Below are 72,089 nucleotides of genomic sequence, written 5' to 3'. Positions count from 1 at the left end.
ATTAAAATTATAAAAAATTATATTATTTATAAAATCTGGTAGGATTTTCTAGAAATATTAACCCATATAGAATAAAAAACAATAACATTTATAAAATATTAATCCATACAACCTAAAGTATTCTTCTAAACAAAACATTTCATAAACCCTAAAATTCGTACTCGTCATCATCACTCTCATCATTTCCTTCATTATTGTTTGGTGGTTACAATGAGCGAAACCACTCTTCCAATGTCGCAGAACATGTCGGATCCTTTAGTATCATTTGTAGCATTTTGAAGTACAATATATATATATATATATATATATATATATATATATATATATATATATATATATATATATATATATATATATATATATATATATATATATATATATATATATATATAGAGAGAGAGAGAGAGAGAGAGACTAAACTGCAAATTTGGTCCCTGTGGTATGTAAAAAAATGTGGATGGAGTCCAAAATGTTTTCAACTTGCACCATTGGTCCAAAATCGATTCTTTTTTGTGGTTTTGGTCCCTGAAAAAGTTGAAAAGACTGTTTTACCCTTTTAGCTTGTTTTTCTATTTTTCTTTATATTTTTCTTAGTACTTAAATAGTTAAATAATAAAGAAAAGACTCAACCAACCCTATCCCTTCCCTTCTCTCTCTCTCTCTCTCTCTCTCTCTCTATCTCTCTCTCAAAATACGTATCAAGAAACAAATACACCATCTTTTTCTCTCAACTTTGCATCTCTCTCTCCTAACTCCTCGTTTTAGCGATCCCACCACCGCTGCTTGCCCGAAGTCTGTGTCACGATCCCCCAATGTTATGGAATTACAACGAGCAACAATTTCACTATAATTGCGATGTTTTTCTTTGATACTAGATTCAACCCGGTGGAATTCTCTTGTCGTCCTCCTTCAACCCCCTCCGTTATCCTTTATTGAAAGAGGAAGTAATCGATTGTTAACTTGTTCATCTAATCTTTACTGTAAGCACATATGACTAACGAGAACACTGCAAAATTCTAGGGTTTATTTTGAGGCTAAGATTACTTTATGTGTTGATGCAATTGGAGTTTCTTTATTCCTACTATGGTTCACTCTTTATCTGCAACAACAGTGACGAAATCTTCCATTGTCTTCTACTTTTGTGGTTCAAGTTAGGTATGATTTTAATTTCGAGTGGGGCAGTCGTTGGTTAAAATTTACTCTGTTATTTGGTAGCAAACATGTAAATTTCATTCTTGGATTAAGTATCTCGATGTTAACAAAGCATATGGTTCCGATGACATCAATTAGGATTGGGCTTTGGAGAATCATAACAAGTTCTAAGATAAATCCTCAAATTAATTTATCTGTTGTAAATTTTCTCTATTTGTTTTGTTTTTTATTTTTTAGAGAGTATGTGTGAGGCATGTGTGTATATGTGTTTGAGTTGTAGGTATCAACTGGTAATTATGTGCCTTTTCTAATTTCCAGTATGTAAGTAGTGTGAAGTGTCTGTGGTTTGAGTTGTAGGAAGAATATAGGATGAAAAAGGTGATCATATAGAGTGGGAAGGAGGGGAGGCGCATCAGACTCTTCGATTTTACTTGTAACTACTTTGGATCGTGTTTCACTTTGGTGGATTTGAAACCATCGGAGCTTCACCGCATATGTATGTCTGTATGAGATGTTTGATTTTCAGGTGAAAGGTGATGAAGAAGAACATTGGAGAGGGAGTCAAAGTAAGAGAGAGGGAGTCAAAGAGAGAAAAAGAGGGTCAAAGAGAGAGGGAGCGAGAAGGGGGCAGTGGGGATAAGGTGGGCGGGGTCTTTTCTTTATTTTTTTTATTATTCAAATATTAAGAAAAATAGAAAAAGAATCTAAAAGGGTAAAACAGTCTTTTCAACTTTTTCAGGGACCAAAACCACAAAAAAGAATCGATTTTGGACCAGTGGTGCAAGTTGAAAACATTTTGGACTCCATCCATATTTTTTTGCATACCACAGGGACCAAATTTGCAGTTTAGTGTGTATATATATATATATATATATATATATATATATATATATATATATACATACATATATATTTCCAACATATCATAATAATATTATACTTTCCAACAATTACCAAAATAAAGAAATTCCAACATATCTAACTATAAACAACATAACATTATAGCATTCTACTTTCCAAAATTTACCAAACTACAAAATATCAACATATCGATGTAGTAATAAATAAACTTGAAGTTTTGAAGGACCGGCAATTTCAGAATCAGTTTATCGCATTCAAAGGATATTCGAAGATGGGTAATAATCAGTGGGGTAGAAGGAGGAACGTGCATGGGGATTCTAGGGTTCAGGAAGGAAGACATCATGCAAAAGGTATGGTCCTTAATTCTGAGATTTCGTCTTTCTTTATCACGAACTTTCCCGATTCAGTGCAAGTAGTTGATTTGTGGCGGGTATGTGGTCGTCTGGGTAATATGATGGATGCTTTTATATCCACTAAATTGTCCAAAAGGGGGAAGCGATTTGGTTTTGTTAGATTTTCTAACATTTGTAGTGAAGATCGAATGATCAAATGTCTATGTGAGGTCTGGTTTGGGACGTATAAGTTGTTTGCTTCATCTCCTCGATTCAAAAAAGAGGACATTAAGCCACTGCAGAAGAAAATTGATCTGAAGTCTAGTGGCAAGATTGTTTATAACTCACAGGTCTCGTCTTCTTTAAATTCTTATGCAAGCATTGTTAAAGGAACATGTGTGGTGAATGGTAATAATGAACACATACAAGAGGTTATTGAATTATCTCTTGGAGACTTCATTGTTGACAGATATGAAAGGGCTTGTTTGGTAAAAGCGAGAGATTTTTTGTCTCTCCTTAATCTTCGTATGCTCTGTTTAGACGAAGGTTTTGAAGAATTTAATATGAAATATGTTGGAGGTTTATGGGTATTGATTGAATTTAATTCGACGCATGCATGTGAAAATTTTATGAGTTCGGATGTGATGGACCATTGGTTACTAGAGAAGCGTGAATGGAATCGAAATTTCGTGCCATTGGAACGTATAGTGTGGGTTGATATAGAAGGACTTCCGTTGGCTGCTTAGAGTAAGGACTCATTTAGAAAAATTCTGTCTAAGTGGGATCTATTGCTCAAATGGATGATTATGTAGGGGAAGATGTCTACAAGAATCGTGTTTGTATATTGTCTACTGCTCAACAAATAATATCTGATATGGTGAAGGTTAGGGTGGATGGTAAATTGTTTAATATCAGAATTAAAGAAGCCCCGGGGTGGACTCCTTCTTTTGTTTCAGATACTCCGAAACCTGATTCTGAAGGTTGTGAAGAGAGGAATGTTTTAGACGGGAATGATAATGATACTGGGACTAATTCTTCGACTGGTAATGCTGAAGAATCGTTGGATCCATTTGGTATATATGAAACAATGGAAAGAATGAAGGTGGAGGAGAGAAGAAATAAAATATCAAAAGGTTATCATGGGTGGGGTAAATCTAAAAAACATATGAATGACGCTCAAGAACTGGAAGGGAAAAATGGGAATAAATCTGTTGAAAATGTGCATTATACACACTCTGCAGCCTCGGTAACTGAAAAAACGTAGGTATTGTCTCCAGTTCAGTCTTGTTCAGAACTGCAGGCAGGTCCACATCCATGCGACTCTCCAAATCAGATAGCAACAATACCTATTGAGATTGTCCAGCAGCCTTCTCGATCTTCTGAAACAGAGCCGACTATTCCTTTTACTGATGTGTCGATTCAAGCTTCTAATGCGCAGAACTTGGTACAGGACCCGGTTATTCCTCATAATAATACTCCTATGAATAATGGTTCACATATTGCTCCTATTGGTTTGTTGGGGGGGTATGCTCGGATGTCGGGGGTTGAAGTCTCGGAGGATTCGTTGTCACATCCTCCAGGTTTTTCTGAAAGGATTAATGGTGATTATAGTTTGGGTTCAGATTGTTGTGTTAGTGAAAATTTGGTGACTGAGGAAATAAAAAAGACGATGGCAACGGGTCAAAAAGTCGGTTTTAAGATGGATGGATGTTTGGAACAAGTTACGCGAGTGGTGAATCGGGAGGGATTTATAAATCAGTAATTAATGAATTGTTTGTCATTGAATATCCAAGGAGCGAGTTGTTTAGATAAGAGGGGATGGGTGAAATCGTTATGTCATAAATTTAAAATTAATGTTTTAGCTGTTCAAGAAACGAAGATGGAGCTTATTGATTTTTTGGTGGTTCGTTCTTTTTGGGGAAATGCTTCATGTTGTTATGCGTATTCTCCTTCTTGTGGCAATGCGGGGGGTATTCTCGTAATTTGGGACCAAAATAGGTTTAATGAAAAAAGGGTCATCTCATCGGATTGGTTTGTAGCAGTGGAGGGTGTTTGGGTTTCTTCTGGGACAGAGATTGTTTTTGTTTCTGTTTATGCTCCGCAAGGGACTGATAGAAAAGCACAACTGTGGGGAGAGATGGGTCAACTGATGAGTTCTTGTTCGGGGGAGTTTGTTATTATGGGAGATTTTAATGAAGTTCGTGATGAATCGAACTGTATGGGGTCTCAGTTTTATCCCGCTTCAGCTAGGGTCTTCAATCAGTTTATTGAGGATGCGAATCTTTTTGATATTGCTTTGGGTGGTCCTCGTTTCACTTGGAGCAATAAGTGGGGTTCTAAGTTTAGCATGTTGGATCGGTTTTTGGTGTCAGAGAGGCTTTTGCTAGTATTTCCTCATCTCTCAAGAATGGTGTTGGAGAAGAGAAAACCGGATCATAGACCTATCCTGTTGATGGAGCACTCTGTTGATTATGGTCCTAAGCCTTTTCGGTTTTTTCATTCTTGGTTCAATCATGTTGGTCTTGATGAGGTGGTTCATAATTCCTGGTCTTCAGTTATCGAGAGTGAGGATATACTTAATCCCTGGGTTATTTTTAAGAAGAAACTCCAGCTTCTTAAGAAAAATCTTAGGGATTGGTATCATGTTATTCGGGAGGGTATGGATAATAAAAGAAAAAAATTACAAGACAATATTGAATCGATTGATACCATTCTTATGGCGGGAGACGGTACAATTAGCCTTAGGGAACAGCGAGTTATAGTTTTAAAGGAGCTGGCAGATTTAGATCACCTAGATAGAATGGATATAGCACAGAAGGCAAAAGTTCAGTGGAGTATTGAGGGGGATGAAAATTCAGTTTTTTTTTTGCATGGTGCAATGAACAGGAAAATGTGTCAACTAGCAATTAAAGGTGTTATGGTGGATGGTGTTTGGGTTGATGATCCGGGGAGGGTAAAAAAGGAATTTCATAATTTTTATAAATCCCTTTTTTCTAAGAACAGAGTGACACGTCCCTCTACAGACCCTTCTCTGTTTCATACTCTTTCAGAGGAGCAGGTTCAGTTTCTACAGGCTCCTTTTTCTATTGAGGTGATTAAAAGGGCGGTTTGGGATTGTGGTTCAGACAAGGCTCCTGGTCAAGACGGTTTTTCTTTTGGCATTATTAAGCGTTATTGGTATATTATTTCTCCGGGTGTGGTGGCGTTTGTGCAACATTTTTATACACACTCTCTTATACCTAAGGGATGTAATGCTTCTTTCTTCTCTGTCATTCCTAAGGTCCGGGACCCGAAGGTCATTAGAGATTTTAGGCCTATTAGTCTTATTGGCTATCAATACAACATTATTGGTAAGCTCTTAGCTAATAGGTTGGCGGAGGTTGTTGGTTTTGTTGTTAGTTTGGAGCAGTCTGCTTTTGTTAAAGGGAGAAAAATTTTGGATGGCCCTTTTCTTTTAAATGAGGTGGTAGCTTGGAGTAAGGCTTCGAAAAACCCTCTTATGATTTTTAAAGTGGACTTTGATAAGGCTTACGATTCTCTATCTTGGGAGTATCTTTTGGAGATTATGCATATTATGGGTTTTGGTTCGGTTTGGTGTGATTGGATACGGGAGCTTTTGAGTACGGCTAGGGCTTCAGTTTTATTGAATGGCTCTCCTACTGATGGGTTTCAGATTTATAGAGGGTTAAGGCAAGGAGACCCTTTGTCTCCTTTTCTTTTTATCTTGGCTATGGAAGGATTTCATGTTGCTTTGCTTAAAGCTCAACAAGCACACATTTTTCGGGGAATCTCTATTGGTGGTATTCACATATCCCATTTGTTTTACGCTGATGATGTTGTTTTGCTCTCTAATTGGGATCCAGAAAATGCCAAATGCATTTTACGTATTTTGAGGTGTTTTTATATGGCTTCGGGTCTTAAAATTAATCTACAAAAAAGCAAGATAATTGGTGTTGGGGTTTCTTCTAATCAAGTGGAGTCAGTGGCTTTAACATTGGGGTGTCTTCCAGATTCGGTTCCTTTCATTCATTTGGGTGTTCCTGTAGGTCAGAATATGGCAAGAGTCTCCGGTTGGTCTGTTATTAAGGATCGGTTCCGTGCTAGATTGTCCAGTTGGAAAGCGAAGACTTTATCTATTGGGGGCCGTCTTACTTTGTTAAAGTCTGTCCTTGGAAGCGTTGGTAGTTATTTGATGTCTATATTTATGACCCCAATTACTGTTCTCAAATCGCTGGAGGCTCTACGTTCTAGATTTTTTTGGGGGGCAGACTTAGAAGAAACATGTATGCATTGGGTTCGTTGGGATAGAGCTTTAGCAGATAAAAAAGAGGGTGACCTAGGAATTGGAAGCTTGTTCTCTTTTTACCAGTCTCTTCTTTTTCGTTGGTGGTGGAGATTCTTTCATAACCTTGATTTGATTTGGGTCAGGGTGGTGAAAGTTTTATATGGTCCTGATGGGGGTCGTTTTTCTCAGTCTGTGCGTAGAGGGTGGACAGGACCTTGGGGTGGAGTTATTCGGATGTTAGCACAGCTTAGAGATCGGGGTGTGGATTTAGTATCTTTGTGTCCGATTAGGGTTGGAGATGGAAGTATCACGTCTTTTTGGCATGACATTTGGAAAGGTGATCAACCTCTAGCATCGTCTATTCCTAGGATTTATGCATTGGATATGCATCGGAATGTCTCGATTAAGGAAAGGTTTCTGGTTGGTTGGAGTGTTGCCTCTCTCAGACGACTTCCTAGAGGTGGTATTGAGCAGACCCAGTGGGATGTGTTTAGTGCTTTGGTGCAAGATCTTCAACTTCATTCTTATCCTGATCGGCTCGGATGGTCTATGGATGTTTCAGATTCTTTTTCAGTTGCGTCTGCTAGACACCATATTGATAATGCTTTGTTGATTACGGGTGGCGGTGAGACTGGTTGGAAAAATTGGGTTCCTATCAAGTTAAATATTTTTATTTGGAGGTTACGGTTGCGGAGTATCCCCACCAGAGAGAATTTATCTCATCGGGTAATTTTGATTAACTCAATCATGTGCCCCATTTGTTCTAATTCAGTAGAGTCGATCGATCATTTATTTGCAGATTGTAACCAAATAAGAGATATTTGGTTTCGTGTTGTTGTATGGTGGGATGTCCAGATTCAAATCCAGTTTTCCGTTGATTCCATTATGTCTTGGTCACAGTTCACGGGTTTGAGAGGTGGTCAAAGAAAAGCTTTCGAAGCGGTGATTATTACTACTTTTTGGTGCTTATGGAATTTTCGGAATGCTAGTATTTTTGGATCATTGATGCCAAGGAAATCTTTACTTTTTGATCAAGTGGTTCAGATGTGTTTTTTTTGGATTTCTAATAGATTTAATAGAGCTAAGTTAGGATGGACTAATTGGCTTCATAACCCTGTTAGTGCTTGTAAGATGTTGTAATCTCTCTATTTTTCTAGCTTCTAGCTAGTTTTAATAAAAACCCCGCTGTTCAAAAAAAATATCAACATATCAAAACATAACTAACATATCATTATAGCATTCTGCTTTCCAAAAATTACCAAACTACAAAATATCAACATATCAAACCATAACCAACATATCATTATAGCATTCTACTTTCCAAAAATTACCAAGCTACAAAATATCAATATATCAAACCATAACCAACATATCATTATAGCATTCTACATTCCAAAAATTACCAAACTACAAAATATCAACATATCAAACCATAACCAACATATCATTGTAGCATTCTACTTTCCAAAAATTATCAAACTACAAAATATTAACATATCAAACCATAACTAACATATCACTATAGCATTCTACTTTCCAAAAATTACCAAACTACAAAATATCAACATATAACCAACATATCATTATAGTATTCTACTTTCCAAAAATTACCAAACTACAAAATATCAACATATCAAACCATAACCAACATATCATTATAGCATCCTACTTTTTTTCGTTTTACCATTATAGCATTGTACTTTTCAACTTAAACGAACAATTATCTGTGATTGTGGTGATTCTTGTATTATCGGTTGTTCCTGATCGTACATAAACACAACGGTAGGAGGTTTACGTCTAATGCTTCTGATATGTCCGCATCGAACACACAATATTCTTTCAAAACATTTTCTTATCACTTGGTGTTAGACCGCTTGCTACAGAAGAAGTTTGGGTTTTGTTGATTGATCTCCTCGAGTAAAGCATTCTGTATTTTCAAATTTTGATAAACATCATAAAAATTAGATTACTAAATACCCTTGACGATATAAACACTTATATGAAAATACAAATTAACCACGTACATATTGTTGCTCGACTGTAGGACTATAAAATACCCCTTGGCGATTGGATTTAGCCTTATGAATGCCTCGATTCGAGTGATATGCTATTTAACATTAAAAGCTAGATTAATTATATTTTAAATAAACATTTAAATATATAATAACTTACTTCTTTGAAACATGCATTGTTGTACGAGCTTGACCCCCTCTGTTTACAACTAGTTGTTTTGCATGGACTTCTGTGTTTGACGTTGAACGCCTTAAATATCCGAGCGATTGAAAATGTTCAGCTACCTTCACCCAATTTTCAGATGACATACCTTTGGGGGGGTGGGGTTGTTTAGTGCCATTGGGATATCTGCAACCCCCCGATTTCCTTAAAATAAGAATTGGGTTTACTTTTTCGGCCTCTGTAAACTTTTGCAAGACTTGAATCACTGCTCCGCAACATTTGTTGCATTTCTTAACGTGGGGGAAACATTGTCCCAACCAGATATGTTCAAAGGGATGTTGTTCCACAAATACCTACCAATTTCATGTGTCAACCAATTACCAGCCTTCCCGACAGGGGAATATGTGATCTCCCTGTTGAAAGCCAAATCCACGGGCTTTCCCTTGTTTGCCTGTATCCATTTTCCTAGCTCGATGTTCTTTGACAAGCCCTTTCTTTTCTTTGGAATCTCGGCTGAAAAATACAAAAAAAAAGATTAGGCATGATAGCTTATAATAAATTAATAAAAATAACTAATAAATATATCATAATAAAACTTCCCATCCTATTCATGTTGCCTGCGACCAAAGCCTCCTGGAGGTGGTGGATCCCCAGCTCCATCACCTCCGTGTCCAAGGCCCATAACATCGGCTATCATGACAAAGAGTATTGACCACGGAAACCTCATTTTTAGCCTATAAAAGATATACAATATTAATAAAAGTTAGTTACCCTACAAAATTATAAGATATGTAATATAGACAAACAACATAAATAAAAGTTAAACATACAATATGAATAAAAGTTAGATATCAAATAAAGTTTCTATTACAAATAAAACATTTGGATTTTTTTTAAATCAGAATCTCCATCATTTACTTAAATGTCTTCTTCATCAGTATCATAATCAGAATCGTCATCATCATAATCAGTCTCTTCATCGAAAACATTATTGACTCTACCAGTTGGCGGAGGTACTTTAGTATCGTCCTCATGATCATAATCAACATTGGTTTGCGCTACATCAACATTTTTTTGAAAGTATTGTGTGAAGTCGATAAAAATTCTAGCTCCAGATGAAGAGTTGTTTTGAACTACGACAACATTTTCGGCCTCCACATTGTCGACATTTTGGACAGAGTCAATGTAAGCATTTTGGACACGAGCATTCTTGGATGGTAGATCTCAAATACATTGATGATTAACATGCTCAACGAAACAACGACGGTTGGTTTTTTGGTTTCTTCGATGATGAATAGGCTCGCGGATGTAGAACACTTGTTTGGCTTGTGAAGCATATATGAGTTGATCAACTTGGTACGCTTCTTGTTATGTGATGATACTTATGAAATTATCATCAGGAATATCTCCTGTATCGAACCACTTGTACCGAAATATTACAGTCGAATAATGATATGGATATTGCACCTCCATAATCTCTTCTAACTAGCCATAACATTTCTCTCCATTGTCTCCCACTGCTAGAAACCCAGAGTTTTGCGTTTTGCGTTTTGCATTGTGCATCACGACTAAGTACCATAAACCTAACACCGTTGACTATGCACGTGTTGTAAGTATAAAAATCCACTTGTGAACCCATTAAAAGGACCGACAACTCTTTGTTGAATTCTGGAGAGTTTTCTTTTTCCATCTGAAAAAACTATTAAACATATGTTGATGTGTTATGTATTATTGATGCGTTATATTGATCAAATATATTTGTTTGTTAATTATTATTACCTTTTCAAGAAACCAAATGGGAAATTCGGTCTTTTCGTCACTTTTAGGATGTTAAAATTTGAATTTTCTATATTGATGACAAATATATATATATATATATATATATATATATATATATATATATATATATATATATATATAATTAATGAATGAAAAAAAGTAAGAATAAATAATTATAGATAATTAAGAATAAGAACACTTACTCGATGTATTGTCTCACTTCTTGACAACTATTCAATATAAACCATTCGATATTACCTTTTTCCCTTACATCAAGATGTTTGATTTACATTGCGCTAGCTGGTCGACACTTGGACTCAAACATCCAAAACTTTGTTTTTTCAATGACAACATCCTCGTTTCTTTCAGGGCGATTGAATTGAGTCTGCACATCTCGAAGGTATATCAAACAAAATGGCAAAGCTTCTTCAGCAACATAACCTTCAACTAAACAACCTTCCAGACTCGCCTTATTTCTGACATAGTTTTTTAGTTTTTTCATATACCTTTCAAATGGATACATCTATCTCATACATATTGGGCCTCCGACAATCGCTTCATTAGGTAAATGCAAAACTAAATGAATCATAATGTCGAAAAATGTTGGAGGATAAATCAACTCTAACTTGCACAAGATTCTAATAATGTCTTCTTTTTCTTTCCTCATATCTTCCACCTTTAGTGTTATGGAGCAAATTTGCTTGAAAAACGTACAAAGATATACAATTGGTAGAAGTTTCTTTGTCCAATAACACTCTAACTCCAGTCGATATCAAACGTTGCATAAGAATGTGATAGTCATGAGATTTCATCCCAATAATGTTAGTATCATTATCCACCACTTTCTTACTAATGTTAGATCCAAACCCATCTGGAAATTTAACATCTCTTATAAATTGACAAAAGATATTGTGGTCAGGTTTCTTGAAGGAGTAGCTTGCATGTGGTCTAGTGAACTTGTTACCCATTTTTTGCAACAATTGATTATGCCGGATATTCAGATTTATCAAGTCCTCACGTGCATTTGATGTGTCTTTACTCTTATCATTCATCATAGAAGTACCCAAAAGACTCTCACCCACATTTTTCTCAACATGCATCACATCAAAGTTGTGCTTAAGCTGCAGAGAAGACCAATACTCGAGCTCGAAAAATATGCTACGTTTCGACCAGTTCTGTCACACCCCGAAAACCGAACGCAAAAACATTTCCGGGGTTGACTCCACGTTGAGTATCAAATCCAATGTACATAGCAAGTAAAGTAAAACAAACATTACATTACATATATGAAAGTTTTACATTTGTTTCAAAAACATAAGTTATACAAGAGATACATAGTATATATGAACAACACGAAACGAGTCTTTTGAGAACTCCGTCTTCGCACAAAAGGATCTTTGGGTACCTGTCTAACACGGACCTGAGAATACAAGCGGTTTGAAAATCAGCATAAAGCTGGTGAGTTCATAAGCGGTTAGTTTTTCTGAAAATGTACGAGTTCCTTTGGTTTCCTGAAAAAGTGATTATCCAAGAAAATCCCATATTTTCTTATGTAAAGTTAGTTTCCAAATCCGAAAGTAAAGTAAACGATGTACAATGAAAACATGATTGTTCTTGTGAAATGTAGTTCAGTTGTTTAACTTGTTACACTTTTCTAGTTACTTACTACTGTTACTCAGGAAGAACCCCATGTTCTCCTAACTGTGTGTGTGTGAATTATTACTAATTCTGATTATGTTCAATGTTCTCCTTAGGAAAACCCCACGTTTCCCTGACTGTGTGTGTGCCTGTCATTCTTGAACATACATTAGCTTTACTACGCACATAAAGCTAGCAATTGAGTCTAAAACGTTAATAATCTAGATTGCGAGTCCTTAACCATACTTAGACTGGATATGACTCGGACCATGGCCAGTATCCTTTTTATGACTTTTGTCACCCTTGAACCATTCGGTTTGGCTGTAGCTAGCAGCCAGGTGTGGGATTGTCAGTCCCGTATAGATCTATACACTCAAGCCACGCTCTCCTACGAACGGAGATTCTAGATACAGGGTTAGTCCCCCACTATCTCGTGCCATGGAAGTGTTACAAGGACGTGTCTCCAATCATTAAGATTACTCTTTACTTGTCAACTAGGAAAGTAGTATTTACGACTGACTATGTTCTACGTACCTGTCCTTTACACTCGAGCCTAGGTGTTTTATTAAGGACATTACACTCGAGCGTAGGTGTTATTTAATGATGACTGTCCTTTTACACTCGATCCTAGGTGTATTATTAAGGACATTACACTCAAACCTAGGTGTTATTTAATGATTACGGTCCTTTACACTCGATCCTAGGTGTATTATTAAGGACATTATAGTGATTTGGGTGTTATGATGGTATTTATCTATCACACTCGAGCCTAGGTGTATTGTTAAGGACGTACAAATGTTTTATGTTTTTTAATGGAGTTTGTCTTTTACACTCGAACCTTAGTGTTTTATTACAGACATTACAATGGTTTATGTATTCTATCAGTTTAAGTGTGAACCATCAAATGCAAAGTACACAATATAACAGTGTATAATAAGAATTGAAAATCGGGTTAAAACAAACAACTCTGCAAGTTAAAACAGTTTGTTAAAAAGGTTTTCAATTCTTAAAATGTACAATTTTGAAACCATTTAACTGAAATCATGTGATTGAGTACAAGATATTCTTGTACTTTTGCTTGTATTCCCCTCCTGAAAACTTTGAAAAACCATTGAAAAAGGGTAGGGGTATGAACTCACCGGACGCGGATACGTGTCGATTTCGGATGCTAAACGTCGAATCGAGGCCTGATAACACGCGAGGTTCCTATGTAAAATGAAATGGCATACAAATATATCTAATTAGATTTACAATCTCTAATTAGATATGAAGATACACTCCAACGAACGAAAACACCTCAAAACGGGTGTTTGGAGTGACCCGGGTGACATCTACGGACGGGAATTGAAGCGAGGGACTTGGGATTTGAGTTTACTCCCCAAGAGTAAACTCCCTAATGATGTTTATGGCCTAAACACCCATTCCCCATGAGTTTACGACCGTAAACTCATGGTGGGGTGGTTTATGGTGTTTAAGGGGTCACAAATGGATATTAACACTTGGAAATGCTTGGAATAATTTTACCTAAGGCTTGGAATGGATTAAAATCACCAATTGCAACACTTAAGGGAGTTTACGGCCTAAGCATGGGGTCTATGGCCGTAAACTCTCAAATCCTCTTGAATAAGTGTTTTTAAGGTCCCAAAATTAATCACATGTGATTCTAAAAAATCCTAGAAGCCTAGAAATGAATTTTGGGCACCATTTGACATCCTTTTAGGAGTTTACGGCCATGGGGCATGTTCTATGGCCGTAAACTCTCAAATGTGGGGTTTTGATGTGTTTAAATCCCTTAAACTATTTTTGGTTGGTTCTATGATTTATTCCAAGGCTTTTGGTGGTGTTGGATGGCTTTCTAACACCTTAGAATTGAGTTTACACCCTTGTTTAAGGAGTTTACGGCCCAAGCACAGGCCTTGGCCATAAACTCACACAAACCCTTCAAAATTTATGTTTAAAGTGATCTAGTTCCATTTCCAATATTCCAAAAATCATATCTAAGTCTTGTTTGTGTCATGGAAGGGTTAATTGGCTTAAAACCCCCTTAAATATGTGTTTACGCCCTAGGCACCTTCCAGGGCCGTAAACTCATATACAAAGCTTTAATTCTTGGTTTGAGGCATTCTAATTCCATTTCATAAAGTCCTCTAGCCATATTCATAGTCCAATTGAGGTTTGGAAGGGTTTTATTGCTCCAAAAACCCCTTTTATATGAGTTTACGGCCTAGGATTGTTCTAGGGCCGTAAACTCATGGTAATGGTCCTATTCCATGGTTTGAACTCGAATTTGAAGGCTAAAGAGGTTGTATAACAAATTAGGGAAGGTACCTTGGTGATTTGAAGCCTTAAACTTGAGATTTTGACCCTTAAATCTAGTTTGAGGAGAGAGGTTGGAGTGATAGTTGTAAAATGGAGCAAAAGCTTCAAAATGGAGACTAGGATCTCTTTAAATAGTGTCCAAGTTCGGGACACGGTAGAATTCTACCCGATACCGGCGTTAGACGGGGCTTTTGGTCGCACCCGGCCAATTTGCCGTAACCCGATATGGCTGATTCTAGAAATGTTCTGATCATTAATATGAGACGTTAGAATGAGTTCTAAGGGTATTAATACACTTATTAAGTCATAAAATAAAATTCACATTAACGACTTAATAAAAGGTCGGAAACGGAAACGAAATCGGAAACAACGATTGGATGATCGGAACGGGTCGCGAGAAGGGTTACATTTAGGGATATGAATTTCGGGTTGTTACATTATCCCCCCGTTAGAGGGAATTTCGTCCCAAAATTCAAAGATTCAAAAACAGATCACGAAGTGAAAAGAGATATAAGGATGAATCTACTGCTTCGGGTCTTCAACCCCCTAAGTGAAATCGGGTCTTCGCTTGACATTCTAGCGAACCCTCACTGTCAGGATGTGGCTTTGTTACGCATGGTTAACCTCTCAATCTACGATCTCAACTGATTCATACATGAAGGTTCGGATTTTTATTGGTTTTCATCTCCTCAAAAGAATTTACTAGGGTTTCGTCAGGTCGGCAAGCCTTACGAATAAAGATGCGGAATACCATATGGTTGCTACCGAGTCCTTAAGATAGCTCGGAGTGGGCTATGGAATCGATTCCTAACGAAGATCTTGAAGGGTCTAAGGTTCCACAAGTTAAGTTTTCCGCACTTCCCAAGACGTACTATGTCTTTCCAGGGTAAAACCTCCAACAAGTGGGTACGCTTTCACATGGTAGAGTAACTAAGGGTCCAATGGTTCTAAGGGAAACTTCTACGTGAGTCTACGATCGTAGCCGACGGGACCCAAAAATCGATAGGTTCCATGGGTGTTCCCGGTGTCGACTAATTCTTTATTGCCTTAGCTTTTGGAAGGATCTACGAGTATGACTGCTTTGCTTATCTACATGACCAAGAAAATGGTTCGACCGAAGGGCACCACTACTACCTCGTCATGATCGTATCATGCCCTGATTGCTAACTTGCACACATCGTGCTTACTGAGGTTTGGTCACGAGGAAATTCCCGGGATTAGGTCGATGCGAGACTGGACTACGCGTTCGGAAAGAATTCTCAAGAATTCTTTATAAACAGCATCGGGAAAGGATCGTAGACTTCTCGTTTCTCGATGATCACTCGGACGAGAGATACATGGGAAGACTTTTTAAGCTTTGATGTACGAAGATCATGAGAGTCGAGTCGGAGGAAGATTAGAACAAATGGCTTTCTCGAATCTAGGAAAGACAGCATGAATGAGGCTCGGTCATTACATGCTAAGGGTGACATCAAAGCATTTCATAAAAAGTTTGCTAATAGATCGAATGGAAAGGAATAATCGCTCGGATTGAGAAAACAATATACGAATATGATACAAGCATTCTCATTTTCATGTGATAACCATCTCGAAGACATACATTTTCGGTTACTCGCAAACGACGGGGGTTAGAAAAATGTTCAAATGGATGGTTAACGAATTTCTTTCGGTGCTAGAATCGAAAAGAATCACAGGCATATAAATTTAACGAGGGGAAATATACCTGTGGCAATGGTGGGATCGGTGGTTGTCTCCTCTTGTCCTATCGCTAGAACTCTTCCAGTGTTACTAGGTGTTACAGTCTTAGGACAGTTTCGCTTGAGATGTCCCACTTCTCCACAACCATAGCAGGCCCGACCAATGCCCGCTCCGGAAGTTTGACTTGTTGATTGAGTTGGTGTCTTACAGTTTTTCGCCATGTGACCCTTTATGCCACATTTGTTGCAAATTATCTCGATACATGGACTGGAAGGAAGATGATGATAGTTGCACTTGCCACAACTAGGAAGAGTTCCAGTATACCTACTGGTAGGTTTCCGAGTTGAGGATCCAACAACAGAAACAGTCGCAGGGGAAGTGACAGCGTGAACTGCCATCATTTGCTGTCTCTTTGAAGACTCGTGCGATGTCTGACTTTTCTCTTTCTTCCCAAATTTTCTTTTCTCCCCACTCCTCATTTTCGGCTCAGGAGTGGTAGTTGCCTCTTCAAGGTCTTCATTATGATCAATTAGGATCTGCGCTAAGCGTTTGGCGCTGTCATATGTATCCGGCCTCGCGGCTATGCCATTTCCTTTCGTTGGCTGGGTCAGCCCCTAGATGAATCTTTCTATCTTCTTACTCTCCGGGGTAACCATTCCCGGGCAGAGTACGTAATGCAAAGTCGTCGAATCTGGAAGTATAAGCAATGATGTCGGAACCTTTCATCTTTAGGTTCCAAAGTTCGTGTTCTAACTTCTGCATTTCGCCTCGGTGGTAGTACTCAGCCAGCAGAAGTTCCTTCATGGGTTCCCAAACCATGGCGTTGGCTACTGATAAGGTTAGGGATTTGACTCGGCCGTTCCACCAAGTCAAGGCTTTGTCGATAAAGGTGCAGGCGGCAAACTTCACCTTGTCTGAATCTGAACAGGCGCAAATTTCAAAGATGGATTCGATCTTCTCGAACCATCGAATGAGGGAAATGACACCTCCAGTGCCATCAAAGGATGGGGGTTTTGCATTCATGAAATCCGTATAGGAACCCTCTTTCTGGCGTCCCTGACTACTTTCATGGTTTTGGGTTTGGGTACCACCAACCGCCAGAGTTCCGTTGAGACATGGCAGCTGTCACTGCGGCTGTAAAAGCTGCCTGAAATACTACAGGATCAATTTGGGGAGGAGGTGGTGGCGGAGGGTTGTTGGTCTTGGAGCTGGGTCTCTTTCTTGGAGGCATCTTGATCTAATAAGATCAAGAAAGAGAGGATGATAAGTCCTCTGAATTGAATCAAGAGATATGACAGACATATGTTGAATAAGCGATAAAGCAGGATAGAGTTATCAAGACAAGAAGATTATCGCTAAGAGAATGATCAAAGAACAATGTATGAACGAGGATTTCTACCAAGGATTGGCTCGAGAAATACTCCCATAGTATTTCATGATTCGCTACGATACTAGCTCGATGTTTGTGGTATTAGGGTAAATTTTAGGCATGCCGCATACCACAGTCACTCCCAAGCACATGTTGGCAGTGTCTTGAATGAATATAGTTGGCCAGGCTATATTGATCCTAGACACGACTACATAACTGCCCAGGTTTAACCGCAGCATACAACACCCATTTACTTATGTTCTGTTCTACTTGTAGTTACGGATCTCGACGAGTCGGTATACTTATATACTTTCGAAAATACTTATACTTTGAAGGATACTTTTAGTTTAGAGCACTTAGGCCCCTTCATTTTTATAGTTTTATACCATGTAAGGTTTGGTATACTTCATTCACTATAAACAAGGGCTCTGATACCAATCTGTCACACCCCGAAAACCGAAGGCGGAAACATTTCCGGGGATGACTCCACGTTGAGTATCAAATCCAATGTTCATAGAAAGTAAAGTAAAACAAACATTACATTACATATATGAAAGTTTTACAGTTGATTCAAAAGTATAAGTTATACAAGAGATACATAGTATATATGAACAACACGAAACGAGTCTTCTGAGAACTCCGTCTTCGCACAAAAGGATCTTCGGGTACCTGTCTAACACGAACCTGAGAATACAAGCGGTTTGAAAATCAGCATAAAGCTGGTGAGTTCATAAGCGGTTAGTTTTTCTGAAAATGTACGAGTTCCTTTGGTTTCCTGAAAAAGTGAATATCCAAGAATATCCCATATTTTCTTATGTAAAGTTAGTTTCCAAATCCGAAAGTAAAGTAAACGATGTACAATGAAAACATGATTGTTCTTGTGAAATGTAGTTCAGTTGTTTAACTTGTTACACTTTTCTAGTTACTTACTACTGTTACTCAGGAAGAACCCCATGTTCTCCTAACTGTGTGTGTGTGAATTATTACCAATTTTGATTATGTTCAATGTTCTCCCCACGAAAACCCCATGTTTCCCTGACTGTGTGTGTGTGCCTGTCATTCTTGAACATACATTAGCTTTACTACGCACATAAAGCTAGCAATTGAGTCTAAAACGTTAATAATCTAGATTGCGAGTCCTTAACCATACTCAGACTGGATATGACTCGGACCATGGCCAATATCCTTTTTATGACTTTTGTCACCCTTGAACCATTCGGTTCGGCTGTAGCTAGCAGCCAGGTGTGGGATTGTCAGTCCCGTATAGATCTATACACTCAAGCCACACTCTACTACGAACGGAGATTCTGGTTACAGGGTTAGTCCTCCCCTATCTCGTGCCATGGAAGTGTTACAAGGACATGTCTCCAATCATTAAGATTACTCTTTACTTGTCGACTAGGAAAGTAGTATTTACGACTGACTATGTTCTACGTACCTATCCTTTATACTCGAGCCTAGGTGTTTTATTAAGGACATTACCCTCGAGCCTAGGTGTTATTTAATGATGACTGTCCTTTTACACTCGATCCTAGGTGTATTATTAAGGACATTACACTTGAACCTAGGTGTTATTTAATGATTACGGTCCTTTACACTCGATCCTAGGTGTATTATTAAGGACATTATAGTGATTTGGGTGTTATGATGGTATTTATCTATCACACTCGAGCCTAGGTGTATTGTTAAGGACGTACAGATGTTTTATGTTTTTTAATGGAGTCTGTCTTTTACACTCGAACCTTAGTGTTTTATTACAGACATTACAATGGTTTATGTATTCTATCAGTTTAAGTGTGAACCATCAAATGCAAAGTACACAATATAACTGTGTATAATAAGAATTGAAAATCGGGTTAAAACAAACAACTCTGCAAGTTAAAACAGTTTGTTAAAAAGGTTTTCAATTCTTAAAATGTACAATTTTGAAACCATTTAACTGAAATCATGTGATTGAGTACAAGATATTCTTGTACTTTTGCTTGTATTCCCCTCCTGAAAACTTTGAAAAACCATTGAAAAAGGGTAGGGGTATGAACTCACCGGACGCGGATACGTGTCGATTTCGGATGCTAAACGTCGAATCGAGGCCTGATAACACGCGAGGTTCCTATGTAAAATGAAATGGCATACAAATATATCTAATTAGATTTACAATCTCTAATTAGATATGAAGATACACTCCAACGAACGAAAACACCTCAAAACGGGTGTTTGGAGTGACCCGGGTGACATCTACGGACGGGAATTGAAGCGAGGGACTTGGGATTTGAGTTTACTCCCCAAGAGTAAACTCCCTAATGATGTTTATGGCCTAAACACCCATTCCCCATGAGTTTACGACCGTAAACTCATGGTGGGGTGGTTTATGGTGTTTAAGGGGTCACAAATGGATATTAACACTTGGAAATGCTTGGAATAATTTTACCTAAGGCTTGGAATGGATTAAAATCACCAATTGCAACACTTAAGGGAGTTTACGGCCTAAGCATGGGGTCTATGGCCGTAAACGCTCAAATCCTCTTGAATAAGTGTTTTTAAGGTCCCAATATTAATCACATGTGATTCTAAAAAATCCTACAAGCCTAGAAATGAATTTTGGGCACCATTTGACATCCTTTTAGGAGATTACGGCCATGGGGCATGTTCTATGGCCGTAAACTCTCAAATGTGGGGTTTTGATGTGTTTAAAGCCGTTAAACTATTTTTGGTTGGTTCTATGATTTATTCCAAGGCTTTTGGTGGTGTTGGATGGCTTTCTAACACCTTAGAAGTGAGTTTACACCCTTGTTTAAGGAGTTTACGGCCCAAGCACAAGCCTTGGTCGTAAACTCACACAAACCCTTCAAAATTTATGTTTAAAGTGATCTAGGTCCATTTCCAATATTCCAAAAATCATATCTAAGTCATGTTTGTGTCATGGAAGGGTTAATTGGCTTAAAACCCCCTTAAATATGTGTTATGGCCTAGGCACCTTCCAGGGCCGTAAACTCATATACAAAGCTTTAATTCTTGGTTTGAGGCATTCTAATTCCATTTCATAAAGTCCTCTAGCCATATTCATAGTCCAATTGAGGTTTGGAAGGGTTTTATTGCTCCAAAAACCCCTTTTATATGAGTTTACGGCCTAGGATTGTTCTAGGGCCGTAAACTCATGGTAATGGTCCTATTCCATGGTTTGAACTCGAATTTGAAGGCTAAAGAGGTTGTATAACAAATTAGGGAAGGTACCTTGGTGATTTGAAGCCTTAAACTTGAGATTTTGACCCTTAAATCTAGTTTGAGGAGAGAGGTTGGAGTGATAGTTGTAAAATGGAGCAAAAGCTTCAAAATGGAGACTAGGATCTCTTTAAATAGTGTCCAAGTTCGGGACACGGTAGAATTCTACCCGATACCGGCGTTAGACGGGGCTTTTGGTCGCACCCGGCCAATTTGCCGTAACCCGATATGGCTGATTCTAGAAATGTTCTGATCATTAATATGAGACGTTAGAATGAGTTCTAAGGGTATTAATACACTTATTAAGTCATAAAATAAAATTCACATTAACGACTTAATAAAAGGTCGGAAACGGAAACGAAATCGGAAACAACGATTGGATGATCGGAACGGGTCGCGAGAAGGGTTACATTTAGGGATATGAATTTCGGGTTGTTACAAGTTCAACTCGAATACTTGCCTATCCATGTTTTCCTTGAGAGTCTTAGGATGTTTACCTGATTTTCGAAGTAGTAGACGACCTAGTTGCTCTTGTATATCTTCATCAGTAAAGTGTCTCAGAGCAGGTCTTATCTATGGTTGCTTGTTAAATTTCAAAGTCATCCTTAATGGATCATCAACATCTAAGAACCGACGATGACCAATATAAACGACTTTATTTACTGCACGGTATGAGGGAGTCTCTTCATTGCAAGTCGGGTATGCTCTATACCCTTGTCCGCTCCAACCCGATAAACTACTACGAACTGGAAAGTCATTTATTGTCCATAACAACATAGCTTTCATCATGAAAAATGTGTTTTTTGGTGCATCTTTAATATGTACGCCTGAGTGCCATAAAAACTTAAGCTCTTCATCTAACGGCCTAAGGAAAACACCTATGTCCTTTCTAGGTGCTTTAGGGTCGAGAGTCAACAAGGCCAACATGAATGATGACTCTTTCATACAAATCCATGTTGGCAGATTGTGTGTGGTGAGTATGATAGGCCACGTACTAGTCAGATTACACATGTTACCAAATGGATTAAAGCCATCAACTACCAGACCTAGGCGTACATTGCGGGGTTCACTCGAAAAGTCAGGGTAATCTACATCAAACTTTTTCCAAGACTCTCCACCAACGGGATGACGCATCACACCATCTTCTGATCTCCCAGTACTATGCCATATCATATTTTTGGAAGTGTACCTTGAACAATACAAATGTCGTAGTCTAGGGGTCACTGGAAAATACCTTAACACCTTATGAGCCACCTTCTTACCCTTTGTGTTTTTATCAATACACCGACTCTTTTTACAAATGGGAAAAATTTGCAATGACTTGTGTTCCTTCTAGAAGAGAAAATAATTTTTTTTGCACACATATATAGACTCGTACCCCAAACTTATATTCTTCAGTTCTTTTTGGCTAGATAATATGAACGGGGAACCTTGTTGTCTTTTGGAAATGTTGAATGCAACAAATCAAGGAGTGGATCAAATGAACTATTAGTCCATTTGTTGTTGACCTTGATATGCATCAGCTTTGCTAAAAAATCAAGGAAAGAAAACTTACAACCAAGATATAACTTGGTTTCGACTACCTCTAACAACTGTACAAAATCATTATCGACACCGCTACCCAAATGTATTCGAGGTTCCTTCATCGATGTTGCTATCATTTTCTCTTGACTCTCACATAAGATCGTCAATAACCGTGATATATCCACGATCCGTATGACCGACTGAAACCATATATACGAACATGACGTCTCATTGATTTCGGATCGATGAAGTAACGATTATCACATTGCTCACACGGACATCTGGTTTCGCCTGTACAATCTATGTGTAACATGGATCTTTGGAAAAAAGAGTCGAGTCCTCGCTGGAGCTCGGGAGATTAACGATGTGGATTGGTAGTCCAGCTTTTATCAATATACATGATGCAACTGAAACATAATTTAGTGTTAAAGGTTTACTCTATGGGAAAAAAACTCAAGTAGAGTATTCATAAAGTTGATGATTCAAAAAGTATCCTAACACGGGAGCACATGAACAAATAATCAGAAATGGATAGAGTATTCACAAAGGTAGGGTTCTAAACCCACTTTTTGAATACTTTATCTCATATGTGAACGTGTATTACATGATTGTATGCTTATGAAAAATTCGGCAGCATTTCCCCTTAGCTCCCAAGCATGTGTATATATATATATATATATATATATATATATATATATATATATATATATATATACTCGAGGAGCAAAAAGAAAATTGTTTGGTTTTATGTACTCTAACATCCCTATGGTGCACATACAACCCTAATGCTTTGGATCTAAGTTTTCTCTAATTATGCATGTAATATTCATTTTCCAAAGCAAGAAGTCTAACTAGCATGCAAGGTTGATATATGATTCATAAAAAAAAAAAACTAGTTAGAAGAATACCTCTTATTTGTAGCTTGTAGTTCTTGGCCTTTCAAGAGCTTAGCACGTCAAGTGTGATGCCTCAAACGGTTCATAAGACACCATGAACAAAGGATGAATATGAGAGAAAAGTTATGAAGCTCAAATCAGCTAGGCTTAAACCTTAGGAGGCTTAGGGCCGAGTTGCCAAGCTTAGGGGTTCAATATATAGTTTGGAATTCCTAGGGTTTCAACTTGTAAACCCTAATTCACTTGGGCCTTTAATCCAATAGCTGATTAACCTTATGGACTAACACTTCATGGACTCTCACATAAACTTAGTCCATCACTAATCAATCATGGATCATTGGCCCAAACTATATGTATCACTGATTTACATAATCAGTCCCCATTAATTTAATTAGTCTCTTTTGATCACTAAATTAATTCCAAATTAATTATCGAGCAATATTAATTAAATAATATGATTTCTCAATTAATATATTATACTTGTAATATATTAATAAATCACAAATAACTTCTTTTTCAAATATCCATCCTATCAAATTGTTTTGGTGAATGCAACCCGGAATGGACCATGCTACTATCTGGTCACGTACATACCAATTATAGTTATGAGCTTAGACACCTAATCCAACAGTCCCCACTTGGATAAGTCTAATAACTATTATTTCAAGTACGACTCCAAAACCCAATTAGCAATCGTAGCTCTCAAAAGCTGTTGTCAACTCTGATCAATAATGCGTCCATTAGATAAGGATCATATATTCCTCCATTCTAGATATTGTATGGATATGAGACATGGATTATAATCATTCTCTCTTTCCATGTGTTGTTTCCCAATTTCCAATTTATGATGACTGACTAATTGAACAAATCCAATCAGTACACGCTTGGCCAAGCGCTTAGGGTTGTCATCACTAAATCATCGAGGGGCCCACAAATATTGCTTTTATCCCTCTTAGGGTAACAGGAACGGATAAAATTCGACTCATATGCTTGCTCTATTTACTCATCAAGTCATACATAATAATATGTTTTATAACACCAAGTTACTGGTGCGTTTACATATTATCAATGTGCAACCGACTCGTAAACTACAACTATATGTCTCCGTTTCAAGAATATAAGATATTATCGTCTCACTAATCACTGGTGATACGATCCATGAAGTGATTCAGATGAGCGTGGGTTTAATCTAATACTCAAATCTTATTATAGGATTACTCATGAACACTGCATCAAACTTTGATATGTCTAAACACTTTAAACAATCTATAGACAGATTCATGACAGTCTTACCTTAATACCTACTTCCAAAGTATGATCGACTGTGGATAGTTTGAATAATCTTATTATTCGGGAACTTAAAACATGCAAAATGAAACACAAGAATAATTGAATTTAATATGGTCTCAAAACTTTTAAATATAAATAAAACACCTTTTATTTAATCACCATATTGATTACACATTATTCATTGTATAATGTTTTGATTAATCAACTTAATACTTGAATTCAAAAAATAGTTATCCCATGCTCGAAGCATGCACACTATGTTTACCTATGGTCCTTACTTTGTGAAATAGATCAATTGAAAACATTTCAATGATGCTCATTTCACAATTCCAAATCATTAGTGTAAGAATACTTAATTCTTTCCATTATAAGAGTGTGTTAGATTCTAAACTATCAAGCAATGATCCTTTTGTAATGTCGAGGTACCAAAGTCACAAAGACTTTACCAACAATATTACAAAATTTTCCACTAGAGATTGATAACAAACAATTCCAAGGAAGCGAAGTCTCAAATTCAAAGTACATTCCTTTGAACATCTTTCTTGCATAAAGTTTCTAACCTACACATAGATTTTTAATATCCAACTGCCATTATGAAAACATTTCCATATTTCCCATATGACAATGCATTATTAATAGAATTATGTCTATTCATAATAATGTCAATATGGTCCATCCATTACTATACTTCCAACTTTCCTTAAGCAACCAATTCTTAGTGAACCGTAGATTATCCTTGACAGTTGTTTACCACTTTATTCATATTCGGTTTTAGTCCTTTTCCCTCTTAATGCCCTAGGCATTTGGAAATTTAGAACACATGAATATTATAGCATAAGCAATCGATCCTATATTCGAAACATATGGAACACGATTCATAATGTCATACATAAAGACATGATACTTGACCAGTCTTTTGCTATAATATTTCCATATATAGAATTCCCAATGTTGAAATATTTCAACATGGTATTCATATATATATATATATATATATATATATATATATATATATATATATATATATATATATATATATCCATGACTAAGTTTGATTAATACTTCAATCTAAACTTTTAGATTTGAAATAAAGTATAAGTATCCTTTCGCTTACTATAGTGAAACAACTTTTCAACCTTTGCAACTGTGCAAATTAGAACTTTGTTTTCCTATTAATAGTATTGCTCACTCGCAACACTTACCATAATAATTATGCTCCCACTAGCATAACAATTATTTTGTTATTAGCATAACATTTATGCTCCCACTAGCTTTGACATGTATTCAAAATTAGTTGGACTTCTAGAAATCAATACTTTATTGACTTTCTTACCAAAGTTCAGATTTCTGATACGAGATTCTTTGATAAGCCTTTATCTAACGTCATACACCTTTCATTAAAAAGCCCATATGTGTATCTAAACAATTTCAGAACTTACAGTAATAAGTTCCGAATGTTCAAACTATTTTCCATTTCTCACAATTCGAACTATGAAGAGGGATGTCGTAATCATAATCGAATTTTAGATGCAATTAACACAACTGCTATCTCCTTAAAATATACTTAGTGAAAGCGTTTTCTCGCAATCATTTTTATGAATTAGAGGGAAACCTTTGTCACTTGGATTTTTTTGTGTATGTGTTCCAATCCATGTGAATTTGTCATTATCATAAGACAAGGTCTATGACAAATTTAAACTCGTGTGAATTGAACCTATTTAATTTTAATTTCCTGCCACTTGACAGCACAAGTGCCTACCATGTCTTCCAAGTTATTGAGTACATCACCCTTACTAATCAATGAACTTCTGCTGATCAAGGTGTCTTGCCATATGCAAACAATTGGAAACTCATAGAACTCACATGCATAGTCAACTTTTAACTGGAATAGGCACAGAAACAAGAATATGTCAACACGATAGGTTACAAACCTCAAGTCGTCTGCTAGTGATAAACGATAGGTTTATTCTTGATTATTTCTTGAAACTTTTCAAGGTCTTTAAGACTCCCACTGACTTCTTGAAGTATAAGATTCTCTTGTCAAAAAACATTCCTTGACAGAAAAATATCCAACAGTTAGTGCAGATTCTTATCAAGAATGACACTTCATATAATTGGTCTTATTTGGTCTTTGTCTTAACCAAAATATCACAACTATCAATTTGAAGTGTGTTATAAACCTACTTAAGATATGCCATTCAAGGAACAATCTTGGAGTATGAATCTAAGAATTGATTTTGGAACGAAGTATGATTCTCCTTAATTGATTTAACCATTTCAACAATTTCCGATTCCTCTTCTTATCCATACAAGTGCACTAAGGTGTCCTTAGAGGATCAATTGTGATATGGTTTTCATAATCATTAAAATGATCATAAAACACGATACTAAAGTACTCTCCTTTCCTTTTAGATTGGAGAAACTTTTATCTTTTGGCCTAATTTGATTCTTCTTATTCGTTCTGCTATACCTTAAAACGTTTTAAATGTTTTAGAATTACACTTAAACTTGTAAGCATAACCATATTTACTAAACTTTAAGTGAATCATGACGAATAGTCTTATCGTTCTTTGTGGTTGACCTGATCAGTGCACAACAATTTGCTAGATCCCCAAGTCCTTCACCTGACTTACATCTATATGTGAACAAGGAATTAGTCTTCATTTCCCAAAGATGAAGGTTCCCATTCATCATACAATACAAGTTGCATGATTCCAAGTTTCTTTCCAATTGAAACTTGGTGATGAGAATCTTTTCTTATTTGGTAAATTTAGACACTACCACAAACGAAAGAATCAAATCCATATTGCTAAAAATTAAAATGTACAAACTTCAATTTTCACAAATGCTATTGCAAGGAAATATAAAATAAGATAAAATCAAAAAAATTTCTTTATTTATAAAAATGCGGAAAATCTTGTCCTTACAATGCAAGTACATATGAAAACTATGTTTCTAAACATTCCTAAGCAATCTATCATAACTCCTAAGCAGCAGCTCAAAACTCAGATCATCGAATCATGCGATCGAAATCCATCTCTTCGCAATCAGACTCAGCGTTCTCTTTCTTTAAGCTTCATTTCTCTTCTTCGATCCTACAAAACATCAAAATGTGATCTCATTACATCATGTATTAAGAATCTTCAATTAGGAACTTAATAGAGTTAGATAGTGGACTTCCCAGAAGAAGAGCCATACATTTTGAAGTTGCCATCCTTGTGGTCCTTCAGTTAGATACGACAACTTCACATCCAATGCCCATTCTCTAGGCAGTAGAAATGAACAGACTCTTTCCGAATGGCACATGGGACAATTTGAGACTTAGGCTTTCTCTTTACCATTTGGTCAAACTGTTTGACCTTGGCCGATCCCTTTCCATTGGGAATATAAGACTTTTCTGGACTTCCAATGTTTCCATTGTCAATGTCCATGGAAGTTTGGGAAGTAGATCTTTCAATCAAATTTGCTTTACCAGTGCGTCAAATCATTTTTGATTCAACAACAATTAGCAAATAGGTAAGATCGATGAGGGTCACGTCGTGGTCTGTCATATAGTAATCTTTAATGAACTCACTATATGACTTAGGAAGTGATTGAAGAACCAAGTCAACAGCCAACTTCCTCGACACAATGACTCCTAACATTTTCCAGCGTGTTAATGTATGACTTCATCTCCAAGACATGTGAACACACACAGACCTTCCATTTTGGTGTTTTCTTACCAATAGGGTATAAGTGACCTTGAACTTTTCAAGTCTTCAAACATGTGGGTCAGGGAGAACTATTAGAGGAGGTGGAGGAAGTGAAGTATGATTTCCATTTCCACGATCTAATCGTAGGACATCATCTTCATGAGGAGAGCTTTTTCCATAAGATTCGAGAATACCATAGTTGTTAGAACTAGACATCTACAAGGGAGAAATTCAAGTTTGGTTGATTTGATTCCTTAATATAACACCCAAATGAAATATTAAGGCTAGGACCCGACACAATATTCTACAATTCGAAAGAGGGATGTCGTAATCCAATTGCAAAATATTTGAAGGTAGGTAAATGACGACTTACCAATTTCCACCATGAAAAACGAAAATGAATATTAGGTTTTAAATAAATTGAACTTCTTAGATTCTTTTGAGATTCATTGAACTTTTCAATGGAATGTTTAATCTCGATTATGCCCTTCAAGTTTGTGACTGGGATACCGAGGATCACAAACAAGGTGTGAATAACCATGCAAATTAGCTTGGTACTCTCGATGTCATTAATCACCTAATCAATGTGCCAATTAATCACACACGCTCCACTAATCAATTATAATTTACGAGAAACCCATTGTCATCCTTCATTAGTCCATATTAGTGTGCCGGTTAACCATACACGCTCCACTAACTGATGAATAAGGTGCAATGTGCAATTTCATGGGTTAGCATCAAATTCACATTTTTCCTAAAGTAACTAAGATTGGGAATTTATAAAGTGTTTAGTTATTTTGTATTTCATTATACTTTTAATGAGGATTTAAGTGTCCTATCACACTCGTTCAACTAACGACCCTCCATTGGTTAAGGGTGCGGTGGGTAAGAGTAGATACCTAATGGCGGTCATTGACATGCTACTTCCTTAAACACCCTTTATAGACCAACTTTGTGAATGAGGCCTACTAACGGTAACACTGACTTTTTTACTTATTCATATATAATATATTAAAATTTTAATTTTATATAGTATAAGTGTGTATTTTAAACATTTAAAATACTAGGTGATTTAATCTATTAATTAAACTAGACTTTTAATTTAATACTCTGTTAATTAATGTTTTAATTAACTATCAACAAAACTATAATTAAAAAACTTTTAATTCTAAACGTAAGTTATGAAGTCAAAAGGTTTAATATTTAATATTTCACAATTAAAACTTTTTTAATCAAATTTTAAATTCCAAAACTTGAGGGCAAGTTTTGTAACTCTTCAGAACCTATTGGATTCCAAAACGTGGACAAGTTTTGTAACCTTTCAAGACTCTTGAATTCCATAAGTTAAAGAGTTAATTTGATTCATGAATGAGACTTTTCAAGTTCCATAACTTGAGGACAAATTATGAAACTCTTTAAGAAACATTTAGATCAAATTTTAACTAATGCAATTATCATATAATTTATTATTACCAATTTGACCTAATACTTGTGTAGTAAGATAATTTCAAATTTTACAAATAATTAGTTTTTCATATAAACTATCAATTATCTTAAAATTTTGACAATTATCTTTTTATTAAGATGAGGATAATTATTTTCATAACATAAAAATCGAATTTTTTATCAACAAAACAATTTATAGTAATTATCCAAATCCAAATTAAGCCATGAAAATGTGATATTGGGTTGATAAGTTAGGAATTTAGCAAGAGTTGTGATGTCTTAATGGGTTAATAAGTTAGTTATTTAGCTTTTGGATCTTCGCCAGTTGTTGCTGATACCTTCTTCTCGGTTCCTTCTTCTCCTTCTTCTATAATGTGAGCTCGGAGAAGATGTATGGAATATATGATAAAAGTGGAGTGTTGGAGTATTTCTATTGATCGGTCATGAAAACACAAAGACAAAGGGCTGAGCTTTGAATAGGAAAAAGAGTGGATCTGCAGGGTCCCAGGTAGCCATGGAAACTCATAAAGGTGGAACATTATGACTTAACACAATGTTTTGAGGCTAGATCTGAGTTAGGGTGAAAAGTTCGTAAGGGATTAATTGCTTAATGGAAAGGATGGAACTAGCTAGAGTACGCTGGGCATAATTTCCGTACTTTGGGCATACTAAGCCATCCTATGTACACGGGGAGTAAGTTGAGTATGCATGGCGTACTCAACCCGCCTTGGACTTTGACTTTTGTTGACTCCGTTGATCGTTGACTTTTTTACAAAGTTTGACTTTAGGTCAAACTTGAGGGTTTTGATTGGTGATTAAGATTTTATATGGTTCTGATGTTAGTGGATCCACGAGAGCAAGCAATATAGCAGGGAGCATATCACAGTGTTCTCGGTTTTCTTCATCTAAGATGAGTTTCGCCTCACTATACCTGTGGGTCGAAGGTACCAATGCCAACCCATTAGTTTTGGTTCTCTGTTTGCAGAGGGGTGCCTTAGGGACTGTATATAGTCATGTAGGATAGATTGAGAACTCTTGATCTAGTCCTTTTTTCCTATTCCTTGTTTGGTTCCTGTCCCGGTGTCTATCTTACCTCTGAGTATATACAGTCATGCATTCCATGGATTGTTGATATCGAGTATGCTGTTATGTTGTGGTGATCTGTTAGATTTATATCATGGTATCGAGTATGTTGCTTTGCTGTAGGGACCTATAGAATTGTATCTTGTCTGTACTTGCTGGTTATCATCTAGTGGAGTGCCCTAGGGACTGTCTGTGGTCATGTAGGATAGTTTGAAAACTCTTTATCTAGGCTTTCTATCCTATTCCTTGTTTGGTTGTGGCTCTAGAGTAAGATCATCTATTCGGATAGCTATCTCACCTCTGGTTACTTATGGTTATGCATTTCATGGAGGTTAATTTGTAGCGGGACTATATGTTGTGAGAGGACTAGCAGGCGGTAGTGAGTTGTATGATTGATGTTTACCTTGATTATTTGCCTACTTGATCATATATTGTTTATATGTCGACTTATGGTAGTGGTGGGTTGAGGCGGTCATGCTTTGTGCTCTAGGCCAAGATACCCGGTGTGGGCCGACTGTAAGCCGAAGGCACTGAGGCTCGGGAGTAGCGGTTGCGTTGAGGCGGTAGGCCAACAAACCCTGGTATTCTGGCCCGGATAGATTGAAGGCCGGTAAGGCGGTCCAATCAGGTCGAGGGCATGAAGAGCGGCCATTATGCATTCTTTTATGTTTATCGTATGGGGTATTTTGTGGGAAATCACTAACCTTTTTGCTTACCCAATCGTTTATTGTTTCAGGTATCATCGGTCATCATGGGAAGGCGAAAGCATGACTGTACACATTCATCAGCAACAATGAAGATTCCGCACTTTAATATTACTCTGACTTATATAAATGTATTTGGAATAAACGGTTTTCTCCATAATGGATTTATAATTGGGAAGATTTACTTAAATAGAATGAAATTTTTTGTTGTGAAAATGGGACGTTACACAATCAGTCATTAGACAGGAACTCCTCGAGCCAATCAGTCATCGAACTGGAATGCCCTGGTCTGTTGGCTTATACACAGAGTAGTAAAGCCCCAACCCAAGTCGCACTATGTCGACATATGCAACAACTAAACATATAACCAGTAAACATTTAATCATGCATATCTAATGGATCAGCACAACATAGAAACATCCAATATACTATGACACATAACCTAGTGGGCCAACATTGGTGCCTTCGACCCACGAGTATAGTGAGGAAAACTCACATGAACAACTTGACAGAAGCCCATCAACTATCTTAACATCAGAACAGTCAACCTAAGCTTCCTAAAACGAAAATGAGACTATCCCTTAGTCAAATACTCAATCTACCCAAGTTTGACCAAAAGTCAATCAGGCAAAAAGTCAATGGTCAAAGTCACGTCGTGACCATTCCTTGGTCACGTTGTGAGAATGCAATGACAAAACAATCGTGATTTTGGACACCGTCACATCGTGACACATCCTATGCACATCGTGACTTCTGGTCAAAAGGACAAAATTATAGTGACCCAAAAGTCAAGGGTAAAAATTTCATTTTTATTATAGTCAAAACATAGATATATTTTAATCCAAGTATTCCAAAAACATTGCTAATTAAAAACATTTATCAGAGTTCATCCCAAAATCACATAATGATACCTGAAACCATAAACAAAACTGTAAGCACGAAGCTTAGTGAGTTCCCCAGAGCATACCCTAGACAATCCACATAACCACATAATCCATATCAGCTATAAGAACTACATAAACCATATCAATCACATAAGCATTATAAGGATGTCGTGGAAACCCTCCAAGGTCTTACTCCGAGTGCCATAGGAACCCCCTCATGGTCTTAGCCCACTGCAATGGGAACCCCCACATGGTCTTCACTAACTACCATAAAAACCATACATAAAAACATATGAGCTAAACATGCAAACACATTAGGATGCCCTCACAACCCTACAAGGACTTACACCGGGTGCCACTGGAACCCCCATGTGGTCTTAGTCCACTGCCATGGGAACCCCCACATGGTCTTAGCCTGGAAATCATGGGAACCCCCATATGGTCTTATATCTAACTGCCTCGGGAACCCCGCGGGGTCTTCAATGCAAGTATCACAAAGACAACTAGCATACCAAATACTACGCAATCAAATAGCATACCACATATATAACTACTTTGCTATGGGAACCCCCGCATGGTCTTCACATAAATATATAATATATCAATAGCACATTCGCAATAATCATCACAACTAGATAAATGGGCCAGCCTTGGTGCCTTAGACTCATTGGTATGGTGAGAAGACTCACCTCGAATGTAGAAGCTTCCCGAATGACATCCTTAGCTGCTACCCTGCCGACTTCCTGAGCCATCAACACTAATCGATATTTCCAATTAGAAATTGGGTTCCATACTATAATCCTTAATCCATTTCATAGGGTAGAATGACCATTCTACCCCTGAACCATCATGATCCAAAAATGACGCCCAAGCCCCAAAACAAAGCCCAACATTATAATATCCATAATTCGTCAATGGGCCTAACCCAAGAAGGCCCAATACCAAAAAAGCCTTGAATACTGAATGGTCAACCCTAGTCAACTTCTGGTCGAAGTCAAAGTCACCAATCAAGGTCAACAGTCAATGTCGACCTCAACTCGTCGAGTGCATCCAGCAACTCTTCGAGTCAACTGACTAACTAGTTAACTCGCCGAGTTACCTTTGTTACTCGTTGAGTTCCTTAATGTCCAGAAGATCGCAAAATCATGCAGGCTAAAACTCTAATCCTTCGTTGCACTTATCCATTATCTGAAAAATGGGTAAACCCTACCCAACTCGTCGAGTCGACTAAGGGACTCGATGAATTCCTTCAGTCCTTTTTGTGTTCAGTCCTTTCTAGTGGGATCCAAGGTCCCAAACTTCCGATCCAAACCCCCTAGGGTTGAGATACCATGTAAGGTTGCTAACTTTACATCCATGAAAGGCATTAAAGGATAAAAACACTTAATCAAGGCTTGACAAGGGACTTAGAGCATGAAGAAGGGTCAAGACTTGATAAAGTTGGCAACTTTAAGTCCCCAAAGGCCCTAAGATGCTCAGATCTAAAGCCATATCTTCCTATCATGTTCCAAACCAAGAATGGTACCAAACTAGGCTAATAATGGCCATAAACTTTGATAGAAAGGGATCTAAGCAATGGAAGGTCAAGGTTTCGACTTTATACCTTAAAATGGTTGCCACACTGGAGGAAATCCCGGATCTACTACCTTCCACCTAATCCAACCTCTTCAAGCTTCACGTTCCTTCCAAAAGAGCACCAAGAATCACTTTCCAAGCTCACATACACACCAAATGGGAGATGAGACATGATTTAGGGTTTCTCTGGATAAAGGAGGTGATAAAGGATGCTACAAGTGAAGCTTAAGGCCTTTAAATAGGGTACAAACCCTGAAAATTAGGGTTTCCCTTTTCAGCTCCTACTCGTCGAGTTGGTGTCTTACAACTCGTCGAGTAGGTCCTTCATCTCGCGTCCAATATGATTTCTACTCGACGAGTTGGAGCTCCCAAACTCGTTGAGTCCTAGCCCAAAACTCTAAAAATGTTGAAAACTGACCAATACCTAAACCAAGCGTTACAAAAATCTTCATTAACTGCTTAATTTCTTCAAACCAAGGCCGATAGCCTCAGACATAGTTCCTAAATAGCTTTATAATGGATAAAGTTTCCAACTTTATCCATTAGGATGAACCGAACAACCAAGATCTCGTCTAAAAGTCCCAAAGGAACCAAGAATGCATCTTTCTCAGCTAAATACATTAAGCCCAAGTCTCCAACCTTCAGATCTGAATCAACATGATGTCTAGATGGATAAAGTTTCCAACTTTATCCATAATGATTCCACAAACATTCAAGATATAAACTTTAATACACCAAAATCACCTAAAGGACCAAGATAACTTGCATAGATACAAGGGAAGGCAAAAGATCATAACTTTCCTAGTCCAAGAGGTCCAAGAAAACATTCTAAACTGATCAAAAGGTGTTGGAGTCCAGATCTAAAACATACAATGTTCTTGGGACCTTGGAGAGTAACAAAGACCAAATACACTTAGATCCAAAGATGAAATGCAATAAAGCTTGGAACTTTATAACTTACAAAGGTCTAGAAAGTAGATGAAAGTTGAGATCTTCAATTGCCAAGCTTCAAGGATCAATCTTGCATGAAACAGTTGCTCCAAACCACTAGAAACTCCAAAAATGGATGAGAGAGGAGGGGGAGGCTCAAATCTTGAAAATGGAGGATATGGTTTCTCCCAAGAGGTTCTAGATATGATGGAGGCTAAAGAGGTACCCTAAAACCTGAATCCGTACCTTTAAATACCTTGAAAACCCTAAATATTTTTTGGGCTTTAGGGTGCACAATTCTCACATCGTGAGAATATACTCTCACCTCGCGAGGATTCTCACGCCGTGAGAATTACTTCTCAACCTGTGAGAACGTGGTTTCACTCAATTTCATTCCAACTTAAACAATCAAAGCTTCTGTGTTAAGCACAAACACCGCTCCCTAGGTGCGGTCTAGATGCAGCTGAGGCCACATTACGACCTTAAGAGGGAGCGTTTCTTCCTTTGTTTTGATTGGTCACTTGTTGTTACCGTTTCCAAACGGTCAAAATTCAAAAAAATAATTTTTTTTACTACCACTTTAAATACCTAATCATATTAACCAAAATCACTCACAAACACTTTATTCTTTTATAATCTTCTTTATTTTAAAACCCACAAAAATGTCATCATCCAAAAATCCCACCTACAAAAGAACACCCACTAGAAAAACCACAACTTCAAGACCTTCACTTGATCAACCGGTTTATTCGTCTCCTTTTTACACTACGGGGATATGCTTCCCTATTGTCCCTAGGATTTTTTTTAATGTCATGTTTTTTTAAAATAATGTAATGGTTTTATTTTTAATTAATGAAATCTTTTGTTTTTAATTAAAACTACAAATTTTATTTATTTAAAAAAGGTGTGTGACACCACTCCTTGGGTGTGACATAAAACAATACTTTTGTGGTAGTCGCTGACGTGTCACCTGCGTGACAATGAAGGGAGTGCAACTTTTGTGGCACCATTGCCTCCAACCTAATTTGGGGTTGACAAGGACGAAACAGAATCCATAGAGAAGTAAAGAAGCTCTCATCTCCCCATATTCAACAAAACTTATGGATGTTGAAATAATTTAACGTCAATGAAATACTTTAATTTCGTCAAATAGTATTTTATGACTTCGAAATACTTTTAACTTCCTCATATATTTTTTGAGTGTGGAACTATAATGTGAGGAATTTAATTTGAATACTTTAATCTCTATGAAATACTGGAATGTCCTGATATTGTTTTTTATGTCTTTGAAAAAACTTTAACGTCCTCAAATATTTTGTGGAACTATGATGTCTATGATGTGAGGGATCTAAGTTTTCAATTAAATTTGTGGAAAATGAAGCGTTTAATTTAATGTCATGGAAATAATACATCAAAACTTATTAGTTGAAAATCCTAAAATCGAGAAGAAAACATAACCCATTTATATTTTTTTAAACGGTAAATCTACTTTATGCCTTAATTGCTCCTCAATCAATTTATGTCCGAGTAAGGACTTGAATCCTCGACTTCAAGGAGAAAGACAATATGTGATAACAAGTGTGAATCTACATTGATTGAAACGTTAATCTACACATGGAAAAAACTCATCTAACTAAACACGTAGAGTCGACACCTGTTACCACTTATTAATTTCTTTAGTGTGTTGGGTATAGGCAACGCACAAACACCACACCCTTCATCCGTTTTTGGGCGTTATACAACTGCCGTTGCTTCCGGTTGCCTTCTCCACCTTCGTCTATCATCGTTTCTTTGTTTTTATCTGTGACCGACCAGCCTTATGAATAAATTGTCCCCCATTTTAATTAATGATGAGTTTGATTTCCCAAAGTAAATTCATCCTGATTTTCCATAAAACAATTTAATATATCTAATTCCAATCATCTTAACTAAGTAATTCATATATGGATACCAGAATTTGAGTCACGGCTAATGGAAAAAAATATTAAACAAAATAGTGATAGGCAAATTGCCAAATTATATGGACCATCACATTTAAATTATATTTATTTTAATTGATATTATGTTTTATTTTTGCTATTAAAATTTTATTTGTCTTAAATTGTATTTTTTTTTTAACTTATGTTTGATAGTTGGTATTAAAAGTTAAAATTATAATTATTTTATATGATATTATTGATAACCATACGTGATATATAATCAAATTTTTTCGACTATTTTATTTATCATTCCAACAAATTGGACTAATTGGACCCCAGTAAATTTGAATCCTAGATTTACCGCTTCTTTTGATAAATAACACATTCATATATTTGACATAATCAACTATTAAAAACAAAACTAGATATTTATTAAACACAACTAATACTAACATATAGAAATCTCACTATATTTTCCTAAACATCCGTCAACACTCAACACATGCAAAAAGAACCTAATCTACTAAGAAGGAAAAAAAATATATAAAAAGAAACAAGAAAATTATTTCATCTGCTTTTTACTCTCATAGGACCAACTTATATCCAACTTATATAGAGTACATACTTATTTCACCAATCTTATTAAGTAAATAGGACCAACTTCTATAGATAATACTTATTTCACCAATTCTATTAAGTACCCGATGCGGGACTCAACGACACAAACTAATATCTACAACACACTAGGTATAAGACCCACATATTACATTAGTTTATTTAAAAGAAAAAACTAAATATAAAATTCTAAACATTTGAGAAGTTTGAATTTATAAGAAAAATGAGAAAAATATTGAATTATAAAAAATAAAGTGTTTTTTTTTAAATTTAAACAAATAATTTAGATAAATAAATAAAAAAAATTAATGAAGCTGTAATATAGTAATTTTGAAATTAAAAAGAAAGTTCATTAAAAAATTAATATGCATTTATTATTGCATTTAAATACTATGTGAAATCAATAAAATAGAAAAACCATTCAGCCTATTCATTTATGCCCTTGAATTTTATTTAATCTTCACCGCTATCCTTCAACTTTACTTGATATGACTCCAACATCAACATTTTTTGATTACTTCAACCTACAACCAAACATACCAAATTAGGTAGTCTACTTTATATAATTCCAAGTTTATGATTGAATCGTATTTAGAAATAAACATATATTTCTCAACATCAACGTACATATAGGATTTACCTGGATCATATATAGCAGAGTAACTAGAGTTCAGTAACTGGTAATAGAAAGAGAGCATGGACATGGAGGTTCGGCCACGTCAATTACTCCTTCAAGCATCTGGATGACCTTCCTCATGGTAGGCCTCAATGACGAGTTCTCTTGTACACACCAAAGACCAACCGTCACAAATGTTGCAAGTTTTTTGTGGTCATTTAAGGCCTCCAAATCATTCTCAACAAATGCATCCAGTCGACCTTCTTGATAGCAATCCCATGCAAGATCAGTTAAAACCGCCACCCCTTCATCATCAGTCTCAAAAGCCAAGCTCTTTCGGCATGAAACGATCTCTAGCAGCAACACACCAAAGCTATAGACATCAACCTTTACTGTGATAGGTGTGTTCCTAAACCATTCAGGAGCAACATATCCTTTTGTTCCTCTTATTCCAGTGTTGGTATGACTTTGATTCATCATCAAAAGTTTTGCCAATCCAAAGTCAGAAATCTTAGCATTGAAGTAGTCATCAAGAAGTATATTCTGAGGCTTTATGTCACAGTGAATGATTTGGGTGCTACACTCTTCATGAAGGTATACGAGTCCCTTAGCAATCCCAACAGCAATATAACTCCTCTGTCTCCATGTAGGTCTTGTGTCCCCGAAAAGGAACATCGCCAAAGTGCCATTGCTCATGTACTCATAAACCAATAGGCGCTGATCACCATCATTGTAATACCCAAGAAGCTGCACTAAATTTTTATGATGAGTTTTCACAATGCTGTCAACCTCGGTTTTGAATTCCTTATCACTATCATGAACTACAGTATTAAACTTCTTCACAGCTACGATCTTTTTTCCTATCACACCTTTATAGACTATCCCAAAACCCCCCTTTCCCAATTCATCTTTGAATCCGTCTGTAGCTTCAACTAGTTCTTGATATGTAAAAGGAGGCAGATTGGTTTCAACTGCTTTACTAATTGGATATGTGTTTCTGGGCTTCTTCTTGTAGATTACAAAAAAACCCACACAAATAACACCAATCAATACAAAGATTACAAACACAGACGTACCTAAAAGGACCGATACCACAAGTACCAAACTTGTTTGATCTTTTCTTTCTCTGGGAAGCCGATGAGGGTTTTGAAAAGGACCTTCAGCTATCCGGTATTTCACGAACGCCTTCACGTTATCTGTAGCACCCATAATCCCGTTAGAGAGTGGAAGTCTCTTCTTCCAGCATTTGGCGTCCCTGTATATTGCAACAGCACAAAAACAATCTTCCAAGCAGATACTTTTGCAGGTCTGTTCACTACTTGGATCCAAGTTTCCATAGTCTGAAAATACCCAATCAGTATTATTCAGCTCGATGAAACCAAGCATGTCTCCTCCATTATCAAACCTACCTTCATGATAACAGCTTGGAGTAAAATCTGGCTTGCAATCACCATTTGGATCATCTGGATTAACAATTGAGAACCCCCGTGGACATTTACAGTTTGGCCGCCCATCTTGGAGGTTGCAAACATTGTTAAACCCACAAGCTCCGCTATCTATATTCCCACGGATGTCCTCACATATGTTATCTGGTATATACAATACAACTTCCCAGCTTGCATTGCCAGTGGAATTCTTAGGGTAGTAGTATTGTCTAAAGACCCCATCAGAATCGAGAGTAGCTCTGTGATAATAATCTCCAGAAGGAACTGAGCCTCTTTGAGTAAGATACAACCTTTCGCCATTTCTTCTCAAAATATACATGTATCCCGTTGCATCAAAGATCACTCGTTCGCCAGAAGTTGATGAGTTGGAGTCATCACTAGTACCACTACGATAGTAATCAACTAAAGGATTACCTGAAAGTATATTTCGAGTATTAAGAAGAAGATTTCCATCTTGAAGCAGACGTAACTGGAATCGTCCACCAGAAAAGTTTGTTGCACTGATTGTTGAATTCATCCCTCCACCTCTCTCTATAACCTGACTAGGCAACAGTGTGTCTGCCGGATAATCAAAACTATCCCATATCTTGCGAGAATTGCTACCAAAAATTACGAACTTACCTGTATCATTCATAAAACCTGATGCAACAGCGGAAATGGACCCAGATCTCCATACCTGTGTACCCAGTGCCGGTGCAAGACGATTTGAGGCCCGGGGCAAAATAAAACTTGAGGCCCTTCACTGCCGCACCTCGGAAAATTTTGTTAAATTTAAAAACTTAATACAATATTTTAAAATTGTCTTTGATCCCTTACAAACTTTGTTTTTATAGTTTTCATTTTTATTAATATAATTTCTTAATTATTATTTACTCCATCATACATAATTGTTTGAACTGAAACTTTATTTTTATAAATTGTAGTCTACTTTGCAAATGAGTTATTCGCTGCATCGCGTGTTGTATTAAATACTAATCGTATAAAAGATAAAGTTAATACGATAAAACAAAATAAAATAAAAAAATCTTGTAAAAATCACCTCATAGAAGAAAACATAAACCTAGCATAATCTAATTGATTAAATCAACCACGCGCAAAGGTTTACAAAAAAAATGTTTTGTTGTTGAATCAGAATTTAATCTCCTTTCGAAAGCTGACGACATGAACTAATAATATTCCCTTCATTATTTTTTATGATCTTTCCATTTGAATTTGTATAACATAAAAGGAAATTTTGTTGTTGAATTGAAAGTTTTGATATGATATATTTGTAGAGTACACTTTTGAGGAAAAAAAAAAGGATATGTTTACACACATAGAATTTCAACAATAACAATTTTTGATGCGGATGATTTCTTCCAGGTGGCTCCACGTTTTTTAGAGGGGCCTTAATATATATATATATATATATATATATATATATATATATATATATATATATATATATATATATATATATATATATATATATATATATATATATATAAAGGACCTCTTTTGGGAGCAATGAGTTACGAACACGGATGAACAACCACAACAATTCCTGCACATCAAACCAAATGAACTACAAGCACATTTGGTTATTTTTGGGATACGTATAGTATTTATCATTTTAAAACTATATATATAATATTAATCACTATTTGGGGCCCCGAGATTTGGTGAGGCCCAGGGCGGTCGCCCAGCTTGCCCACCCTCTAGGGCCGGCCCTGTGTGTACCCTGAGGATCAGTGAGTACTAGTCCACTTTCACGAAGTAGCTCAACTTTCGATCCTCTAGGCACCATTTGACCTTCTTCTGGATACCAAATGATCGTCTTGTCAGGTATCTTGTCATACCATATGGATAACAAGAAATTATCGGTCCCTTGAACTTGTTGGAACCCAAAGGCAAATTCACCGGAAAATGAAAGCCATGGTTTGACATCGGCTGTGGCGGTGAGTGATGCACCAACAGATACAGAACCCGTTTTCTGCTGTGCAGCTATGAAACCTAGGAAAATAGTTAGAAAGACAAGACGCAGTAGGATTAGAGCCATATGTAACTGGTGGAATGGTAGGCAACAATGAGGAAACTAGGATTTATTAAATAATAAATCATTGCTTAAAGGTCTACAAATAATCCAAACAAGTCTCTTGTGGATCCTTTCCTCGTAATGACAATTGTTGATCATTTCCTTTGATTTTTCTTTGGTGTCATGTCAACAACGGAACAACAAAAAATCTATAAAAAAAATAAAATAGACGGCAGGAGACATACAATCAGCAAACTGGAAAAGCGTTTTGATTTCATAATGTTTGAAAAAAGGGAAGAGGGAAAAAAGGATATCCACAAAACCATAAAAAAATCGATATATATATATATATATATATATATATATATATATATATATATATATATATATATATATATATAATGATCATATTTTATATATTCATTACTAGTATAAGATAATACAGTATTTTATAAAAGTATCTTATCGAAATTACATAATCTACAAAAGTGAATTTTTTCATCTTGAAAAAAGGTTTATACCGACAACACTAACTGGGCCCACCTAACCCCAGCCTCCAAGGGGCGAATTGGACGGGCACTTAATGGCTCACTCAACGGTTGTAGCTAATGGAGAGGCAAGGGTTTGAACCACCGACTTGTGTGATATCTTGCTATTGTGCAACCCTTGTGCTAGAAAACCAGCAAGGCGTGAATCATGCTAACATCTTTTCCAATCGATGTGGTTTCATTGGTGTCGATTCACGAAATCTTCATCTAGTCTATCTCTCGTTGTTCTCTAATTTCACTCCCGGTTACATAGCCGCACTCACATTGTCACACAAGGATACTATTCCTTCCTAACCCTAATGATAACTATATACAATGGTTACAGGATCGTATCCATTACGTAAATATACATGAAACGGAAGACAAACCAAACTTTGGTCCCGTCGACGTTTATTAACACAAAGTTACAACTTTGGTCTCTGTGTTATACTCATTGCTCCGTTATCACTCCAACAACATTTCTTTTTATATGTGTTATACCTTAGTTCCATTATCTCCCTCCCCCTCAACTCCTATAATTTCATGTGTTTTATTTTAATTATCTAGGTGTGAGATCCGTGTATTATATGAGTTAAATAAAAAAATTAAATATCAAAATATAAATATTAAGTATTTTTTAAAATTAAATGTTAAAATAAAAAGGAAAAGATATATTTATTGCAATTTATGATCATATTTATTTATTATGTGGCTTTTTAATTTTAAAAATTAAAAAAACATACAAATTAACATGTGAATATTATTTATTTTAAGAATATTATAAAATGACAAGTGTCAAAACTTATGAAAGATTGTCATATAGCAAAATGAATCTTCATTTATTAGAATAGATTTAAGACTTGCATCGTAGTTCCCTTTATGACATCTTAACCACTTTAGTTTAAATTAACTATCACATAAATTCCTTCACTAACGTAATTGTACTTTTCTCTTTTATGGTTTAATTAAAACTTTATAATTCACTTCAAAGGCAATAAATCCTTATTTTATTTTATACCTTGATTATAACATAAATAAATTTAAGCCAAATTATCTATGTAACGGAAAACTAACCTCATTAACGAATGGATTTTCAGGTCGTTACAATTTAGTCAATTGTATGTGTTGTCGGATTGTTTGTGTGTTTATTTGTTATATTTGTCAACATATTTCATAGTGAGTTGATGGTGGTTCTGTTTTGTACAGTAGACCAAGATACTCATGCGGGCCAAAGCTATGCTAAAAGCTAGGTGCAGACCAGCTTTATGCTAAAGACAATAGGGGCGAACTAGCCATGGACTGAAAGACAATGTTTGTATGCTTGCATGTATATTGTGGTGTATTTTGTTTTGGGCTAATCATTAAGCTTTGGTTTATAGTTGTGGATTAAGTGTTTCAGGTGATCATGAGAAGGAGAAGACGTGAGTTGTACATACATTGACAACTTTCGTATTTTATGATTCTGCACTTATGAGAACACTCTGATTTTTGGGTGTAACTTTCAAAACAAATGGTTTTTATGAGGCTGATTTATGACAATGATTATGTTATTCAAATTAAAAATTAATATTTTTTAAACAAATTGGTATGTTTTCTAGATTGTGGTGGTGAGTTCGAAGTCCCCTTTCATTCTTGATTCTATTGGAAAAGTCTTTGCGGATTTACATGATGGATTACATTCTATCCGAATATTAGTAATCTTTTATGTAAGCTTATTGTACTAGTAATTGGTTGCGTGTCACATCGGTCACAATCAAAGGTTTGGTACTATTCACCATTTAACATTCGCAACAAAAAAAAAAACTTACCTTTGGCGACAACAAAAAACGTCGCAACTGATGGCTAGAGTTGTCGCTATTACCTCGTACCTAATACTCAATTGTCGTTGCACTTAATTTCGTCTCTAATAAGTGTCGTCGCTAAAAGCCTTAAAAGTCGCTACTAGCATCGTCTCTATTGATATTTTGGCCACAGACGAAGTTTTTTCGGCAAGGCTCCTCGGAGGCAGGCATCGTCGCAATTGGTGCATGACGTCGTTAAAGGTGTCGCTGCTAATACTTTTTTTAAAACGATTTATATATAATATTTTTTTTATATATTATAAAATACATATTTAATAGAAATACAAAAATCAATACATACCACATTACATAAACTATCTAATAAATCCAAAATAACATCATCCATAACATTAATATATATATATATATATATATATATATATATATATATATATATATATATATATATATATATATATATATATATATATATATAACATTCGTAATTTGGTATGTTTCCCTTTTAGCCCTTTAATGCAAAATCTTTATCTTTTGGTCCCTAGATAGTACGTAGGTCGTACTCCATGAGTACACTTAGCGTACTAGCTCTTTTCTGGACATGAGATTCACCCACATACGTGGGGCGTACGTGGACTACGCATGACATACGTGGTGTCGGGGCAAACCCTAATTTTTAGCTTGAAAGTGAGATTTGGTGGTGTTTTTAGTGAAGAAGAAGAAGGAGAACACTTGGTGGTTGCTTGGGAGTAGCTTGGGCTTCTAGATACAGGGTCATCTTCATCTTGGCAAGTCATTTGACGTAAAAAGCTCCCATCTTGATGATTCTTTATGCTAGATCCAACTTAGGGTGTTATTTATACATTCTTTAGTCTTTTGAGCTAAAGTCAAGCTTTTGATCTACTCTAGAAGTCATGGATGTTAGACCTTTGCTCCGTGGAGGTCCCTTGTTTATAAAAATGTAATTTTATGAGAGATTTTGGTCCATGAAAGTGTTAAGATTCTTATTAAGCTTCTTTTTTAGTGTTGGGTCCTATTAAGTCATTCATGGGTGTAAAGTTGCCAACTTTACGTGTTAAGTCACCTCCTAGAATCAGATCTGAGAGTTTAGCATGTTGACTTAATCAAGTAAGTGCTTAATGGGTTGGGTTGGTAATCTGGGGAGTACACGGGGCGTACCCAACTGGTACAATGCACGTACTGACCTTGGAAAGAGTACGCTAAGCGTACAAGCTTAGTATGCCCCGTGTATTCAGCAGCTTGACCTTCAGATTGACTTCTTTGATTTTGGGCCATATTTTTGGGCATTTTGGATTAAGGCCTTATTGGGCGATTGGACTTCTTAATTTGGGCCATAGATAGGCTATGGGCTTTCTTAGGATTAGGTCCATGATAGTTTTTGGGCCCAATTTGGAAGTTGGGCCACATTAGGCCTTAGAATGCCATTTAAGGAATTAGGGGCTTTTGAGTAGATGGGTTGGGCCTTAGTTTTGGGTCAAGTAAGAAAGAGGGTAAAATGGCCTTTTACCCTAAATACTGAAGAAGTAACATAGATTATTGATTATGGGTTGAGATCCAATTATTAATTAGGTACTATTTGATGATGTTAACATGGGGATTTTTTGGGCCAACAGACTGAGATGTTATCTGAGGATTCTATAGCTTGAGCTGTTTAGCGGGTCGAAGGCACCAATGTCGGCCATGGTTTATTATGATTAGGATGCTAGTTGTCTGCGTGACTCTTGCATATATGATATTGATATGTATACCGGGTGGGGCCCGATGACTATCATGTATTCTATTTATCTTTGTGATTATTGCTTGTGTTTATATGATTATATGTTTATATGTTTATATTTATATTGGGTTAGGCCTAACGCCAGGCCGGGCCTAATGACTAAAGGATCTATTCCGAGTGGGGCTCGATATCGGGTGGGACCCGATGACAGGCGAGGCTCATTATATGTTTGATATGTATGGTATGTGGTATTTTGCGGAACTCACTAAGCTTTGTGATTACGGTTTTAAATTTATGTTTCTGGTACGTCTAGTTTGAATGGGAAAGCCCGGGATGATTGTAGTGCACACACTACATCATTCCGCATTTTTATATTACTTAGATGTACTTGGATGTTATTGATACACTTTGATTCACCACGTTTTCTATGATGTTTTTATGGATAACAGTTCTATTAACTTAAAAGTGGAAATTTTTAGTCTTAATTGTAACATTCGTAATTTGGTGTGTTTCCCTTTTAGCCCCTTAATGCAAAATATTTATCTTTTGGTCCCTAGCTAGTACGTGGGGTGTACTCTATGAGTACGCTTAGCGTACAAGCTCTATTTTGAATGCAAGATTCACCCACATACGCGAGGTGTACGTGGAGTATGCATGACGTACGTGGTGCAGGGGAAAACCCTAATTTTTAGGGTTGGTCACCCTATTTAAGCAACTTATACCACCTTAGGACATTCTATTGATCAACCTCCATCACTCTCTACCCTAAAGACAAAACCCTATGTGCTTTTGGATGAGCGTTTGAGTGCTTTTCGGTCTGGGATGGTGGCATTGATGGGAGCTCGCACGTTGACCTTCCGGGAGTACCGAGCATGTGGGGCACTGGAGTAATTCGGGGGGAAGTGATGTGAATTATGAGCATTGATTTGGCAAGCTGAATTAAAGAACACACAAAGAACATAGTGATTTTGTCGCACCCCCAAACCAAGGATGGCAGAAACGTCCGGGGGTGGAGGACTTCATGTATAGTATCACAAGAAGAGTATAATAGTGCTCAAAGTAAACACAACCAAGATAAATATAATTGAAAAAGTGACACCATAGTATAAGTTTACATGTTTCTAAATCAATTACATTATGTTGACAAAAATGAAATGTTTGACGCCTTAGCGTCCCATCCTCAAAAGCAGCTGATTACCTGATTTACTGATTTCCTGAGAATACAAGTAGTTTTGAAAGAGTGTCAACAATTAAGTTGGTGAGTTCATAAGTTTTTGAATGAAACGTTGAAATCCTTTTTTTTGTAAAAGTATTGTTTACTCCAGAAAAATCCAGAAGTTCATGCGAATCTCTCATAGGTGTCCTTAATAGGGTAAAAGCACTAAATGATTTGTATAGTTTCTTTTCTTCTCATCTGTTTCTCTATCAGAATTCTCCTAATGAAATTCTGTTGGATCCTCCTTGACTCTTGTATTGATTGTCGGAGTATCTATCTAAGGGGTTTATACAAGAATGGGAATGTCTAAAGAATCTATGAGAAGATTTAAAGTTTTACGAAGGTGATCCTTTCTGGTCCTTCTATAATCACATGGTGTGTACCGATTATATATAATCTAGATCAAATAGACATTCGAATAAGTAATCCTACTCTAAACCCACATCCAAACAAGGAAAAGGAAGTAGAGTGAAAATCACATATTCTAAGTCTATAAAATCTCAACTATATATAACCTTAACGTATCCACTTAGTAATGATAGACGTACAAGAGAAGATCTTCTTGACATTTCCCAAAATTTTATTTAAAATACTTCCATGGTATTTTAATTATAAGTTTTATTCTTGGACTTCTAGATATAAGAAGTTGATAAGTTTTCAGCTTTCTTGTTATAGCATCCTAAAATACTCCTATAGTATTTTAACCTTTATGTTTGGTTCTAGAATTCTTATGGTACCTAGGTAAGTTTTAGACTTGTTTCAACACTACAATCACTCCCAAACACATGTTGGTCATATCTCAAATGAATATAGTTGATCAGACTATATTGATCCCATATATGATTACATAACTATCCAGGTTTAACTGTAATGTCCAATATCAAAATACTTTTGTTTTGATCCTCTTGTGATACTCATTCTAGTATATATATATATATATATATATATATTCTGTATGTACTTATACTTTTATAAAATATTGTTATATTTTTAAAGTATGACTCTTGGTCAGAGTGTTTTTATCTCAATTGGTTTATAGTTGTATATCTTTTATGACTGATATACTGAGTTCACTATAAACAATGCTCGGATACCAATCTATCACACCCCCAAACCAGAATGGCGGAAACATTCGGGGTGGAGGACTTCATGTAAGTATCACAACACATGCAATATAGTAATCAAAGTACAAACAACCATTTCATTAATAAGTATAAGTTTTACATTAGTGTTTAAACATTACATATTCAAACACCAAAGTAGGTACAGTAGAAGACAAGAGTCGCAGTACGGTACTAGGTAGTCTTCTCAAAAGCTTCGGGAGTGAACCTGTCTACTGGATTCCTGAGAATACAAGTTATTTTGAAAGAGTATATCAGCATTTAAGCTGGTGAGTTCATAAGTATTTTAGTTCTATAAAGTATACTCTAAGTTCTTGGAAAAGTTCGTTGATTCCTCCAGAAAATCCTATATTCCTGAGGTGATAAACTGATAACCTCAATAGTTCCCTCTACAATTACTTAGTTTATACTAATTATATATAACCTAATATCGAATAGACAGTTAAATGGGTGTATCTGCCCTAAGCCCACAACCAAACAAGGAACAGGAAGTAAGGCGGAAGTCACACATTTCACTATCAATCGGATATTACTTATTTATAACTCTGAGGTAAAAACTAATGAATTATAGAATTACCCACTAAATGTCCTTTATTTTATACTAGTTTACAAAGAGTGAATGAATAAGTTCCAATTGTAAAAGTAGTTTAATCCCATAAACCGTTTCATTTGTAAAAGTAGTTTAATCCCATAAATTGTTTCATTTGTAAAAGTAGTTTAATCCCATAAATCGTTTCATTTGTAAAAGTAGTTTAATCCCATAAACCATTTCATTTGTAAAAGTATTCTTAGTCATATCCGTTCTACATTAAAACATTAGTATTAATCCTGGAAAATATTATATTATCCATAATGCTGCTTTGTGGTTTTAAATGTTCCAAAACCAGAAGTACAAGTATATTTGTCATACTTGATTTCATGATACGTAGTTTTTACTGTAAGTAAAAACTAACAGATGGTATATCTGGTTAGGATGTAATTATCTTTTCTTACTGTTTTAAGAGAAGTATATTACAAAGTAATTTACTCGTTGTTTTATCCATGTGAGTTCTATTAACCATACTAATATGACTGATGTGCCTGATGCGACGTTCTTTAGGCATCGGAAACGATATGACATTTGTCACCCTAGGCCTACCGGCCAAACTGTAGCGAACAATGAAGGTGTGGGATTGTCAGTCCCATATAGATCTATACATAAATTCACGCTCTCCTTCCAGGAGATTCTGGTTAATAAGTCAAGACTTAAGGTCATACTTAGATAAGTACACCATGAAGAGTCTCACAAAATTATTGTTTCAACGAGATTATGATGTATTATTACCCCGTGATTGCTAACCCTGGTACGTTGTATAGTACCCTTGTTAATGTAAACTCGGTATGATGTATTATTACTTCTTTAATATATTATCCATATACTAAAAGTATTATACATATCTTGGTATAGATAAATGAATTGTTAGTAATTCCCTTGGAATAAAAAGTATATAATCGTGAATCATACTTGTATATTTAGTTTTGAATCATAAATTATACCTATTATAATTTATACGTTCTACATGATTAGCATGTTCTCTCCTGAATGTACCTCTTTGCTCAGCATGATACAAAGGTAATGATACCAACTGAAGTAACATTTTGTATTCCCATATGTGTAATGTATATAATTAAGAAGGAAACGACTTTCGGACAATTAAGCTCACCTAAAATCCACATCCAAATAAGAAAAAAGAGTTAACGCAATTCCTTACTCCTCAGCTCCTTTAAGTTTTATATATATACTTATACATATATGAATATGATATCGATAATTGTAACTTGAAATAGTTTATAAAACCCTTTTTCAAATTATTTAACAGTAATAAAAGAGTACACATGACTTTAAAGATTTAACATGGCTTTACGTCATTTTGGAAGTATTTAGAAATCCTTAAAAGCATAAGGAAATCCTTTGTGTAATTATTATAACATACAATTATTAACACAATTTAGACTGTGTTCAACTTATATTTCCCCCATAAAAATCATTTAAAAACCATTAAAAAGGTATATTATAGGAGTATGAACTCACTTGATAAGTGGTGATTTGGGCAGCGTTTCGTTTCTATAGATGATCTTTCTCGAAGAAACCACGAGTTTTTGAGTAAAAACTGGGCTCTATACAGGCAACACTTCGACTGGAAAGAGGTTAACTTCTCGAGAATTCTGGGGCTTCGGGGCTTGCTTTGGGTTTTAGATACGATATCGGGGCCTTGGGGGGTCGTAAGAAAGTTTAGGGGGTGAAAATGTAAAGAAGGGTGAAATTTTGGGTGAAAAACATCAAAAATCCGAGAATTCTCGCACCCTTTATATAGGGGTGCGAGGGTGCGGTCCGAAAGGTGAGTCAGCAGCCACGCGTCATCAGCTGCGAAGGCCACGAGGTCGAGCTTCGAATGCGAGACAGCGAGGCAAGGCGCGTGTCGGATCCGGGGGAGGCGGCTACTGTTCATGTGAGGGGTGTCAGCCGGCTACTGGACCTCGGATGCGGTCCAATCAGAGTGCAACACAGAGAACTTCGGTCCAATCAGAAGGTGACAGGTGGAAGCCTCGCATGCAAGGTGAAGTTGCCGAAATGTGACCATGCGATTTTTCCTAGTTTTCCATATTTTCTCGTTTTTTGAGCCAAAAACTTGTAAAAATCATAATTTTTGCATACGAACTCCGTTTTTGACGTTCTTTATATGCATGCGTAGGTAAAATTATACTCTACGAGTTTTGTTTAGACTTCGTTGGCTAATTTTGACTTTATTTTTAATATTATTATTTTTAACAGATCGGGACAGGAAAATCCGTTAAAAATTCATAACTTCTTCATCCGACGTCCGTTTTTGTCTGTCTTTTTACCGTTGTACTACTATTGAGAAGACCTTCAATTCTCATTTAGGTTGTATCGGCTAAAAATCACTCGATCTTTATTTTGAATTTTTAGTTGTACACTACTATACTGAAACTTAGAAAAATCATAACTTCCTCGTACGAAGTCAGATTTTGGCGTTCTTTTTTATGAAAGTTCTCGGTTTAACATAAACTAAAACTTTCATTTAGATTGTTAAGGCTAAAAATCCTTTTATTGAAAATTCAGATTTTACACTGAACAGTGTTTTGCCGGTTTTGTCGCGGATCTTCGATTGGTCATAACTTCTTCGTAATAACTCGGATTTTAGTGTTCTTTATATTTTTGGAAACCTTGTTACAATCTCTACCACATGGTTCATCCCAATCATGGTTATTGATCAATTTATTTTTGACCTAAATTTGACTGGTGTCATACCATGGCTCCTAGAGTAAGACCCTGGAGGGTTTCCAGTGCATCCTTATATGTTGTATGCATGACTTATATGGTTTATGTAGCTATTATAGGTTATATGGATTATGTGATTATGTAGATTATGTGGGGTATGCTCTTGGGAACTTACTAAGCATTAGCTTATAGTTCGTTGATTGTTTCATGTACTTCTGAGCCTAAGGGAAAGAGCAAGGTTTGATGGCGTGACATGCACTCTCTCAGGTGTTTTGTGGGACACTCTGATATTTGAAATAAAAATGTTGATATTATGAATTTGAAAACAATTGTTCTTGATATTTTGTGGTTTATTGGAAATGTTTTGATTATTTAAAAATGAAAATTTTCTTTTAAAAATTCGGGTTGTTACAAGTTGGTATCAGAGCCTTGGTTTGAGGGATTCGGGCACACTCTCGAGTGTGTCAGGATTCATACTAAGGCCCGTGGACACTAAAGAACTCGATGAGTTACTCGGGTAACTCGGCAAGTTGACTCGAGATTTCAGTTTTATGGACCTTGAAGGAAGTTGACGAGTTGCTAGATACACTCAATGAGTTGTGGTCAACATGGACTGTTGACCTTGACTTTAACCAGGGTTGACCAAGTTTGACTTTAAGGGTATTTATGGTATTTCGGGATTTTGACAAGTTAATCACAGGATGGGTAAAGTAGTTGAGTTGGAGCTGCGCGTTGGGATATTTGATCTTAACTTATCAGTTCAGCATTCTCGAGATGTGAGTTTCCTCACTATACTAACGGGTCGAAGGCACCAAGGCTGACCCATTATTTGTTATGTGACATGCTAGTTGGTTATGGGATATGTGGTATGCTAGTTGTAATTATAGTACTTGCATGAAAGGCCACGGGGGGTTCCCGATGCACTTGGGTGTAAGACCTCGGAGGATCTCCATGGCATCCTTTATAAAGACCTTGGGGGGGTTCCCGAGGAACTTGTGTGTAAGACCTTGGAGGGTTTCCATGGCATCATTAGGCTAAGACCATGTGGGGGTTCCCATGGCTCCCGGAGTGAGACCTTAGAGGGTTTCCATGGCATCCTTATATGTTTGTATGTCTGATTTATATGGTAGTGGGCTAAGACCATGTGGAGGTTCCAATGGCACCTAGAGTAAGACCCTAGAGGGTTTCCAGGGCATCCCTATATGTTATATACATGGCTTATATGGTCTATGTAGTTTTTATAACTGATATGGATTATGCGATTATGTGGATTGTGTGGGGTAAGGGTGTTCGCGATGCGGTTTGGTGCAGTTTCGAGTCGAAACCGCAAACCACACCGCATGTGCGGTTTGAAATTTTAGAAAACCATAAAGCACACCGCGAAGCTTCTAAACCGCGTTATGTGGTGCAGTTTGGTGCGGGCGGTTTGTGTAGTTTTTGTGCAGTTTATGTGGTTTGAAAAAGGATATGTATTTTTAATATTATGTACATAAAATTTATACATAAATATATTAGTTATAGAATCAAGATAAGTTGGTTTTGCCAAACTTTTAACAATACTAGTCATTGTTACATTAGATAATCAAATAAATAATCTATCACAAACTTGTTTACAAAAATTGAAATTGGTGATATCAAAATTAATTAGTAATAAAACCAAATTCGTATCTTCTGTGTAATTTTTATGTGTTTGTATTATATATATATATATATATATATATATATATATATATATATATATATATATATATACATATATATATATATATATATATATGTTCAAATGTTTTTAGCAAGTATTGTGTGTCTAAATGCACCAATGAGAATTCAAGAAATAATTAAATCACTAAAAAATAATAAAAGGGTATAAGAGTAATCTACACTATAATTAATTATGGTAAAAGAAAACAAAATCAATCAATATCCCACTAATTTAGGTTATCAGTTTCATATAACACCACCACCGATTCCCCCTACTTCTCAAAAAATCATCGTTCTAAACACAACTCCAAACCCCATGATTTACAGTCAAGCATCCACACGCAAACATGATCTGAAACACGCTTCTATTTGTGAAATACAAGCCTGTCGGAATACAAGCCTTGAACTCGTCACCATGCTTCGGTGATAACAGAAACACCACGAGCTCATCAACCTCCGAGGCGGCAGGCAGCGGATGCCGGTTTCTTGCTGCGGAGAGGAAACAGGAGAAGCAACAAAAATGGAACAGCGTCGGCAGAGCCTGAAGAGGCCATCGGTGGCCTTGCCGGTCGAAACATGAGTGTGAAGGGGGTGGTGGTTAACGTCTTCAACAACAACTTCGCAACACCGGTGGTGGAGGCAAAAGGCTGGCAGCGGTGGAGGAAGTAAGAGGGGTGAAGATGGCAGCTGGGTAAACTCCGAATGGATGGTGGCGGCTAGAGAGAAGACGAGTTAGGGTTAGGGTATCGGAGCTCAGCGCCAACAAGAGATCCAGAAACAAAGAAGAAATACTCTCCGGATCGGTACCATACTTTTGATACAGGGGAATTCAAGATGAAGTCCGGAAATTACACAACCATTGACAACCAGAATGTTTCTGGATCTGTTCCTGTAAAACTTCTTCTCCTCTTCTTCAATTGTGTTTTCATCACTTTGATACTAGATCTGAACCCTAATTTATTCGTTGGTAGCTGGATTATATTGTAAGCATTAAGTAATTTGGTTTTTGGTTGTTGCAGATTCAACTCTCCAAACCTTTCCCCCATTTGGAACACAAGGCAAGATCTTAGGCGCTTCTGGACCTCCCCGCGATGCTGATGGTGTGTGTTTAAATTCTTGAAGCATCTTATTAGTTTTCAACTATCTACTGCAATTTAGTAACTTCAGTTAATGGATCTCATTTAGTTCATCTACATAGTTAAATCCATATAAACTTCATCAGTTTTAGGGCTTAGATTACTAGCATTTTAAGTTTCTTCTGGATTTGAATGCATCATGACTTAGTTAACCTATCTAAAACCTCAGCCAATTGGAAAACAAGACTCGTGTTATTTTAATCCTCCAAGCAAACTACCAACTAATGAACAACTATCAGTTAGACTTATTAGAGATGTAATCTTTGTTATATTTTCTCTTTAGATACATTCTCAAAGCCAGTATCTGGTTCATCAGTAGCACAACAAAGTAGTGGTTGGTTCAAGGTATTCACAGTTGCTGCTTACCAGCCTTACTTTGATGTTGACACATCCGATGTTTTAGAAAGAATCAAAGATTCCCTCTTGCCCTTTGGAGGAAGCTTCAATGAAAAAACCGCTAGCAACCCAGACTTGTAAGCTTAAAACACGAGGGAAGATCATCGGGTTCAAGTCCCGTGCTCCTATCTACCCTGGCTTTGGAATTCTTCTTCAAATTAAATCCGGTAATTACCATTCTCTATTATATCGTTTCCAATAGAATATGTTACAAATTCTTTAAGAATATTCAAAACCATTATGCAAGAATAGTTTATTCTGTAAGAATATTTATTGCTGTATTCTATTATAATGCATTGAATTGTTTAATTTTTGAAAATTGATTATCTTTTCTTTTTGGATTTAGGTTTTGAAGAGGCTAACATTGATGTGGAAAAGGAAGAAAACATATAGAACGAGAGTATATTATACCAGAATGTGTTATGCTACAATGTATAAAGTGTTGCCTAAAAATAATATTCTTTAAGAATAGATTAGTGTTTTTGTTAGATTTTGATGTTTTTTTTTAATTTTTTCTTTCAGAATGTTGTTATTATTCAATGAATCACAATCATACAATGTAATTATTGTTATATTATTAGTTCAAGAATTGATTTGTGTATTCTTTCAGAATGTATTTACTAGTTTATGGTTGGCATTCTGCCATTCTAACAGAATAAAATCGAAAAATATATTTACTAGTTTATGGTTCGCATTCTATCATTCTGATAGAATAAAATCGGATTTTTAAATTTGCATTAATTTAAAATATTCAAATTTTTAAAAAATAAAGGAATTAATTATCCCTAAAAATCCGAAAATTTCCTTTTTTAATATAGGTTAATTGACTAAAATGCCCTTATGTTGAAATTTGTGTGATTATACGGTACATGCTATCATATTCTATTATCATAGACCCTCAGACCATGAACTTTGATTATATTCCATCCGATGGTCCAGATTTGTGCATTCTGGCACACAATAGTTAGTAAAAACAAAATAACCTAACCCTATATATATATATATATATATATATATATATATATATATATATGTGTGTGTGTGTGTGTGTGTGTGTGTGTGCGGTGCGGTTTGAACCGCAATGTTATAAATGGAAACCACAAACCACACCGCATAGTGCGGTTTAACAAAATTTCAAACCGCAAACCGCACCACACTAGTTCTAAACCGCATTATGCGATGCAGTTTCGTGCGGTGTAGGCGGTTTATGCGGTTTGTACGGTTTGATGCACACCCTTAGTGTGGGGTATGCTCTGGGGAACTCACTAAGCATTAACTTAAAGTTTGTTGATTGTTTTACATACTTCTGAGCATATGGGCAAGGGCAAGGCTTGATGGCATGACATGCACTCTCTCAAGCGTTTTTTGGGACACTCTGATATTTGAAATAATATTAATATTATGAATTTGAAAACAATTGCTCTTGAGATTTTGTGGTTTATTGGAAATGTTTTGATTATTTAAAAATGAAAATTTTCTTTTGAAAATTTGGGTTGTTACAAAGAGGTCCAAGAAAACATTCTAAACTGATCAAAAGGGTGTTGGAGTCAATATATGAAACATACAATGCTCTTGGGACTTTGGAGAGTAATAAAGTTGCAAACTTTATTCCCAAATATCACTAAAAACTCATTAAAATAGACCAAAACACCAAATATACTTAGATCCAAGATGAATATTCAATAAAGCTTGGAACTTTATAACATACAAAGGTCTAGAAGGTATATAAGAGTTGAGATCTCCAATTGTCAAGCTTCAATGATCAATGTTGCATGAATACATTGCTCCGAAACCACCAAAAACTTCAAAAATGGATGAGAGAGGAGAGGGGAGGCTCGAATCTTGAAAATGGAAGCTAGGGTTTCTCCTAAGAGGTTTTAGATATAACGAAGGCTAAGAAAATACCTTAAAAGGTGAATCTTTACCTTTAAATACATTGAAAACCCTAAAACTTTTGTAGGCTTTGGGTTGCACTGTTCTCATGTCGTGAGAATATATTCTCACCTCGTGAGCACTCTCACGTCGTGAGAATGGGTTTAACCCAATTTCGCTCCAACTTCAAATAGTCATAACTTCTTCGTTTCAACTCCTTTTTCAGCGATCTTTATATCCACCGAAAGGTATTGACGGACCCATAATTCTATCTAGTTAATTTTAGCTTAACACATGTCGAACTAAAAACCATAATTCATGAAAGAAGTCTAAACCATCATTTTTTCCATTTTACCCCTTGACTCCAAGACACACACCAAGGACTTAATCACTTATCGAACATTATCATCATCTAATAAGGTCTAAACCCCATTCCTTTGAAGCCCAAGACCTTTACTTAATCCATTTATTATCCATAATCCCAAAATAAGAAACTTCTCAAAACAGAATGTTACGGCCAGAGAAGAACATAGTGACGGTGGTGGTCGCATGAGAAGAACACAGTGGCGGTGGTGGTATGAAATAGCCCTAAAATCAAAAAAATCATCAAATGGATTGCAAATCCCGTTTAGAAGATGAAAAGAAAGAGGAAAGAGGGAAAGGAGCACCTACCGTCAGCGACGAAGCCCAGAAAAGTCTTTTTTCGGCATCGGTAAAGTCGACCTCCGGTGAGGGTGGAAACATGTTGCCGATAAATGGTGGACGAGGCCGGTGGCACCGGCAACTCGCTGAAATCATCGGTATACTCGAGTTGGGTATGAACGATCAACGAAAGAATGTAGAGCCATGATTGACTCTTGGCATCGACACACCAATTGCTGACATGAAGCTTTTAGTGACGCCACCTTTAGCGACGAAGCTGACTTTAGTGGCGACATTAGGCGCGTCAGACCTGATATCGCCGCTAAAGCCAATGTCGTTGTTAAAGGCTTTATTTCTTGTAGTGATTGACAAATAATGTTTTGTCGATGGACGGTTTAAGAGGGCGACAACGATAGGGGTGAATGCCTCGTCCAATGATGAGGAACTTTTGAAGGGGTTGAATTTCTGATCCAAACACAAGTTGTGTTGGGTTAGGAGGAGCCTAGTCTGGTTGGTAAAAGATTTCACATCATTATGTTTGCTGCTTTTGGGTTTGCTAGAGTTTAGTTGAAATGCAAGCTAGACTTAAGGTTAGTTTGGTAATTCTTAAAGGTGGTTATTAATGATTAGTTAGTAACCAGAAGTTAGTTAATTATGGAAGTTAAAGCTAGTTATTATGTATTTAGTTAACTGGTAGTTATTGTTATTAAATAACCACCAAATTTGAAGGGTATGACGGTTATGAATGGTTGCACCTTTTCTTGTGTATAAATATGTCCAGAATATTGTAATTTTGCTGTGGAGTTCATAAAACTTATGTTAGTTCTTTGTAATAACAGTTTCTATATTCTTCATTCTTAAAAAATGAAGATGTTTTAAGATTAACTCCAATAGCAATTTTCTAAAATGAAGAGCATTAACATCTACCCGCCATGATAGTTCAAAAATCCTAAAATTCAGAATGAATAATGGGAATATATATATATATATATATATATATATATATATATATATATATATATATATATATATATATATATATATATATATATATATATATATATATATAGTAAAACTTGAAAGAGAACCAACCTCAACTTGATAATGCAAAGGGTATTTTACAATTTGTATATGCTTACAGATTACGGAAGATGGTGCTAACACAAAAACTGACCATAAAAACAGAATATAGCAATTACATGGAACAAGTGGCTAGAGTTTAGTAATTGGTAACAGAGAAAGAGCTGTATGGACATGGAGGTTCCACCACTTCAATTCCTCCCTCAAGCATCTGGTTGACCTTCCTCATGGTAGGCCTCAATGACGAGTTTTCTTGTACACACCAAAGACCAACCATCACAAATGTTGCAAGTTTTTTGTGGTCATTTAAGGCCTCCATATCATTCTCAACAAATGCCTCCAGCCGACCTTCTTGATAGCAATCCCATGCAAGATCAGTTAAAACCACCATCCCTTCATCATCGCTCTCAAACACCAAGCTCTTTCGGCATGAAATGATCTCTAGAAGCAACACACCAAAGCTATAGACATCAACCTTTACTGTGACAGGTGTGTTCCTAAACCATTCAGGAGCAAGATAACCTTTTGTTCCTCTTATTCCAGTGTTCGTATGACTTTGATTCAACATCAAAAGTTTTGCCATTCCAAAGTCAGAAATCTTGGCATTGAAGTAGTCATCAAGAAGTATATTCTGAGGCTTTATGTCACAGTGAATGATCTGGGTGCTACACTCTTCATGAAGGTATGCGAGTCCCTTAGCAATCCCAACAGCAATATGACTCCTCTGTCTCCATGTCGGTCTTGAGTCCCCAAAAAGAAACATCGCCAAAGTGCCATTGCTCATGTACTCATAAACCAATAGTCGCTGATCACCTTCATCACAATACCCAAGAAGCTGTACCAAATTTTTATGATGAGTTTTTGCAATGGTGTCAACCTCCGTTTTGAATTCCTTATCACTATCATGAACTACAGTATTCAACTTCTTCACAGCTACGATCTTTTTTCCTATTACACCTTTATAGACTATCCCAAAACCCCCCTTTCCCAATTCATCTTTGAATCCGTCTGTAGCTTCAACTAGTTCTTGATACGTAAAAGAAGGCAGATTGGTTTCCACAGCTTTACGAATTGAATATGTGTTTATGGGCTTCTTCTTGTAGATTACAAAGAAACCCACACAAATCACACCAGTCAATACAAAGATGACAAATACTGAAGTACCTAGGAGAACCGATCCGACAACTATCAGAGTTCTTCGATCTTTATTTTTTCCAGGAAGCCCAAGAGGGTTTTTAAGAGGTTGATCGCCTATACGGTATTTAATGAACGCCTTAACATTAGCTGAAGCAACCTTCCTCCCGTTAGAAAGTGGAAGCTTCTTCTTCCAACATTGGGTGTCCCTATATATTGCAACAGCACAGAAACAATCTTCGAGGCAGGAACTTTTACAGGTGTTTTCATTACTTGGGTTCATGTGCACGTAGTCTGAAAATGGCCAATCAGTATTATCGAGCTCGATGAAATCAAACATGTCTTCCCCATTATTGGAGCCAACTTCATCACATGTTGGAGTGAAATGAGGCTTGCAATCACCACTGGGATTATTTGGATCAAGCAATGAGAAACCCTGTGGGCATTCACAGTTTGGCTGGTTACCATCAAAACTGCAAACGTTGTTAAACCCACAAGCTCCAGTGTTCGAATCATCATTTATATCCACACATATGTTATCTGGCACGAACCATATAACTTTCCAAGTTGTATTGGAGGTGGGATTCTTCGGGAAGTAATATTGGCGAAAAACCCCATCAGAGTCTAGAGTAGCTCTGTGATAATAATCTCCAGAAGGAAGTGACCCTCTTGGAGTAAGATCAAATCGTTGGCCATTTCTTCTCAATATATACATGTATCCCGTTGCATCAAAGATCACTTGTTTACCGGAATTTGTTGAATTAGAATCATCATATGTGCCACTGATATAGTAAGCATCATAAGTATTACCTGAAAGTGTATCTCGAGTGTTAAGAACAAGATTCCCATCTGGAAGCAGACGTAACTGGAATCGTCCACCAGAGAAGTTAGCATCACTGATTGTTGAATTCATCCCTCCACCTCTCTCCATAACCTGAGTAGGCAACAGGGTGTTTGCTGGAAAATCATAACTACCCCATAACTTGCGAGAATTGCCACCAAAAACCACGAAGTTACCTGTATCATTCATAAAACCTGATGCAACACCGGAAATGGATCCAGATCTCCATACCTCTGTGCCCTGAGGATCCGTGAGTACGAGTCCACTTTCACGAAGTAGCTCAACTTTGGATCCTGTAGGCACCATCCGACCTTCTTCTGGATACCAGATGATCGTCTTGTCAGGTATCTTGTCATACCATATGGATAACAGGAAATTATCGGTCCCTTTAACTTGTTGGAACCCAAAGGCAAATTCACCGGAAGATGAAAGCCATGGTTTGAGATTGGATGTGGCTGTGAGTGATGCACCAACAGATACAGAACCATCATTCTGTTGTGCAGATACGAAACGTAGGACAATAGTTAGAAAGACGAGTAGCAATTGGGCTGGAGCCATATGAAATTGGTGCAATGATGGACAACAATGATGGAATGAGGATGTAATGAATAATAAGATCGTTGCTTTAAGGTCAACAGAAAGACTTTTTGAGTCTACAAATAATGCAACAAGTCTCTTGTGGGCAGAAAATAAAGATTGGTCTTTATGGTTCCTTTCCTTGTAATGACAATTCTTGACCATTTCCTTTGATTTTTCTTTGGTATCCTGTCAATCAAAGGAAACCTACATACACGGCAGGAAACATACAATCTGCAAACCCGAAAGGAAGGCGGAAAATTAATTAAGGAATTTTTCATATATGTCCTTGCAAATATTAAATATTATGTTTATATCCTTTCAATCTTTATAATTACATATATATATCCTTCTTAACCTATTAAAATCACATTTAGATCCAATCTGTAATTTAATGAGGTATAATTCAATTTAATACAAAAAAATATATTTAAAAATCAAAATAAAAGGTAATTGTACTAAAATGCCCTTTCCAAATTATTAATAAATAGAACTAAATAAATTTAATTAGGATTAAACTTAATTAAATAAATCTTCAAAGTTCCAATTCTGCCCTCATGCACAAGACCTCTAACGGGATAGTTGAGAATCTAAGGAATTACAACCCCTCCATTGCCATTGTCGTTGAAGGCGGTAATATTTCTAATGTGAGCTTTCTCAATTGGAAATGGCACACCCAAGTAGTAAGCCTGGAAATGAAGGTAATTGAGAGTGACAAAAGTACCCAAGTTGTTGTAACGAAGACGAAAGTATTGACTTCCAGCCGCATGCGTCAATTTCAAATAAATAAACATGTTTATTATTAGATTGTCTAAAATAAAGAGAGCATACATACATTAATGGCGGGTAGCCAATTTGATGAAGAGGACGCTCTACAACATAAATAGAGTAATTTAATTTTTAACTTAAAAAGGGTATTTTAGTAATATCATATGTATTTTCTAATTTTATATACAAAAAATTAAAATTAAATTAATTTAAACCTAATTAAAATATAATTTTGGATATATATGTAATTATAAAATTTGGAAGGATATAAATGTAATACTTAAATACTTAAGGTTTGCAATTCCCTAAAATTAAATAATGACCTTGTCTTGCATAGTGCATATGTGATGTTATTTTTCAAAATACTGTAATATGAACGTTTTGCAATTTCAGAATGTTTGAGATTGTTTATTTAACTATTTTTTTTTATAAATGGTAAATGTCATTATAACCCAACAAACTTTCAGGTTTTGGTTTAAATGGTCCCTTGTGATATTTTTTTGCATTATAAGGGAACGAATTCAACTCTTATCGGCTAGTTTGGCTAAGTTACCTGTAATAATAGGTTACTAATGTCAAAAAGAGTTCCACATAGGAAATAATATGTTGATTTGTAATTATATACCTTTATATCGGTCCTAGTCAACAAATATTGGTCCCCACCACCTTCTTCCCTTATTTCCTTCATTAGATCATCTCGTTCCCTCCTTCCACCTTGGTTTTCTTTATTAAACCCAAATCAAACCTTACCATTACTTCAGAAAAAAAAAACATCACAGGTTTGAAACCTATGACCGCCCTGTTTACCGAACCCTATATATCGTTGCTTTGGTTACCATCAACGACGATGCCTCCTTTTGTCGTTGCTCTACTTCATCTCTACTTCAGCCACCAACCGGTGAAAGCCCTCCCCTCCCCTATACTCACTAGTCGACACTTCCACCGCCCAAATCAGATCAAGATTGGGAGAGATCGGGGGATGAAGATCATGTGTTTATGGCTGGAGGATGAAATTAAGCCTAAATCAAACCCCCACCATTAAAATTTGAACCCAGATGAAATTAAGCCTAAATCAAACCCAACGTCCTGAATGTTTAAGAAAGAAGCATTAGAGCTTTACGAGCATATGATGGATAGTCCTTACAAGCAGTTTTTTGATCAGCCTTAGGAGCTTCAAGGCCTCCCCAAATTTCCTCTCTAACAACAGTTTTATGATCAAATTCTTGTAGGTTGCCTGCCATGGTTTCACCCCACCTGTCTTGTCTCAGTCATTTCAACAAGCACCTGGTGTGCTTCAATGGCCTTGTTTTGACTCAAGAACCCATTTACCAAAACGTCCAAAAGATCCGCATCAACCTCGCAACCTTTCTCGATCATGTTGGCAAAAATGATCAGAGTTTTGTCAACTTCATTGGTTGAACAATGTCCCTTGAATAGAATCGTCCATGTCTTGATGTCAGGATTGCAACCATTCGCTTGCATTTCATCGAGCACCTTGGTTGCATCTTCTAGTCTTCGGGCTTTACATAGACCAAAGATTAATTGGCTGTAGGTTATGTCATCGGGTTCGTATCCTACATCTTTCATGGTTGTCATCATCTTCTAGGCTTCATCAAATTGACCTACGCTTGTTAATGATCTATGAATACCATCATAAACGCTTTTTGAAAGAGAGTTTCTTGTGACTTCAAATTTATTTACTACCCAAAAAACAAGATCCAAATTTGGTGAAATGTTGCCTGCAATGGTTCTTAGAAGAACACTACAATGTTGAATTGAGGGCTTGTAAGGACTATCCATCACATGCTCATAAAAAATCTGGTTGAGGACGCTCGAGATCACAATCACGGGAGGTTAACTAAACATTGGAGTCGATTCACGTTTTTGGCAGGGTCTCTTGACCTAGATCTGATTCATAGAGATTGCAATATAGAGAAATTCATCGATCCCATAGAGGGTCATTGTGACGTCTCAAATATTCAGACAGGTGGCAAGTGAAGTGGCCTACTTGTCTGATTGTACATGATGAAAAGGGAGGGGTTCACCGGATGACCCCTTCACATTCTTGATAATGTCATTTTAAATCCTGAAAACATGAATTTGTTCCCTTATAATGCAAAAAAAAAAATATCACAAGGGACCATTTAAACCAAAATCTAAAAGTTCGTTGGGTTACAGTGACATTTTCCATTTTATAAAACTGTTTATTATTTTATGTACCTAGTGTAATTTTTTTAAAAATATTTGTATTCGTTTATGCGGTGGAAAGAATCAAAGATCCTATAAGTTGAACCATCATTTTTTTAAATGTGTGGATTATTTATGTGGTGGAAAAAAGGTATAAGCTAATAACTCATTTAAAAAAAATTGTGTAGATTAACTTCTAATATATATATATATATATATATATATATATATATATATATATATATATATATATATATATATATATATATATATATATATATATATATATAGAGAGAGAGAGAGAGAGAGAGTAATAGAGATTGTTAGATTCAAATGTTCTATATAATTATTGTGTAAATGAATGGACCAAAAACTAACAAAAATTAAATAATTTATTAAACCATTTAGGGTATTTTCAGATTTTTGCATTTTCAATTAATAGAATCATTTAGTTAAATCTCTACAATTAAGGAAATAAATTAAAAATTTTGACATAATCTCTCTTTTATCCCATGATGGTTCTTCTTCACCTCAATTTCTCCCCTTCTTTCTCTAAAAACCGCCGACAAGATAAGTCGCTCCATTCAATCGCCTGGAAAAAAAATCAACTCTATTCACCCATACCGTTGTTTCTATCCTTCCCGGAACCATGATATCATCGGTTTAATGGTTTGGCTTCCTTCTTCTTTTCTCCAATCAAGATAGTATCGATCTCTTCCGGGTAAAGGTAAAATTCTCAATCGAACCAACTTTTTGTTTGATGTAATCGATTTGAAGGGTATTTCATTTGAATGTCGTTGCTATATTCTTTTTATTATACAAAATTATAACATTAATGTAACTGTGACATCTCAAAATTCATGGTCATTTTAAAAAAATTATTTATGTTTATTTTAAAATAGGAATATCATTTTTTAAGAATATTATTGCGGAATTTTTCCACAAAAATATGATAAATATATTATCAAAACATTTCTGAAAAAATGTATTTTCTTTATATTAAAACATCGGGATGTCATAACATAAGCATAAACAAACCTTGCATTCATTTACACTATTGATTTAAATCTCCTTTAATCTCTCAATGTAATGTATATTCACATCGATACCTGTGATATAAATAAATTGAGTGGGTAAGGTTGGGAAACCTGATGAGTACATAGAGTTTTCAACCCACAATAATATAGTTAATTTATTTCTTCACATACTTGATGTCAAACAATTAACTCGATTACCTATCCACATTATTTTGCTTTATTTTTAAGGATCTACTTTAAGAATTATCTATTCTTCAATATTTATTCCTAAGGAATAGGCACGAAGTCTATCGTTGCCAGGGTTTATCTAAGAGGCACTAAGTCCATAGTTGCCAATGTAATCTATTAAGCACAGCTGCTAATGTTAACTATTAGGCACTAAGTCCAGAGCTGCCAATGTTCATTTATGAGGCAATAAGTCCATAGCTGCCAGGGTTTTTAAAGTACATCTGGTGAACACGTAATTCAAAAACACCTACAGGTTGTGAGCCTGCTAGCGTCGATTGGACTGTCTAGAATAGTCTGTGGTCGTCATCTATACTCTGTTAGATGATTAGATCAACTTTAAAGTCAAGGCTTCTCATCATCTTTCACCTTTCATCATCTATATCATCTTTCATCCATATTATCTTTCATCTACCCATATTTACCCAATATATTTATAGGTATAAAAATACATATATAGTTTAAATCAAGTAAAACATGTATAAATCGTTCATCTAGTATAGATATCAGGAACACAGATAATAAGAACATATAGCATGTATTAGTATTAAATACTTCATATTTATGAGTAAGACGAAAGTAACTATGCACCCATTTTTTAAAGTGACAACTCGAAATCCGGGCAGCGCTTCGCTTCTAACAATTGTCTTTTCCTTTGACGAAACCTAGTATCATCATTATTAATTCTTAGTCTAATATTTATTGCGACTAATTATTATTCTAGATTCATCTTTAACTCAAAGTCCACTTTCATAATCTATCAAGTAAGGAACAACCAGGTTGGATCAGAGGTATGGTCCATTTGGTATACGAAGTATACTGTTTGGAAATTCCACTTTAAACACCTCATTTAATCACAGCCTATACATCATCCCCGTAAGTAAAATTAATTAGTATAAGGACTTGGAATCACTGATAACTTTTGTTTATAGGTTCCCAATAATGATAATGAGCTTAAACATAAGTTATACTTAAAGTAAAGTAAGCCTAACTTAACTTACAGGTGGTTTAGCGAGAAACCAAGCTCTGCGTGGGCAAAAATGCTGAGCCGAAAGCTCTTTTACTAAGGGCTTTCCAACATTTCGGGACTCGCTACTAACTCCTATGAAAGGCTAGAGAAAATCCTAGAGACTTTGGGTGTGTTTCGGAGAGATTTGATTGAAGAGATGTTAGAAAAAGAGTGAAAAACGACTTCTATTTTGTAACTCCCGTAGATCCGGGCTAGTCAATTTAAAGACAATAAACATTAAAAATGACTTTTTGATTGAATATTATTTAGAAGGAGTAATCTTAACTAAGTTGTAGTATATATTACAAGGATTCCGTACATATAAAGAACGCCGAAATCCGAGTTATAACGATGAAGTTATGACATGTCGAAATTTCGCCGACAGAACCGGCACGACACAACGCGACGTAAATAGTGAATTTAAGTTAGAGCGACATTAAGCGTTAGTGATCTAAACGAAAATTGTAGAATATGTTAAACCGAGAGCGTGCATAAAAAGAACATCTAAATCAGAATTTGTATGAGGAAGTTATGATTTTTCTAAGTTTCAGCTTAGCGGTATGCAACCCAAAGTTCGATTATGAGATCGAGCGAGTTTTTAGTTGAAACAATCTAAAAGAGAATCGAAGATCTGATCGATAGTAGTGTAATGGAAGAAAGACATATGAAAACGGACGTCGAATGAAGAAGTTATGGATTTTTAACAGACTTTTCCAGTCCCGGCCTGTTAAAAATAATATAATAAAAATAAAGTCAAAATTTGCTGACGAAGTCTAAATGATAGTTGTAGAGCATAATCTCACCTACGCGTGGCTATAAAGAATGTCGCAAACAGAGCTTGTACGCAAAAGTTACGGAAGTTCAAAGAATGAGGCACAAACTTCGAGGCTGAGCTGGAGGGGAACGCAGCGCGTTCGGAACACCAGACCCTGTCCCATCACCTGTCGAATCCGAAGATCGTAAGCAATGACGTATGTGGGAATGCCCTACGTTCCCCTAGGGAACGCCTTGCATTCGGGCCTCTTTCTAGCCCTATAAAAGTAAAGCAAGGCCTTCGGGTTTTGTTGCTCAATTCATTTCCTCTCCTCCGTATTACCTCGTTTTACGTGCAAGCTATACTCTCGAAACCCTGATATCATCCCGAGACCCGAAGCGAGTCCTGAAGCCCCGAAGATCTCGAGAAGTAAAGTTTCCGAGCCGAAACTCTGCCCGCGAGAAGCCCGGTTTTTGTGAAGATCTCCCAGTTTCACCAAAGAAATACTACTCTTAGAGCCGCAGTGTTGCCCGATCATCTTCTGATCAAGTGAGTATATAGTCCCTTTCATAAACACGATTTTAATACAAGTGTTGTTTGAATGTATTAAGTATATGTTTTGGGTGAGTGTGTAGTCACTTTCTTCTAACACATAAATACGAAGTATTTGCTATGAAATACGTGCTATGTGTTTATATATTGTTTGTCTATTTGATATGGGCATAGAATTGATGTTTTATATAGGTGTTAAATGATTTAAACTATGTAAGTATTTGTATCTACGAAAATGTTGGGTAGAATATGGGTAGATGGGATAGTTGGTGACTATGCAGTTAGCGCCTATTATATAAACTTTGGCGACGATGTGACTTCGTGCCTATTTGTTGAACCTTGGTGACTATGGAGTTAATGCACGTTGAGTAAACCTTAGCGACTATGGAGTTAGGTCTTGTTGAGTAAACCTTGGCGACTATGCAGTTAGCGCTTGTTAAGTGAACCTTGGTGACTATAGAGTTAGCGTCTGATAGCTATGGATTTAGTACCTGATAGATAAACTTTGGTAGCAATGGACTTCGTGCCAATTCCTTAGGAATGAATGAATGAAGGATAGTTGGTTCTTAGGGTAAAACCTTAAGAAATAAAGAAGATAATGGGGATGGGTAATTGGGTTGATTGTTTGTTGATTAAATATAATAATTATATTATTATGGGTTGAGAACCCTATATGCTCACCAGGCTCCCAAGCCTTACCCACTTAGTTTTCTTTCTATCACAGGTATCAATACGAAGACATATTTCACTAGGGGGTTAAAGTAGATGTAAATCATTAGTGTAAATAAATGTAAGTTCTGTTTATGCTTATGTGTCTGTATCGGAACATGACATCCCGAGATTTTGTTATATAATGAAAATACTTTTCTTTAAGAAATGTTTTGATAAATTTTTATCATATTTTGTTTTGGGATCAAATTCCACAACTCTTTTAATCAAAGGATTACTCTGATTTTATAAAACAAAGCATAAAAAAATCGGTCTTTTTTGGCCGTGAAAATGGGGATATCACAGTTGGTATTACAGCATTAGTTTAAGCGAACTAGGAATTTGTAGGAAATTTCTTGACTTAAACGTAGAATGCTAAGTAATAATCGTGAGGAGCATGTCAAAAAGATGTTAGGTAGTACACCTAAATGGACGCAAGCATTAGTTTATTTTATGGATGATGCTTAAAATGCTTTTATGTGCTAAATGTTATATGTTACCATATATGATATTATTTGATCGGATCTATGGTCGGTTGCCGACCGGATCAGGAAATCTTATGTGTTTAGGATTTTAAGCATATGGTTACGATATTAGAACTAGCATGTAAACGTTTCGGAGTGATAAGGATGATATATGTATCTATCGTGAATGAGGATCTAAATTCACCTTATTCGGTGTATAGATCAAGAATGGCAAGAACTAGAAGCAGAGTTGGAAACGCAAATGAGAATAGGAATCAACCACCAGTGATTGAGCAAATACCTGTTGTAGCTGCAGCACCTGAGCCAATGACGATGGCTAGTATACAAGCAATGATGCAAGTGAGGTTGGATCGTCAAATGGAGAAGACCAGGCGGTTGCTTCGACAGAATCGTGAAGAACTGTCAATTCAAGTGGAAGAGCCCGAAGTAAATGGAGGGCATTCGGAAGGAGGGAACTACAGTGGGACCGTTGGTCAAGCCAACCCAAAAATAGTCCACCGAAACAACCAGGATGGAGGAAATGATGGACGTAGATGCAAGTACAAGGATTTCATGGCATCCAAACCACCGTGTCTTTCTGGGAGCCCGACACCGATGCAAGTCATGGACTGGATCTCCGAGATGGAGACAATGTTTGAAAGTTGCGAGTGTAGCAACAGACAGAAGACCGCTCTTGCAATTCCTCTGTTAAAATCTATAGTACTGAGCTGGTGGAAGTTACTGGCTGGTTCGATGCCTAAGGGGGAAGCTAACAAGATGTCTTGGGAAGAGTTCGTGGTGCAACTGAAAATGCAGTACTGCTCTGAGCAGGATCTTCTGGAAATCAACAATGAGTTCTAGAATCTGAGGAAAGGAAAATTGAGCGTCACTGAATACGCTACAAGCTTTACAGAGAAGATGAAGCTTATTCCATACCTAATTACAACTGAACTTTCCAAGGTCAACAAGTTTGCTAATGGATTATCAGCGGACTTTGGTCCGATAGTCAAGCAAGCAACCACTTTGAAAGTCGTCATCTGGAATGTTGAGACCCAAATAAAAGAAAAGGGTCTGGAGAGAGCTCAAGTTGGTGAGAAAAGGAAACATGAAGGATCTTCAATAATCAACAAAGAAAGCAAATTCTCGAAATCTGGGGGAAAATATGAAGCTAAGTGGTGTGAGAAGTGTAAAAAAAACAGTTCAGGAAATGTAGCGAGGAGATGACTTGCTACAAATGTGGGAAGACATGGCATTACGCCAACTAGTGCGCACCTATCAAGAAGGTGTGCTACAGATGTAACGAAGAAGGGCATATTTCTAAAGATTTCCCAAAGAAAAACACACCTCCACAGCCAAGTGCATTCCACATGCTCCTCGACGAAGCAGAAAATGATGGGAGGATTAAAAGATGAAGACTTCATGTCTATATATAAAGTCTGTATCAGGAAGTGTAGCCTATTAGAGGCATAGTATAGGGTGAACTTGAACCTTTGTGTAATCGTTTCAAGAAATAATATAAACCTTGGTTTTGTTATCTGATGTGTTGAATGATTATATGATTTATGTATGGTGACTTGGTTAACTACGAGACAATACTTGGGACGAGTACGAGCAGCTGTGAATGGTAGTAGAGATCTATACTACCGAAAGCACAGGACTCGCACTTGGATCAGGGAAAGTCACAAGGTTACCAAGAAACTAGTAGTTGATTCCGTTTTATTCAAGTATGTCATTACCATTGTTTCGGTAATGACTAGTAAGATGGTTGTTATTTCGACCCTAGTGGTCATATCGAATTGAGTCCGACTACGATGAGTTTGTTACGTGGTTTGGAGAACCAAGTTCGATGTAGCATCTGACTGAGGTCAGAAGATTGAAATCAATGTGACTGATAGCATCGCGCTTGTTGTTAAAGTAGTAGTAGCTAGAAATGCTACCTGCTAAAATGTGATTATATCACATTAGTACATGAAGGAAGGTTTCGTTTGTTTTGTAATTTGACTCTAAGAGACCTGAGTCTAAGCATTGCATCATATGATGAGGGGTCATTAGAACATGACCCATCGGTTTGTTACAATAGATAAAGGAAAGTACTTGTCCTAAGAAGAAGAAGGAGTCCTCAATAAGGATTTATTTTGTAACTCGAAGGTTACGATTGAAAGTCCAACATAGTACGAAGAGCAGATGCGGGATTAAGCACCACCTGCTATCGAGAAGTCCAAGAGTTAGATACTCATTCGAAGAAACATAGAAGTTACGATTATTACCTAGGATGAAAAGATAATGTATGGAATCATTATTCAAGTCCTATTTTCATTTATGATTCCAGGACATAGTCATCCTAAGGGGGGAGATAATTGTAACGTCCGTAGATCCGGGCTAGTCAATTTAGAGACGATAAGCATTAAAAATGATTTTTTGATGGAATATTATTTAGAAGGAGTAATCTTAACTAAGTTGTAGTATATGTTACAAGGATTTCGTACAAATAAGGAACGTCGAAATCCAAGTTATAACGAAGAAGTTATGACCTGTCGAAGTTTCGCGACAGAACCGGCACTCCACTACGTGACGTAAATAGTGAATTTAAGTTAGAGACACAATTAGCCTGAGTAATTTAAACAAAAGTTATAGAATACATTAAACCGAGAACGTGCATAAAAAAGAACGTGTAAATCTGACTTTATATGAGGAAGTTATGATTTTTCTAAGTTTCAGCTTAGCGGTATGCAGCCCAAAGTTCGATTATGAGATCGAGCGAGTTTTTAGTCGAAACAATCTAAACAAGAATCGAAGATCTCATCGATAGTAGTCCAATGGAAGAAAGACAGACGAAAACGGACGTTGAATGAAGAAGTTATGGATTTTTAACGGACTTTTCTAGTCCCGGCCTGTTAAAAATAATATAATAAATAATAAAGTCAAAATTTGCTGACGAAGTCTAAATGATAGTTGTAGAGCATAATCTCACCTACGCGTGGATATAAAGAACGTCAAAAACGGAGCTTGTACGCGAAAGTTATGGAAGTTCAAAGATTGAGGCACAAACTTCGAGGCTGAGCTGGAGGGGAACACCATGCGTTCCTTCAAGGAACGCAACGCGTTCGGAGCACCAGACCCTGTCCCATCACATGTCACATCACATGTCGAATCTGAAGATCGTAAGCCATGACGTATGTGGGAACGCCGTGCGTTCGAGCCTCTTCCCATCCCTATAAAAGGAAAGCAAGGCCTTCGGGTTTTGTTGCTCAATTCCTTTCCTCTCCTCCGTATTACCTCTTTTTACATGAAAGCTATACTCTCAAAGCCCCAGTATCATCCCAAGACCCGAAGCAAGTCCCGATGCCCCGAAGATCCCGAGAAGTAAAGTTTCTGAGCCGAAACTCTGCCCGCGAGAAACCCGGTTTTTGTGAAGATCTCCCGGTTTCACCGAAGAAATACTACTCTTAGAGCCATAGTGCTGCTTGATCATCTTTCTGATCAAGTGAGTGTATAGTCCCTTTCATAAACACGATTTTAATACAAGTATTGTTTGAATGTATTAAGTATATGTTTTGGGCGAGTGTGTAGTCACTTTCTTCTAACACATAAATCCGAAGTATTTGCTATGAAATACGTGTTATGTGTTTATATATTGTTTGTCTATTTGAGATGGGCATAGAATTGATGTTTTATATAGGTGTTAAATGATTTAAACTGTGTAAGTATTTGTATCTATGAAAATGTTAGGTAGAACATGGGTAGATAGGATAGTTGGTGACTATGGAGTTAGCGCCTATTGTATAAACCTTGGCGACGATGTGACTTCGTGCCTATTTGATGAACCTTGGCGACTATGGAGGTAGCGCACGTTGAGTAAACCTTGG

At 36.4% G+C, this 72,089-nt stretch overlaps 3 protein-coding genes across 3 annotated transcripts; 1 reads left to right on the top strand and 2 right to left on the bottom strand.

The window, feature by feature from the left end:
- Positions 1-37,725: 37,725 nt before the first annotated feature.
- On the bottom strand, positions 37,726-40,437 carry LOC111887860 (G-type lectin S-receptor-like serine/threonine-protein kinase LECRK3). The gene is made up of 2 exons (XM_023883997.3): positions 38,026-40,437; positions 37,726-37,909 (listed from the first exon to the last, which is right to left on the bottom strand). The coding sequence occupies exon 1, from the start codon at positions 40,078-40,080 to the stop codon at positions 38,056-38,058; it is 2,025 nt and encodes a 674-aa protein (XP_023739765.2). The 5' UTR covers positions 40,081-40,437; the 3' UTR covers positions 37,726-37,909; positions 38,026-38,055.
- Positions 40,438-53,676: 13,239 nt separating this feature from the next.
- LOC111887861 (uncharacterized) lies at positions 53,677-54,455 on the top strand. Its single transcript, XM_023883998.2, has 3 exons — positions 53,677-53,809; positions 53,862-53,942; positions 54,262-54,455. Exons 1-3 carry the CDS (start codon positions 53,677-53,679, stop codon positions 54,453-54,455), a joined length of 408 nt encoding a protein of 135 aa, XP_023739766.2.
- Positions 54,456-57,964: 3,509 nt separating this feature from the next.
- On the bottom strand, positions 57,965-60,730 carry LOC111887889 (G-type lectin S-receptor-like serine/threonine-protein kinase LECRK3). The gene has a single exon (XM_023884028.2). It carries the CDS (start codon positions 60,682-60,684, stop codon positions 58,108-58,110), a length of 2,577 nt encoding a protein of 858 aa, XP_023739796.1. The 5' UTR covers positions 60,685-60,730; the 3' UTR covers positions 57,965-58,107.
- Between the last annotated feature and the right edge of the window lie 11,359 nt (positions 60,731-72,089).

The sequence above is a fragment of the Lactuca sativa genome, chromosome 1, assembly GCF_002870075.4.
Source record: "Lactuca sativa cultivar Salinas chromosome 1, Lsat_Salinas_v11, whole genome shotgun sequence".
Classification (NCBI taxonomy): Eukaryota; Viridiplantae; Streptophyta; class Magnoliopsida; order Asterales; family Asteraceae; genus Lactuca; species Lactuca sativa.
This window is presented reverse-complemented; position numbering and strand designations above follow the sequence as displayed.

Excerpts from the sequence above, each read along its gene's own strand:
- LOC111887860 (XM_023883997.3), bottom strand. The coding sequence starts at position 40,080 with ATGAATGATACAGGTAAGTTCGTAATTTTTGGTAGCAATTCTCGCAAG.
- LOC111887861 (XM_023883998.2), top strand. The coding sequence starts at position 53,677 with ATGAAGTCCGGAAATTACACAACCATTGACAACCAGAATGTTTCTGGA. Across the intron at positions 53,810-53,861 it reads GAACCCTAATTTATTCGTTG|ATTCAACTCTCCAAACCTTT; the intron begins GTAGCTGGATTA and ends TGGTTGTTGCAG. Across the intron at positions 53,943-54,261 it reads ACCTCCCCGCGATGCTGATG|ATACATTCTCAAAGCCAGTA; the intron begins GTGTGTGTTTAA and ends TTTTCTCTTTAG.
- LOC111887889 (XM_023884028.2), bottom strand. The coding sequence starts at position 60,684 with ATGGTCAAGAATTGTCATTACAAGGAAAGGAACCATAAAGACCAATCT.